The sequence below is a fragment of the Beta vulgaris genome, chromosome 4 (assembly GCF_026745355.1).
Source record: "Beta vulgaris subsp. vulgaris cultivar EL10 chromosome 4, EL10.2, whole genome shotgun sequence".
Taxonomy (NCBI): Eukaryota; Viridiplantae; Streptophyta; class Magnoliopsida; order Caryophyllales; family Amaranthaceae; genus Beta; species Beta vulgaris.
This window is the reverse complement of record NC_079205.1, coordinates 28,716,284-28,788,372: the sequence shown is the minus strand read 5'-3', so window position 1 is coordinate 28,788,372 and position 72,089 is coordinate 28,716,284. Positions and strand designations below refer to the sequence as shown.

Here is a 72,089-nt window from a genome sequence, read left to right as displayed (position 1 = left end):
GTATGAAGGAAGAGAGAGAGTGGACGACAGTATATTGTAACATTGTGTTCTTTATTTCTACAAGCTTTGTTTTAGGGGGTCCTCAAGAACTCCGGATAAAGGAAATGGTATAGTAATAATTGAATGAATTTAGTCTTCGTACATCTATGGTTTGTATCAGATTTTAACTTTCATCACCTTAGTTCTAAAACCTTTATTCACATAAAAGGGTTTTTTTTTTCATGGTTGATTATATCCTCAAATGTGTTTGTTGTTTCTCTTGTTAGCAAGAGGGTAATGATTCATCGATTATCAGAAAAATTGACTGAAATATATTTGATGTAAAACGTAATTTTTATACAATATAGAATAGTAAGTTACAGATAATTATTGATGGCACCCCACTAACAAAGCATCATTCAATGGTTTTATGTTAAGGTTTGAAGCACAAGATCCATATAAATTTTTTGCGAAGATGTGGTGGAATGGGCACTCAATTTCAGCCCATGTAGCTTTAGGGGTGAGCATAACCGGATACCCGATAGAATTTCATATATACGGACTCGGACCCAAACCCAGACCCAGTGGGTATTAAAAATCTGGAATTGGAAATAGTCCAACCGGTTCCTAAATTTTTAGATCCAGACCCAGACCAGTGGGTACCAGGTCCAGAACTGGATACCTAGTTGTAAGTTTCATAACATACTAAGATGGGCCAATTGAGCTATAAATTTTTATTAAAAAAATAGATAGGCCTAAAGGCCTACTAAGTACTAACTTTTTACTTAATAACTATTATCCTATTACCAATTCTATCCGAGTATATGAAAAAAACCATTTATAAGTACTGGGTACCCAGAGCCGAAACCGGTCAAATCGGGTACCCACCAGTTATCGGGTCCGATAAAATTCTACCCATAATTGGAACCAGATGCAACCAGGTCCATTTTTTGGACCCAGACCCGGACCCAGTTAGACCGGGTCCGGGTCCATACTGGGCCCGGGTTGAATTTCTACTCACCCCTATGTAGCTTATATATTTTTTGAACATATATACTCTTATATATTGTACATAATTTGACTTATATGACTAATGTCATGTGTACAAGAAATGTTGAATTTTTAGTTATATAAAATTTCCGCATCTCTTTTCATTGACCAAAACACTTTGGTTTATTATAGTAATTATTTGCAACTAGAATATCATAACAAAATTTGAAGATTTTATAATATTATATGAAAGTAATATTGAAAAGAAGATACATAGCTAAAACAAAGTATATTCATGCCCAAAATTCTAGACGCTTTTTGGCATAGAGGATTTACCGTCGCTCCAATTTATCTTTGCACGTACAAAAATGTTCTGGACGCATTATAGCGTCGAGAATAAATGTCAACGAAGCAAAGCGTCGACACTTTGGACGCCCAATAGCGTCAAGAAATAAGATATCAACGTGTAAAAGCGTCGACAATTGTGACACGAGAATTATCGACAACGATTTTCTCGACGCTTTGCGCAAGCGTCGAGAAGCAATTTCTCGAAGCTTTTTGGCGGTGAAATATGGCTGAAAAAGCGTCGAAAATAACAGATTTTCTAGTAGTGATAATATTCACATCAAGAATAAACACGTGTGAGGATCAATTCCATCAAAACAATAAAATAAAAATATTCCCATTCACGTGCGAAATAAATTCTTGCTCACTTGGATAACTAAATATTTACTTTTTATTCCTCAAAATGAAGATAGTGACGTACACTTTTCCAAACCATACTTTTTCCTAACATAAATAAATAACTTTAAACTATTAATTGACTAATTATCCAACATTTATTCTAAAAGCATAAATATATAATCTAGGGAGATACATCATCATTCTTATCCTTAGTTTCCTTGTACTTTCCTAGAGTGAGTACCTCATCTTCAAAATCTTCAACGCCCTTATGTTATAGTAGAAACAACTTCTAGCTCTAGTAGATCGTCTCATCTTCTTAGGTTGAGGTTCATCCTCTTCTGACTCAGAATCACTCTCAGGTCTCAAAACAACATGGTAGATGTCGAACTTGGTCTGTTCTCTAGCACGGTCAAACTCTTGGAGAACCTCATCATTGCTATCAGGCATACCTACTCTTAGGAAACTACACATGATGACTTTTAGGCTAGTTTAGCTATCACAGTCAGACTCAGATCCACCATCATCCTCATGATCACTTAATACAATCAGGTCGTAGTAGCTTACTCTAATAGCTTCTCTATCAGTCATATCTCTAGGTACGTTTACTAATGAACACGACATCTATAAACAAATGATACTCTCACTTAGAGTATATTCCCAACAATAAATAATAAGTATAGACACTAAAATTTATTAGTGTTTTACGATTAAAATGAACTAATTATTATTGAGTTAAATAAATATGCTTAGTCCAACTAAATTAATTTAGCCCAACTCAAATAACATATTCAAATTAAATTAAACAGATATAATTTGGGTTCTAAAATATTTGGGCTGGCCCATATTACCAGTCCGAATAAGATGGTCAAATGGCAAAGGTAAAAAGACTTCCAAGTCATAAACAGGTCCAAACCCATAAACTACCAAGTTCAATCTCCATTTCCTATAAATATACCTCAGCTCCTTTAGTCAATAAGCACATCAAATCTGTGCTGACTGTTCAGATACACTCAAACACATTCGACTGAGATTCAAGCTTTTGTCAGCCCCTTATTCGATACAACAACAAAAAAACTCAAACTGAGGTTGACGTTGACAAAATTTCAGTCTACACTCAGCTCCATGTCGACAACAACACGTGTCATTCTCAAGCTACATAACAGAATCAGAGGACTTAGTTTATTTTTTTATTATAAACTGTTTATAGAGATTCTACTCAACACATTATTGAAATACAATTTCTTTGTTTCTCGTCTTATATATTTTGACTCAAAATTTGTGTATACAAATTTTGGCACGCTCGGTGGGACGATCTCTGCCTCTCATCTCTGTTTCTTCATCAACAAAAAATATGAGAAATGACCTCAAGCAAGAACATCTCTCAATCTTTTGAAAAATCTGCTGACATCCCACAAAAATCTGTAACGTTGGGTGACTTTATGGATGATATGACTCTTGGTTATCACACTACAGGAATGAAAAAGGCTGCTGTTGCTGCTGCCGCTGCTGAACTTCGAACTGCAAATGTTCCTACCGGGCAGAAAAAGCTCTCTAAGCCTATTGTACCGAATCATCTATCATCCATGATTCATACAAGGAGCATGAGACCCCTATGTTTGGCTCAACCGCTTTGGCCGAACGCAAACCATCATTCATTGCTTCTCATATATGGAAGCAACTCTCATCCGATAAGTCAGACTGGCTGACTGTCCACACTAGCCCTCTCTTTGATCCACTCAATGTGGATAGTAACAATGCAACAAGTGATGATATTTTTGACTCATCACCTCTAAAGAATTTTGATTTAGAGAAACCCTTACTATTTTCACAATCAAACACTGTTGCTGTTATGTTAACCTCTCCTAAGACAGTTAAGGAATAAATTGCTAAAATGAATAGCCTACTCTAAAAATTAATGAAGGATGGAGAAGAAAAAGATGCTAAAATTCGACTCCAAAAATGAGCAAATCGCTGCCATCAACAAGAAACATGAGGAGGACGACGCAACATGAAGGCTGGGTGGGGGTAAAAGCGAAGGCAATAATGGTGAAGACATGGCCACCCACCTACAACTCGACAAATTGAGTTATTGATAGCTCATGCTGTCAAAAATCAACTCGGGGAAAGTTTTCAAGGTGGTCATCGCTATGTAAAGCCTAATACCAAAAGAATCGACAAGCTGCATATGCCACTTGGCTTTCAGCCCCCCAAGTTTCAGCAATTCGATGGTAAAGGAAATCCTAAGCAACACATTGCTCACTTGTGGGAACATGCAATAGTGCTGGTACCACAGATGATTTCCTGGACAAACAATTTGATCGTTCACTTAAAGGCATGGCCTTTAACTGGTAGACAGATGTACCCTCACAGTCCATCGACAGTTGGGATCAAATGGAGGAGGAATTCCTGAACATATTCTATAGCACTCGACATATTGTCAGTATGACTGAACTGACTAAGACTCACCAGTGGGAGGATGAGCCAGTCAACGATTACATCAATCGTTGGCGTGCAATGAGTCTAGAGTGTAAATATCGTCTAGTTGAAGTCTCTGCTGTTGAGATACGCATTCAAGGAATGGATTGGGACTTGCTTTATACCTTGCAAGGTATAAAGCCTAGGCCTTTTCAAGAGTTGGCTACGCGAGATCATGACATGGAGCTTGTCATCGCCAACAACAGAGGCAAAAGCAACACTTATCTAGATTACAAGAAAGAGAAGAAGGATTTTAAGAAACTAACAAGACTGTCAAAAGTTCCACTAAGGAGTCGATGTCGATCGCGACTACCTCCTCGCATGGTAAGATCTCAGTCAAGGCTGGCACTGAAAATAATAAGGGTTCATCTTCCAAAGAACCTAGGACAAATAGACAAACCTTGAAAGAACTCTAAGCAAAGAAATATCCATTTCGAGACTTTAATTTATCAGGGATGTTAAACGATTTGCTTGAAATAAAGTCATTAAAATTCCCGAAGCTAAGCGTCCTGCAAAGGTCGGTAGGACTTTTGACCCTAACTACTGTCGGTATCACAGGTTGATTAGCAATCCTATCGAAAAGTGTATAACAGTCAAGGAGAGAATCATGCAACTTGAAAAGGATTGGAAGATTGTACTGGATTTTGATGAAGTTGTCAAAGCTAATCATGCCTCTACGATGTTAGATTCTTATTGGGAGGCTTAAACTCTGCAGTTTGGGAGTTTGGAGCCAGTAATTGTACATGTGTTACGATCGATTCTTCAAGTTGATGAGGTGTCATCTATTGAGCACAATATCCCAACTAACAACCAACATAAAGAGGATGAAGAAGGGTGAACGTTGGTCACTAGAAGGAGGCCGACACGACAGTCGAAACCTCAACCAAAGGTTGTTTATCGTAAGAAGAATCATCAAAAAAGGAAAGGCTTAAGACGCTCGAAAGGAAAGAAAAATTCAAAAAGCATACTAAACAACAATTATTACCAATTGACTTGCTCGAACAAGATCCACTTACCCTTGTAACCTTAGAAGAATTCTTCCTTGAAGATTACTTCACTACGGTTATTGTTAATGCTACCTCATTTGTTGAGAATAAAGAATAAAAAGAAAAAGAGGAGGACCAAGAGCATGTTAAAGAAAATGAAATCTCTGTTAAAGTGATTGTTCAGCATTTAGCGCCAGAGATATTTCCAAAGATATTATCTATCTTAGAAGCTATTCCTACACGCATGAGATGGAGGCAAATCTTTCATTTGCCTTGAGAAATGTGTCGACAGGTGGTTGTTGCATTCAGCACCCATAGCTATACCTTGACAAAGTGAAGGATGCTGGAGAGCCGATAGAAAGTTAGGATAAATGCACGTCATATAATTTTGCCTTGGCCTTCACCGACAAAGACTTATTGCTGGGTTCAAAACCTCAGAATCGACCCTTGTTCATTTGTGGTTATATTTTTGGCTAGAGAGTAAATCGTATCTTAGTGGATGGAGGTTCAGCTGTCAACATCATGCCAAATTCCACCATGACTGATTTAGGGATCACTATAGAAGATCATTCTGATAGTCGTCTAATGATCAAGGGGATCAATTTGAGTAGTCAGCGTGCCATAGGCATAATACGTCTTAACCTTGTGATGGAAGAGTTAACATCATCTACATTCTTCCATGTCATAGATACAAAGACGTCGTATAAGATGTTGCTTGGACGTCCTTGGTTACATGAAAAAGGGGTACTCGCATCAACCCTTCATCGATGTCTGAAATTTTATCGAGGAGGAGAGAAGAAAATAAATGGGGATGTCAAACCCTTTAGCATGGCAGATTTGTACTTTGTCGATGCTAAGTTTTTTGAAGATGAAGAACCCTCGAGTGAAATGTTGCCATCTAAAATTCCTACTGGTCGGTCCTAAAAGTACCTTAAAATACCGCAAGTGTACGGGTCAATTAAAATAAATCTAGGGTAAGCAAGATATCGTTTCCCACAAGGAGGTATAATCAAGTACCAAATTAAGACACACTGATATTATCTAGACGATCCGGAAATAGTGATTGTTGGTGATAAACTAGACTAATAAAATAAGAACTATACAAATTCTAACTCCAAAGACGTCAGACAATAGGAATAAATCAGGTATAAGATATGGTTCTAGGAGTTAGATTTCGCCAATTACCTTCTACAATGAAATTAAACTAGTTGTCGGATTAAAAGCTATTGTGTTGCAATGATCGAACTTCCTATGATATATTATCTCGTCTTCCAAGGTATAAAACGTGTATTTATACTAATCTTACGCCTACTTACATGGTCATAACAATTAATATAAACCCGTTACAAATAAGAAATTCATGTAAAAGACCACCCCAAGTGTATAACTATTCCTAAAATTATACTACTTGAAGTTTAATAATCCCATGAACTAATATTGAACTTTTACTTCCGCTAATAATCCAATATCTTAAACATATAATCAACTGGCCAAATCAAATATATGAAAACAAACCAAGATTATCAAAGTGAAATTATAATAAATCAAACCAAACAACTTAGTTCAATTCATTGACAGAAAATAGAAGACTACATCTAGTCCTAGAACATGAAAATTTAGCTAGACATTGAAACTAAAATTTAACAACTAATTAAAAACGAAAATTTGAAATTAAACATAGTAACTAAAAAAATTTAATAGCATAAACTAAGAGGAGAGAAAGAAACTCTAGATGAAATTCGCCATGCTCTCGCGTCGGCTCTATTGTCTTCGTCCCCTGTGTTGCGCTGCTGCGTGCTCTGTCGCCTATGGTCTCCTCTCAATGCTACGACCCTCTTGTCCTATGATATTGTTGTTCTTCTTTTTCGTCCTCTAGTACCCTAGGTTTTTCTTTTTTTTTTTCTCTTATCTTCGTTTCTTTTCCTACGTGATTCCTCTTTTTTCGTCCTCTTCTCAATCAATGTTGCCTTCATTTTGTTAGTCTTAGGTTTTTGGTTCTTTGAGCTATCTTTTGAGATCTTGGGTCTAAATACCCAATTTCTCTTTTTCTATGCTACCGTCCTTTTTCTCCCCCCTATAATGTCAACCCTTATTTATTTTATTACCCTATACTTGTTGTAAGCTTTTTTTTTTTTTGCCCGACATATTAGGACTTAGGATTCCATTCTCCTTTTCTTTCAATTGCTTCGTCTACTTCTTTGTCGTCCGTGCATGCAAACTTGGAGTCATAAATGGGGTTCACTCCTTTTATTTATCGAATTGGCTTTCGGTTTACCTGCAAAACAATTGCGTAGACTAATAAATCAGTGGGCTCTAAAACAAACTATTCACACATAAGGTCGATTTTCATATATTAATCAACTTTGTTACCGGATCAGTTTAACTCTTCCAACGTTAAAATATAAGATAAAAATATATTATTTGTCTCATAATTTAAACCCAAAAGTGATAATAGAAGCGAATAAAATATATTTAAGTTAGGTACTTATCACCTACAACAGGGGAAAAGGGTATAAATAAAAAGGAAAATTTCCATTGGTAACCTTGTATTTTTTCGTTTTCCCATTGGTGACCTTGTATTTTTTTTAATACGAAAAATTACTTTAAAATGTGATTAGCTTCACAAACGTGACTTTAATGAGTTGTTAGGCGTTAATTATTAGTTAATGTTATGTTATTTACTTAACCATGGTTTACCATATTCCCTTTTCCCTCCAAAATCAGATCTTAAGCTTCCCCCCTCTTTTAAAACCCTAATCTCCATAAAAACCCTCCTTGCTTACCCCAATTCACGTTCTTCCTTCTTCTTTAATATATTGACAATGTCACAAGTCTCATCTTCATCCTTATCTTCAAATGCTGCTAGGCTCATCCATGGAGGTCAAGCTTGGGTGAAAATCAGAAAATGCAGCACGTGTCAGCAAATGAAGTTTTACATCATCAAAATTTAAAGATCCCGAAATAACCCTGGGAGGCCATACTATAAGTGCTATGACTGTAGTGAGTTTGCCTGGGTTGGTGAAGATGATATTAAGTTGTTTGATGCTCAACAAAATGGTGAAGCAAGCGACATAAGGGCTGGAGACATCTCTGAGTTGAAGTATATTGTTAGGGGGTTGGAGAAGAGTTTTTATGTTGTAATTAAGTTGGCAGTGGTGATGTACATTGTCTTCTTAATTTGTGTTATTATTAATTGAATTAAACAGTGGGTTGTAATGGACTTTTGAATGGAATTAAAGTAGTGTTCTTTTAACTGGGTTGTAACTGTATTTCAAGTGACATTCTTCAAGATTAAATCATAGATGCTAAACAACATTCAAGTGACATTGTTCAAAAGGTTCAAATTGCATTCTGTTTCCCATTAAATAAAATGTCACCCACAATAGAATTGAGTTTTGAAATAGATGACATTGAATAATCTGCTAAAAAAAGGAAACTCAAAAACTTTCACCAAAAAGGGCAATGTACAGATGCCAAATAATGGACTCAATAGCCCAGAATAAAGTTGACTTTAATTAACCTAATTTAAGCCTAATTCTTCTTCTTCTTCTTAGTTGTTGGTCCTTTGTTGCTGGTGCATGCCTTTCTCTTATTCTTCCCAGCAACACTTGTACTTGCAACATCAACTTCCTTCAATTTCTTCTGTTTCTTTGTTGGTGCTCTCTGACAAGTTAACTTGTTATGGCCAAAATCACCACAATTGCCATACCTCATCAAAGTACTCCTTTTTCCTTTCCTCTGTTCTTCTTCATCTCTTCTTCTGTTCCTCACAGGCCTTCCAACACCTCTTCTCATAACAGGTGGGTGAATAGTTGGAAGGTTAGTTTCAGGCCATTGTTCTCTATCAGGGATGGATTTTATTCCATTTGCGTATGCCATTTTGTACCTCTTCACAGAATACCATTCATGTATAAATTTGTGTGGGTCAAGTCCAGCCATCAAAATGGCTCTCATTCCATGCCTGCATAGGATGCCATTTAGCTGCCAAGCATTGCACACATATGTGTGATTGTTCAAGCTAACAGGGAGAGTTGATTTCCCATCAACAATTTCATACTCTCCCTGGCTTGACAAATAGGCCCTACATGCCCTTGACCCCACACAAAGATCTTGGACCGTCTTCATAATATTAGGACATATATCTGTCCTCTCCCATTTCTCACAAATTTCCCTTCTTATGGCCATTCTGACCATTGTGACTCTTCTAATTCTTGAAATTATCACCAAATGTACCAGTTAGTTAGTATAACTTAACAAGTGTAATAATATTAACCAACTTAATTACTTGAGTTTAATGTTGATTACCTTCAAGCAATGTTAAGACAGGCCTGCACCTGTCAATTCCCAGAGTGGAGATAAAAGACTACAAAATTAGTCTTATTCACATCTGACTTAATGGATGTATCAAACGAATGTTTGGTCCATCTCTTTTTCTCTCCAAGGTTTGCCAACCAAATCCTAGCAGCATGCTTGGCCTTCTCAATTTGCTGCATAGCCTTTTTGAATGTGAATTTAGATGTGGCATGAGCAGCAAGCCAAAAAAGTTGCCACATCTTAAGGCCAAGAAAAAACCCTTTTCCAGTTGACACTCAAGTGCTTGGTGTAGTATCTTCTCCCAACTTCTGGCCATAATTCCTTACATGCTTTATCTATGGCCTGCACAAGTTAGATAATGTTAGAAAATGTAAGTCAGCTAATAATTTTTATAAAAATAACCACAAAATTAACTAATGAAATTGTGTACTGACCTTGTGTCTATCAGATATTATGCACCAATTATTGCCTCTGTCACTTTATTGCAAGACATTCTTCAAATGGTAAATAAAGAAGCTCCAACCCTTTTCATCCTCTGCAGACACTATTCCCCAAGCCACTAGAAATATTTCGTTGTTTCCATCCAAAGCCATAGCAGACAATAATACCCCACCATAATTGTCCTTCAAAAATGTACCATCAATCCCTATTAAGCTTCTACAACCACCAAACAAACCATCCAAACCAGTCTTGAAACATATGAAGATGCTATTGAAGTCTAATGGACTCTCTGGGTGTGATTTAGGCTTCGAAGCACAACTTGTAGCAGAGTTAGGGTTATTGGCCTTTATAACTTCACAATAGTCAGGTAAGTGAGAGTATGATACATCATGGCCACCATGAAGTTCCTTTAAGGCCATATTTTTCATCCTGTATAGTGTACTTTTGCTCATCTAGACTCCATACCTAGTCCAGAGCAGCTCATTAAGAGCCTTACCAGGAATGTCATTATTGGCTCTTATGCCTTTCAACAACACTCTACAAGCCCACTTAGCTGACATCATGGAGTTTGTTGTTTCCAAGCCCAAACATGTGTGCTTAGACCCTTGAATGGACTTAATGGCCCATGTTACCCCATCTGGAAGCTTTGAAGCATGTAATCTCCAAGGGCAATCTTCATCACTACACCTCACTATGTATACCCAATTACGTGCCTTTTCAACAACAACAAACCCACATTGTATACAATAATCCCTCACCACATCCCTTAAATGCTTCTTGTTTGTATATAATTGCCAGGGTTTTATAATAATCTTCCCAAACTCTTCTTCCTTGTAAAACTCACCATTCCTATACAACCTAGCAATGTAATTGTCCATATCTTCACAATCATCCTCCCATATATGTCCCTCAAAAGGATCAAATCTATCATGTATCATTGCCAAGAGATCATCTTCAGGTGGACCCTTAAAGTCATCCTCTTCACCCTCTAAGTCACTTTCATTTTCAAGACTACCTATTGTTTCATCAGTTTCCCCTGAATTGGAAGGGCCGTAAACATTATCATCATTACTCACATTACCTAAATCAATCTCCCTAGCAACACTCGACCTGTCACCACCCACAACAACAACACTAGAGTTTTCACCACCAACAACAGCAACACTAGATTTCTTACCACCCACAGAAGCACGTTTCAACAATCCTTTCCTTCTAGCAATAGACTCTGGTATCCTTTTCTCAATAAATGGTGATCCTCTCCCTAACAATGATGGTTCAGGTTGTGCATTATGTGGGGATGTTGGCTCAGTAGGTTGTGCATTTTGTGGGGATGTTGGTTCACTAGGTTGTTGTACTACAAGGTCAAATGTAAGGAAAACTGGTTCATTAGGTTGCACTTCAAGTATATGATCATCTTTGTTTCTTTGACTTCTTCTTATGACAACATGTTGGGAGGGTTGAGTTTCAAGTATATGATCCAGGACAATAGGTTGGTGAAAGGATCCTTTACCTCTTCCCCCTCCTTTCCCTTTCCCTCTAAGCTTAGAACTCCCTCTTCCCCTTCCTACATATTCCTCAACAAGAGTCACTTGTATATTATCCCAATATGAAAGATTGTCCACAATGTTATCATATATATTTTCCAAACTTTATGAATCACTTGGGTCAAATATTTATGATTATGGTGGATCAGTTTCATGTGATGGAACGGCCATAGCTTCTTCCACATTTGCTAACAGTCTAGGACTTTTTCTAGGAGGAGATATAAGTGGTTTTGTAGGTTGTTTTAGTAGTCTTGGAGGAGATATAAGTGGTTCAGATTGTTGAGTTTGAGTTTTATTATGGGTGACTTGTGGTTGTGCTTGTGATTGTGACTCTCTAAGTGTTTTTGCAGCTGTGAACACTTTCCTAGGTTTAGTACAGTCCCCACCCAAATGTATATTAAATCCCTTGCTCCTAAGTCCTCAAAGATTTTCAGTAAACTTTTGTCATCAGTCAATTCTACATGTTTCATCTTGTATACATAGAGGAATTGAGGGTTTGTGAGTACTTTGGTGTTATCTTTCACTACATTGTCCAAGTAGTCAATAATGCAATCAATAAAAGAAACCTTATCAATGTCCATTACAACTACATCAGCATCCTTCCCTAAGTACTGAAACCTTAGCACAATATCGTCCATGACTAGTATTTTTCACCCTAAACACAAACAAACAAAGCAAGAAGATGTACCAATATTAAAACACATTCTAAAATCAGTAATTCGCAAAATTCACCAATTCAAAATTCTAAAGCAATGGAAATTGTATTCACACATTTGCAATATTCATCAATTTCAGAAATTCAGTCACAAATCAAAAAGGAAGAACTACAAAAACGCAAATCACGAAATTCAGAGAGTTACAAAACTTACAAAAACGCAATAAAACCATTCAAATTCCAAAGCAACCTTTTCTTCAACCCTTCTTCCACTCCACTGAAAAGTTTGCAGTAAATTGATGGTAGAGAATTGTCCAAAAATAAAATTTACCAGAATTTGGGAGAAGAAGAGTTGCAGAGACGAAGAAGAAGAGTAGCAGAGATGATTAGTTCTAAGGAAAGAGAAAAGTGAAAAAAAGGAAGTTGAGGAGGTGGAGTAATTGTTTGGGGTTAAAGGTTCCTCATAAATTCATTAAACCATGGTTAAGAAAATAACATAACATTAACTAACAATTAACGCCTAACAGCTCATTAAAGTCACGTTTGTGAAGCTAATTTTAAAGTTATTTTTTGGATTTTCAGGTCACCAATGGGAAAACAAAAAAAAACACAAGGTTACCAATGGGAAAACGAGTCAAACACCACTGAGATGCAACAACAAAAATGCAAGGAAAAGGTAAAAAAAGAAGTTGTTGCTCAACCCATTAAAGCAATGAAGAATGCAGTAACGACTCCAATTTTGCGATACATTCCTAAATCACGTCGTAAGGAAGGGGAGTCACCTTTTGTAGGGTGTCAGGTTATGAAAGTAGAGCCCCAAAAAGAAAACGAAGTAGATGAGACTACTCTTTAATGTTTAAAACAATAAGTGGTTCCAAACACAATGAAATTGCGAAGCCTCCAACCTCGGAATCTGTTGATCAATCTAGGAGAAAATGGCTTAACAAGGGTAAGTTTGACCCAAACGCTTATAATTTCTTGGCAAAGTCTAGTTATGACTTCGAAAATCCAACGTCCATGGGAAATGTCATTGAGGTTGAGCCTCATGTAATTAATGACATACAAAAGAAATTACAAGAGTATGACATTCAGGTACGTCCGACTAAAGTAAGGTTGGGATTTGAAACTCCAACACCCATCAAACTTTCCGCACGTCGTAGAGAAACAACCTCTTCTTCGCAGTATATTATTGTGGAAAAATTTGAAGAAAATGAAGGTGAAGATAGTGTGCCTTAACCAAAAATATCAGTCTTTGATCGATTGCAGTCGCCTGTCGTAAAGGACCATACATCGGTTGTTGACAGACTTGGTGGAAACGAGCTAAATGAAGGTGCGAAACCAAAAACACAAACACCCTTGCAAATTTTTTGATTCTCTATGAAGAAAGAATATGTCTTTGAACTTCTTGGCACATCAACCTCAATTGATAAAAGACAAAGATCCTCAGTACTCAGTCGCATCACAAGAGGGAAAGATAAAGTCAAAGGCGAGGACGCACCTCAAATTATTATCCTATCTCGCATCAGGCGTACACGGGTGGTAGACATCTTTGAAAACGCACCCTTGAAATCCAAAGGTCGCCTCACAGTGCTAACAAAGTAAAGCAGTTCGTCTAGTCAAGAAAAAAAAAGATGTTGAATGTGTTTCTTCAAACCACATCACAGGGCATGAGGCTCCTGAAATGACGAGGAGATGGAAAAAGATAAGGCTCCTAAAACTCTTGAAGATGGGGGGCAAGCCACCGTTGACGAGTTAAAAGAGTTAAACCTTGGAACTCAAGAAGACCCACCCTTGTCTACGGCAACGCTTTTTACCCAACAGGAAGAACAAAAATATTCCAAGTTACTCTCTAACCACAAAGATGTATTTGCATGGAGCTATAAGGAGATGCCAAGACTCGACCCAAAAGTCACTGTCCATCGTTTAGCCATCAAAAAGTATGTCAGTCCAAAGAAACAATCCCAAAGACATTTCAGGTCATAATTAATTCCTGAAATTGAGGCAGAAGTGAACAAGCTCATTGATGCAGGATTTATTCACGAAGTCAAGTACCAGTAATAGAAACAATAGAAATCATGATTGATGCCACCACTAGTCATGAGGTTGTGTCATTCATGGATTGTAAGGCAATCAAATTCACATGGCTCCTGAAGATCAAGAAGCAACTGCATTTCGTACCCCCAAAGGGATATTATGTTACAAAGTTATATCTTTCGTCTTGAAAAATGCCGGAGCTACGTTTCAGCATGCAATTCAAAAAAAAATTTGAGGATATGATGCATCAAATTGTGGAGTGCTATGTAGACGACTTGGTGGTAAAGTCTAAGAAGAAGGAGATCATCTACATGACCTTCGTAAAGTCTTTGAAAGATTGTGAAAATGTCAACAAAAAATAAACCCCCTCAAGTGCGCATTTGGCGTCACCTAAGGAAAGTTTCTAGGCTTCAATTTTAGACACAAGGAGATTGAAATTGACCAAGCAAAGATTAAGGCCATCCTAGAGATGCCTGAACCTAAGAACCTCAAGGAGTTGCGTGGCCTCCAAAGGTGTCTCGCTTATATTCGAAGGTTTATTTCCAATTTAGCAGGAAGATGTCATCCTTTTAACCATCTCATGAAAAAGGACGCCCCATTCAAATGGGATGACTCATGTAAAAAGTCTTCGAAAGTATCAAGAAATACTTGTCTTCTCCCCCTGGTAGGCATTAGCCGTGTACTTCTAACGAAATATAATTAACCTACTCTCAGGCACACTATGCAAGTATAATAGAAGTAGGGATCGTATCCAGAGGGAGCAAATGAACTTGATCGGAAATTAGTGAATTAAGGACCCTAATATATGTTAAGGCCAAAGTAACCGAAGTGGGTGGATTTGGAACAGTGCAAGAAAGCTAAACTACGCACAGTTTTAAAACACGAAGAGATTACAATATAAAAAGGCCATAGACTCGATTAGCATCCACCCTAACCTAGTTTGTGATCACGAAACCTTAACTGCCCGACACTTCCTATGGTCACCTATCGAGAAGTCTAAACCTCTATCCTCCTAGATCGTGGCTAAACACATGATCTGCGTGGTTTGAACCGCCCTTAATATTCTCTAAGTGCAAAGGATTAATGTTCAATATAATAAGCAATGCTTCTCTAACTGCAAAGGATTAATGTTCAACATTTAATAAACACCTAGTATGCTACGTGGATCTAGGAACACAACAATCCGATTATGCACCTAGAACTAGCATTAGATGAATCACACAACAATACTAGTAACGTTCCTAGCAAAGATTATGCAAGCATCATGAAAGTAAATACAAGAAGCATCACAATGACCAAATCCAAGATAGATGTTTAAGCTAGCAAAGCCATAGAATCCATTACAAATATAAAAAAGAAGAGAAGAAGAAACCCTATAAAGCAATGTTTTTTTGCCCCCCTCTCTCCTAGCTAGAACAAAAACTAAAAACTAACTTAACAACATAACCCTCCAAGGGAGGAAAAAAAAACAAAATGGGCGGCTGACACAGGGATCGCGACTCACGGCCAAGGGCAGTTCGGGACTCGCGATACTGATCGCGAGTCGCGACGTAGCTCCTGCCTCAAAACCACCAAAGCAAACCACAAAGAGGGAAAAGAGGGAGAACTTGGCTTTTGAGTAAGCCATGAAGCTGCAGATTCAAAGTGAAGACGATCCTCGGACGACGAGCAAACCAAGAAGCTTGAACCATGGACCTCGAAACTCGGACTCGGAACTCGGAAGATCTTGAACAAAGCTTGAAAGCCTCGAAAGATGTGCCATAAAGGAACCAAGGACAAGGACCCCGGGGCACAAAAAGTGAACGGAGGGCCAAGATCGGCCCTCGACTACGCCATCATGCAAATCGTTCCCTAGACTCCTCAAAACACAAAATCCTCCCATAACACCTCCTAACATTAAAACTCTCCTAAATCCCAGACACCAAAAACGACTCGAAATCCACCTAAGATTGGCGGATAACTTAGATACATCAAATTCCCCCACGCTTAAACCTTACTCGACCTCGAGTAAAAGAAAAAGAGAACTCGACACACCCAAGCACCAAAACACGCCATACCACGCCAACCTCCGGAATCGCCATCTACAAGAGAATAAGAGCCAACCGACAAAATCTACCCCAAAAGAATTCTTCTATACAAATGAATATCGAAACCCGAAAGGTTTCGGGACGCGAGTATCAACAATGGTAATGTGAAGTGAAGTAGGATTTCTTATTGAGGATGTATATGTTTCTTGTAAGAGAAGAAAGGAGTGTATAATTATTCCTAAAATTATACTACTTGACATTTGATAATCCCACAAACTAATATTGAACTTTCACTTCCGCTAATAATCCAATATCTTAAACATATAATCAACTGGCCAAATCAAATATATGAAAACAAACCAAGATTATCAAATTGCAATAAAAATAAATCAATTCAAACAACGTAGTTCAAATCATTGCAAAAAAGAAAAGACTACATCTAGTCCTAGAACATGAAAATTTAGCAAGACATTAAAAATAAATTAACCCAATTAATTGAAAGTAAAAATCTGAAATTAAACATAGTAATTAACATAAACTAAGAGAAGAGAGAAAGAAACTCCATATCCATATGAAGAATCAGATGAACGTCTGCCTAGCTCTCACGTCGGTTTTGTTCTCCTCGTCGATTCTCCCATCTACGTCCTCTGTAGTCTATGTTGTGCTGCCGTCTTCGTCCTCTTTAAATTGCTTTCGACTTCTTTTTGTTTTGTCTTAGGTTTTCCTCCGTAAAAGAAGGGTTCTCTTTTTTCAATTGTTGCGTGTTGTGTTGTCTTCGGCCCATCAATAGGTTGTTCTTCACTCATTAAAATTGTTGGGTCTGGTTAAACAAAGGAAGATCTCAATTTCTTCTACTGCTTGTTTTTTCCTTGTGGGCTTCAATTCAAGCACCCCCTCTATGTGGGGTACTCCCACTTAAGAACTACTTTTCTTTCTGTTTAAGATGTGGAATCATGATCAACTTTCTTCTTTTGCAAATGTAACCTACAAAATAAATCAATAAAGTGGTCAAAAATAAATGGACTTTAAAACACAATATTTGCATAGTAAGACATACTACTATTATAAATATTTTTTTTTTTTGGAAATTCAAAGTTGTTATTGATCACCAAAAAAAAAGTTTACAATCACCAAATCACCAAGTTTAGGGAATAAAAAGCATCAGTATCTAGTTTTCCCCACCTTCTAGGAAGGGTTGAAAAACTAGACCTTTCATGTGCTACCCCAAACAAACCAGCAGATTACAAATAGCAAAGAGTATAAATACCTATCTATACAATAGTTTTTCATATCATCTTTAACTCTACTGGCAACACAGAAGAGAATTAAATTAACAAGCTGCTCAGGAGACTTGTGTTGCCCTTCAAAAAATCTCTGGTTTCGTTGCATCCAAATGTGATAGATGGTTTCAGCAAATATCATCCCATACAATCTACTTTACTTGTGTCTTCTTCTACATTGCTCAGCAGCAACATGAACCTCCTCCATGAAAGTTGAAGGACTTCTTGGAATCTTCATAATGTTAAGACATTTTCCCCATACTTTAGCAGAATACTCACATTTAAAGAATAGATGGTTAATGTCCTCCTCTTCATCATCACACAGAGCACAGGTGGTGTCAGTTACCATACTGCACTGAGCTAGTCTGGATTTTGTGCCAAGCCTATTAAGCACTGCCAACCATGTAATAAATAGGCTTTTGGGTGTAGCTCGGTTGTTGCAAATCAGCCTTTTCCAGCTAACATGGGCAATGGGGTCTCTGATTGCATTATAACATTTATTAATGAAGAACTTCCCCTATTTTTCATAATCATGAAGCTTGCTGCCATGATCAAAGATATCCCTACACTTCATGATTTTCTTAAGCACACAAGACATACCGGTAGGTATTCTCATAGTCCAGATATTAGCATGCTTAATATAATAAGAGTGAATCCATTGAATCCAAAATTTATCTTGTTTAAGAGCTACAGCCCAGAAATGTTTAGGTATAGCTGCTTTATTCCATAAATCCAAGTGAGTGGAGTTGAGACCACCACATGGCTTAGAAAAGCAGACTTGCTCCCAAGACACAACAGTTTTCCTGGACATCTGATCTTTTCCAGTCCACAAATAGCTTCTACAAAGCCCTTGAATCTCTTTTAGGATCTTCTTTGGAAGGATGACACCAGAATATTTGCATACTCAATAGAACTGACTTAACTAATTGTGCTCTTCCTGCATATGAAAGCAATTTACACTAATGCATAATTGGCCTAAAGTCTCACCCTAAAAGTGTTACTTAAAGGCCCAAAGTGTTGCTTTAGGTATATGTGTTATTTCCCTAGGAACACTACAAGAGGGGGGGTGAATTGTATGTGTAGAAATAAACGTAACTTTTTGCGGAAATTTAAACTTAAACAAATAAACAAGCTAGAGGAACACAAGGGATTTTTACGAGGAAAAACTTCTTGGGCCCAACAATAAGAAACAACCTCGACCACTGGGATTTTAAACTCAACTCTTTCACTAATTAGGCCAAACAAATTTGTTACAACCTAATTCTATTCTCGAGCCACACCTTGAGTTGCTAAACTCAAGTTCCTGAGCCACTGTTCCCTTAACAGCAGTTTCTCTCAACTTCACTCAAAGTTTTCTCACTCTTACTTGCTTTACTCAAAGCTTCCCTCTTACAGAACTTCACTCAAAGTCCCCTTACCCCAAAAACGAAAATACAATTGATCGAACTAAGCTTAGTGGAATTTGAGTAAGTAAGCAAAGAACAAATGGCTATTATGAGAGAATGAAGGCACTGACACTTAATTAGTTAAACTCAGTAAATCACTTAGTCAGACACACTTTGGAACTTACTTAGACATCAATATTTATAATGACATGACAATCATAGAACGTGGGAATTAAAACGTGTATTTGTGAAAAACCATTATCCCATGATGTTCCTTCCCTCAAGGAACACGTTCCTTCCCTCAAGGAACATGTTCCTTAAAACATCCCATGATCCCATGATCACTGCTTAGACGTGGGCATCTTTTAGTTACTGCTCCTAGATTATAGTAACTACTTTGAGCATTATTCGAAAATCAGATTTAATTAAAACATATTAAATAAAACTGAAATTAAATCCTTTTCATAAAAATATATCTTTAATTAAAATCCTCAAAAACCGAATAATATTTTTATTATCTTTTTTGAAAAACAAAATCTTTTCCTTAAAAAGATTTTCCATAAAATCGGATTTTCTTTTCGATTAAAACGGTTACCTATTTTTTAGGCATAATCTACTCAACTTCCATCAGTGAATCGTTATAATGCTTCGAGCCTAAGTCTAGTTCCTTTTGTTTATTAGTTCCTTTAACTGATTTGTTTAGTGCCAATTCGTTTGTTCCTTACAAAGGAACAGACTATCATTCTCAAATAAAATAGCCAATGTTCCTTACCATCTTTACTCGTTCGTTTACAATGGAACTAGAAATAAAACGCCTTGCTTTATTCAGCTTGTTCCAATGCTGCTCTAGTATCAATTAGGGAAACATCTTCACTTAGTCTTTAAAATCCTCACTTGATTTCTTCCTTGACTTAGTATTCTCTTTGTTCCTTTCAATGATACCTTAAAATTCAGACACTTAAATAACTCATTAGTCCACTACTTAGTTTGCATCTTTGTTCCTTTGTCATCATCAAAACTAGGGTTCAACAATTTTCCCCTTTTTGATGATGACAACAAAGGTACAAACTAAGGAAATAACAAATAATATAAGTGAATGAAAAAGATAAAACAATAAAACAGAAAATGAAAAATACAACAAAATTAAGTAACCCGCTTAATGTTTGATTTTGATTTTTTATTTACCTTTACCTATTTTTGATTTTTGATTTACCTTTTACCTATTTTTGATTTTTCATTTACCTTTTACCTATTTTTGATTTTTTTTCATTTTACTAAGTTTGTTCCTTAAATCTTTTCCCCTTTGTCATCTTCAAAAAGAGCAAACTCTGTGTGATTTCATGAATTGTGTTCAAGACCTTGAGACCATGAGCAAGCACCAAACACGGTTAAGTTAGAATATACAAAGGTTAGACTAGCTCAAACAGCAATCACAGAATACTAGCCATTCCAAGAAGAAATTATGCACAAAAACACAAAGAAGAAAAGTAGCAAAAGTCATATTTATATAGCACTTGTTCCTTTAACTACAAAAAGAGACAAAGAAAGAAAAAGAATAATAAAACGAAACAAAGCTAAGCAGTCTTGTTCCTCGAAAAAAAAACAAGAACTAAGAACTAGGAAAGGGAGGGGAATGGTGTTCCTCAACAACTTCTTCTTCTACCACATCCTCCAGTTTCTTCATCACTTCTCCATGATTTTCACCAACTTGCTGTTTCAAACTCTCAAGGGCTAGGACCATTGTCTCCATTTTCTTCTGTTGCTCAATCACCGTATCACTTAGAACTTTCATTAAACCCAGCATCTTGTCAGTTTTATTATCTAAGGTCCAGTGAAGATATTATAAATTTTATCATGTTTGTGCAGGAAGACAAATTCATTTACCCAGCCACATATCTCGAAGGAACTTGTTCCTCACCCTTAGAACCGAGGCAGTAGGAGGTTTTGGTAGGAACTGGGGTAGTTGTTTTGAAGGACCATCAGTTCCTGGAGTGAAACAGATGGAGAGTGGTGGTATATATGTGAGGAAGAAAAGGTGGTGGTGGTGGAAGATTAGTAGAGGTGGTGGAGAAGGGGTTTGGACCAGTCATCTCATCCTTTATCTGTTCAAAGCTGGAAGGAACTGAAAAGGATGAGGGAGATATGGAAGAAAGTTTAGTGAGAGGAACAGAGAGTTTAGGTGATGATGGAGGAGTTGGTTCCTTAGCAGAGTTTTGTTCCTGTTCCTCCACATCAGAAAGAACTAATGGAGAGTCCTTGTTGGAAGGAACAGGGGCAGAGAGCAATTTTCAGTCTAGTGCTTTGCCTAACTCTTGTAAGAACAGGAGGGGTAGGCTTTTTGGCTACTGTTTTGCGCCTCTTAGGTTTAGGCTCCTTGGGTTCAGTGGGTGTAGGAACTTGTTCCTCCAAAATGACATCTGCCAGTTCCTCTTCAACTGCCCTGGGCAGTTTCCTCTTGCTAGAGGAACTGGGAGTTGTTCTCCCTTGAGTTAGTACTCCCTCTTGCACAGAGAGATCCAAACCATTAAGAGTTTTCTCATTAAGGATATTTCCTTGTTTAATTCCAAAGTGGCCAACAGTTATCTTTACCTTAAAGTGATGAAGGAGAGAGGTGATAAAGGCCATAACCAACTACCAAATTTTTTCTATGCAATGTGTAAGATGTTGGATGAAAAGAGAAGGAAAGTTTATTTGTATGTGGTGGTCTAGGCAGAACTATAACACATGTCCAAGAGACCACTTCATTCCTCTTTTCAGTTCGAGGAATGAGTGTCTCCAAACTAAGTTAAACAGGACTTTGTGGACAGAGAGAGTAGGTTGTGGTTGATTTTGTTCTGACCAGCATTCCCCCAAAAGTTCAACAATCTTGTCTTGGGAAAATTAGGAAAGAAACAGTTCATTTCCGTTTAAAGTACACATCTGTTCCTTTGCAAGGAACTTTCCAAACCTTTGCCAAAGTTTCTTTCGTAAATTTTATTTTCTTCCCCCTTACTTCAGTAGTGCAAATACCATCAGTGTTAGTAAAATTTGCACAAAATCATCATAGCTAAAGGAACTAGAGCATTGTTAAATGCATATTCAAACAGGTATTCCATACCCTGTTCCTTTAGTATATCAGTCAATTCATTAAATTGCACTTCTTTTGCCCATTCTAAATCCACACAAAAACCTAACACATACCTTGACTCACTTCGTTCAACTCGTTTCTTGGATGAAGAAGTAGCAGTTCCTTTGGAAGGAACAGGAGTTACTTCTTCTTCCCCCTGAGTTTGTTCCGGGGATTCTTCTTCATCATCCTCCCCAATCAATTTCCTCCTTCGCACACTCCTTCTTGGTGATTCTAATTTTTGTTCTTCTTCTACTATGGGTGTTTCTTGAATTTGTTCGGTTTCTAGGGTTTTGGTAGGAGAAGAGGTGTTTTCCATTTTGAGGTTTTGGGAGATTTTGTGTTTGGAAAAGGTGAATTGCGTGAGTTTTTGCCATTTTGTGAAGTAAGTTGGGTTTTATGGTTTGTGAAGAGGTGTGAGGAGGATTATAATGGGAAGTTGAAGAGACTAAGGAACAGGTTTAGGAATGAAATAAAGAGAAGATGAAATGACATATAACAGTAGGTGAAGTGTTACACGCATAAAAAAAAATAAAAAAGAAAAGAAAAAAAAATGCGAAAAACAGATAAATGAGAATCATGATTTAATTAAATCTGATTCCTATATTCTTGGGATTTTCGGATCTTTTTGGATTTTTATGGATTTTTTTTTTTAATTTCGGAAAGAAAATAAAGATAAGGAACTTGTGCTATAGGAACAACTTATGCTACATATCAATGTTCTTCATATTATGTATGTTTCTTTACCTTAGGAACAGTAAGGGGAGTATTATGTGACATTTGTGAGTTGTTTTATTCCTTTGAATTCATGTTTATGTTTTTAACATCTTATTTTGCAATGTCTTAGGCAATCAAACATAATCACTTCATATCACATAGAGTAAGTCAAATTAATTCAAACATGGGGGATTGGAATAGGAACAATTACTTAAGTTTTATTAAACCTAACTCAAGCCTTAACTTTTCATATCTATCTCTTTGTAGAGGCTTAGTTAGTATATCAGCAATCTGATTTTCAGTTTGACAAAACTCAAGTTTAATCAAACCTTTTTCCACATTTTCTTTTAGAAAGTGATGTCTGATGTGTATATGCTTAACTCTTGAATGATGCACTGGATCTTTTGAAATACTAATGGCACTAGTATTATCACAATAAATAGGAACACAATTAAAGTTTATTCCATAGTCACAAAGTTGTTGCTTTCCAAAGCATTTGAGAGCAACATGCAGCAGCTGCCACATATTCTGCTTCAGCAGTGGATAAAGCGACTGTGTTGTGTTTCTTGGTACTCCGAGAAACTAAACTATGACTAAGAAATGAACATACTGAGGTGCTTTTCCTATTTACAAGATTCCTGCATAATATGCATCTGCATATCCTCTTAGCTCACATGTATCACTTCTTGGATAGTAGAGTCCAAGATCATCTGTTCCTTTAAGATATCTAAGAATTCTCTTCACGGCAGTTAGATGAGATTCTTTAAGATTAGCTTGAAATCTATCACACAAACCAACACTGAAAGCTATGTCTGGACGACTAGCAGTTACATACAAAAGTGAACCAATCAGTCCTCTATATTTTGTTTGATCAACACTTGTTCCTATGGAGTCTTCATCTAATCTAGTTGAAGTTCCCATATGAGTGTGATTTATCTTTGAATTTTCGAGGCCATATGTTTTCAATAGTTCCTTTATGTATTTTTGTTGGTGAGCAATTATTCCTTTTTCAGTTTGTTTGATTTGTAACCCAAGAAAGAAATTTAACTCACCCATCATACTCATTTCAAATTCATTACTCATGAGATTTGAGAATTCTTTGCATAATGTTTCATTTATTGCTCTGAATATGATGTCATCAACATATATTTGAACAGTAAAATGTCAGTTCCTTTTGATTTTAGGAACAAGGTTATATCCACGTTTCCTCTTTTAAAATTGTTTTCTAAAAGGAACTTAGATAATCTCTCATACCATGATCTAGGCGCTTGTTTTAACCCATAAAGAGCCTTATCAAGCTTGTAGACATGGTTTGGGAGATTATTGTTTTAAAGCCTGGGGGTTGTTCAACATATACATCTTCATATAAGTGCCATTTAGAAATGCACACTTAACATCATCATTTGATATAATTTAAATCCCATATAAGCAGCAAATGCAATTAGAATTCTAATGGCTTCTAATTTAGCTACACGAGCAAAGGTTTCTTCATGGTCTATTCCTTCTTGTTGATTATAACCTTTTACCACAAGTCTAGCTTTGTTCCTGACAATGGTTCCATATTCATCTAGTTTATTTCTAAACACCCATTTTAAGCCAATTACTTTTTTATTGTTTAGAAGAGGGAACTAGATGCCATACCTTGTTTCTTTCGAACTCATTTAATTCAGCTTGCATGGCAGATCCAATCAGATCAGTAGGGCTTCTTCATGATTTCTTGGTTCCATCATTGATAGGAACGCATGAAATACACAAAAATTCCTTAAATGAGATCTAGTTTGCGTACCTTTTGATATATATCACTGATTATGAGTTCCATTGGATGTGACTTTTGTTGTATCCAAGGTTTTGGTTGAAACTCTCTTATAGGAATAGGTTGTTCCTCGTGAGTTCCTTGAGTAGATGAGAAACTATGATCAGTTGTTCCTCTGTTAGCCACAATAGACTCTGTTCTTTCATCTTGAGGAACATGAACAGCTTCTTCACCTTGAGGAACATGAACATCAATGTTGTGATTATTTGCATTTCTTCGTTCCTTTCCTCTTTACTTCTTCTTCTTCATTTGAATGTGCATTTATTTCACTTAATCGTACCAACCCAATTTCATAGTCATCAACCTGTATGCTTGGAATGTATTTGTCAGATTCATCAAAGATTATGTGAATACTCTATTCGACACACATAGTTCTTTTGTTATACTCTATAAGCTTTACTATGTGATGAGTATCCTAAAGAATATTGCTTCATCACTCCTTGCATCAAATTTCCCAAGATTATCTTTTCCATTATTATGCACAAAATATTTGCAACCAAATGTTATAAAATAAGTGATATTGGGTTTCTTTCTAAAGTAAAGCTTATAAGGAGTTTTGTTAATGATATAACAGCTTCAGCTCAAAAATTCCTTGGAAGCTCACTAGCAATTAACATGGTTCTAGACATTTCCTCCAAAGTTCTATTTTTCCATTCTACAACACCATTTTGTTGTGGTGTCCTAGGGGCAGAAAAATTATGAACTAGGCCATTATCTCTGCTTAAGTCATCAAATTTATAATTTTTAAATTCTTTGCCATGATCGGATCTAATATGCATTATTTTATGACCACTTGAATGTTGAACTCTTTTAGCAAAAACAAAGAACTCATCATAAGTCTCATCTTTACTAGAGAGGAAAATAACGCAAGTATACCTAGAGTAGTCATCGACAATAACTAATGCATACCTCTTTCCACTTATGCTTTGAATTCTCATAGGTCCACATACGTCCATATGAATTAGTTCTAAAGGTTTAGTGGTACTTACTATTGTTTTAGACTTGAAATAGGATCTAACTTGCTTTCCTCGTGCACATGCATCACAAACTTGATCAATATGAAATTTTATGGATGGTAATCCCAAAACAAGATCTTTTAATCTATGTTTTTCAAGTAATGAAAAGCTAGCATGCCCTAGACGCTTATGCCAAAGAAGTGAATCATCTTCAATTACACTAAGACACGTTAAGTTGATTTTAGGAACAAGATCAAGATCCACAATATATGTGTTCCCTTTCCTTGTTCCTTCCAAGATAACTTTCTTAGTTTTAATGTTAATGATCAAGCATTTTTCGTTATTAAATTTTACAATATTTCCCTTATCACAGAATTGGGAAATACTCAACAGATTATGTTTTAGACCTTCAACTAAAAATACATTCTCAATGGAGTGTAATGGTGACTTACCAACCTTGCCCATGGCAACTATGTTACCTTTCTTATTGTCACCAAATGTCACACTTCCACCTTCATAGGTTGTCTCCTGTCATGTGCTTGCAACAACCACTATAATGTGTTGTTCTCCCTCACTCCAACCTGCAAAAATCAACTATTGGTTAGTTGTAGGAATTCCTTCTTTCGTGGGTTCCTGTTCTTGATTAGGACTTGATTTGACAACCCATTTTTTGTTGCTTATTTTCACATTCTTGCCAATCATCTCAGTTTTTCGTTGACATTGATTTATGTAATGACCTACCTTTCCACAATACATACAAAATTTATCGCTAGGTAGGTCAAAATATTTCTTGGTCGTGTTCCTTTTCTTGTAGTTTTCAAAACCAAGACCTTCTTTTCTTTTAGTCTGTGGTTTCTCAATCCACTTAGGAACAACCATCGTTTTGCCTCTATTCCTTGCGACAACCAGTTCCTTTTTAAGATTACAGATTTGTTCCTTTAAAACAATATTTTCTTTATTCAAATTTTCAATCTCAGATTTGTATCCTTTCAAAGGGGTTGATCTTATATCAAAGGAACTTAGAACAGGGACAAACTCCTTCAAGTGTGAAATTTCTAAATTGATTAGATATTTTTCATTTTCATAATATTCTTTGATTTTTAAGTTTTGTCAACCAAATCAAAGAATCTAGTTTCAACATCTGTTCTCATTTTCTTAAGCCATTCTATGTGTTCTTTGCAGACCTTAAGAGCTTATTCAGTTTGTTCACGTTTTTCACGTTCATCTCTACATTTAAGAATTGCATCATAAAGAAATCATATATTTCAGGCCTAGTTTTACAATCTAAGTCTGACTCAAGACCATGTTGACTTACCTCAACCTTTTCTTCATCTTCTTTTTCATCAATATTTGCCATGAGGCAAGGATTTGTTGTTTCTTCAGTTTTTTGTTCCTCTTTCTCTTCCGTCTCTAAATCTACCCAAGCAGCTATCATTGCTTTTCGAACGTTTGCCTTAAAAAAGGTGCCTTGGATTCTTTGTTCCTTTCAGCAAAGCGTTCCTTGTTCCTTTCTTTGGTTTTATCATTTTCCCAAAGTGGGCATTCCTTGATGAAGTGATCTGTACTACTACATTTATGACAAGCAGCTTTATTAGAAAATTTCTTAGTTTTACCATTGAAGTTCCCATTCTTCATGTTCCTATACATCTTTCGGAATTTTCGAACCATGAGAGCTGCTTCCTCTTCTTCTGAGTCAATCATCTTCATCATCTGCTTTAAGAGCAATGGATTTTGATTTGGAGCTTTCACCATATCCAGTGTTAAGGTGAAGCTCATGAGTCATAAGTGACCCAGCCAGCTTTTCTAAGTTGAACTTAGTGAAGTCTTTTGTTTCTTGTAAAGCAGTGATTTTAGCCATCCATCTGTCCTTAGGAAGACTCCTAAGAACCTTTTGAACCCGTTCCTCTAATGAAATAAACTTTCCAAGAGAAGCTAGTTCATTAATAATGTTAGTAAAACGAGTAAACATATCTCGAATGCTTTCCTTGGTCTTCATGGAGAACAGTTTAATATTGATTCATTAGTAAATCAATTTTAGATCTTTTTACTTCATTGGTTCCTTCATGGGTTACTTCTAGTAAGTCCCATATTTGCTTTGCTGATTTGCATCCCATGATCCTATTATGTTCATGGGGTCCAAGTCCACAATGCAACAATTTAATAGTCATGGCATTTACTTCCATTTTTTCAAAATCATCTTTGTCATATTCAGAGAGGGGTTTTAGAGTTACCTCATTTTTGTCATTTGTAGTTGTGACCTCGAAATCACCAACATCAATGACTCTCCATACCTGTAGTTTTCACTCTTGATGAATATCTCCATCGGTTCTTCCAGTAGTTGTAGACTTCCCATTGAACATGGAGGCTTTTGCGTAGAGTAACCTTCCTCAAGTTTCTCGGCGGTATTCATTGTTCCTTGGATCTTTTTCTCAATAGGGTTTCCTATCTCTCGTGAGTTATGGCTCTGATACCAATTGTTATTTCCCTAGGAACACTACAAGAGGGGGGTGAATTGTATGTGTAGAAATAAACGTAACTTTTTGCGGAAATTTAAACTTAAACAAATAAACAAGCTAGAGGAACACAAGGGATTTTTACGAGGAAAAACTTCTTGGGCCCAACAAGAAGAAACAACCTCGACCACTAGGGATTTTAAACTCAACTCTTTCACTAATTAGGCCAAACAACTTTGTTACAACCTAATCTATTTCGAGCCACACCTTGAGTTCCTAAACTCAAGTTCCTGAGCCACTGTTCCCTTAACAACGGTTCCTCTCAATTTCACTCAAAGTTTTCTCACTCTTACTTGCTTTACTCAAAGCTTCTCTCTTACAGTACTTCACTCAAAGTCCCCTTACCCCAAAAACCAAAATACAATTGATCGAAATAACCTTAGTGGAATTAGAGTAAGTAAGCAAAGAACAAATGGCTATTATGAGAAAATGAAGGCACTGACACTTAATTAGTTACACTCACTAAATCACTTAGTCAGACACACTTTGGAACTTACTTAGACATCAATATTTATAATGACAGTAACATAGAACGTGGGAATTAAAACGTGTATTTATGAAAAACCATTATCACATGATGTTCCTTCCCTCAAGGAACACGTTCCTTAAAACATCCCATGATCCCATGATCACTGCTTAGATGTGGGCATGTTTTAGTTACTGCTCCTAGATTATAGTAACTTCTTTGAGCATTATTCGAAAATCAGATTTAATTAAAACATATTAAATAAAACTGAAATTAAATCCTTTTTAACAAAAATCCTATATTTAATTAAAATCCTTAAAAACCGAATAATATTTTTCTTATCTTTTTCGAAAAACAAAATCTTCTCCTTAAAAAGATTTTCCATAAAATTGGATTTTCTTTTAGATTAAAACGGTTACCTATTTTTTAGGCATAATCTACTCAACTTCCATCAGTGAACCGTTATAATGCTTCGAGCCTATAATTCCTTTTATATATTAGTTCCTTTAACTGATTTATTTAGTGCCAATTCGTCTGTTCCTTACAAAGGAACAGACTATCATTCTCAAATAAAACAGCCAATGTTCCTTACCATCTTTACTCGTTCCTTTACAATGGAACTAGAAATAAAATGCCTTGCTTTATTCTTCTTGTTCCAATGCTGCTCCAGTATCAATTAGGGAAACATCTTCACTTAGTCTTCAAAATCCTCACTTGATTTCTTCCTTGACTTAGTATTCTCTTTGTTCCTTTCAATGATAGCTTAAAATTCATACACTTAAATAATTCATTAGTCCACTGCTACTTAGTTTGCATCTTTGTTCCTTTGTGATCATCAAAACTAGGGTTCAACAATATGTAACACTTTTGTAAGTGAAACACCTGCCCGTGCTACCTATTCTCTAAGGTAACACTTTCCAATGCTAATGTTTCACTTTCTCAAGTGTTACTCAAAATTCTCTAACGTAACACTTTTTTTTAATCTAATGTAGCATTTTTACAGTGTTACTAATAATGTTTTATGTAACACTTTTTCGTCTATAGTATCATTTTCTATGTCATCTCTTGAGTTACAGTAACACTTTGTTAAATATTATGTATCATTTTAAATCAGCATATGTAACACTCTATTATATATTTGGCAACACTTCTTATCAGCTAGTTTTATAGTGTAACTCTTCTATTTCACATATCTTATAGTAACATTCTTTAATTTATCGGCATATATACAATGACAATAATAGTAAAACTTATAAACGTAATAATTGAAGAGGAAATAAAATGATATTATTGATATAAATGAGTAGAAATACTCAACGACCATTGTAAAAAATGAGCCAAAGAGTATACTCAATCGAAAACATACTATTGCATCCAAAATATAAATAGTTTCCATTATCCATAAAATCATAATATATATATCTCTCCTTAAATAAACCTAAATCAATCTTAAGGTCATTCTTTCATTATTCTTCAATTCCATTATCCATGTACGCATGCTTCTTGATGTATCATGCATGCTTGCTACTCTAATCCGCCATTATTTCCATCATCCTGCAGTAAGGAAAAAAAAAACTTCAAAGTCTTATATGATAACAAATCTAGTCTGTAAAAAAAAAATTAGAACTAGTGATATACTTGGTGCACCCATATGTTTAGTTAGAGGCCATTTAAAGCAAGAATGTGGCTCGGGTTTGAGGGCCTGCAAGTTGGCAGCAATGGCCTTTTCCATTCTCAAATTCTTAATTTCTCATAAAGTTTATGTAATGCTACAGAAAGTCATTATATATAAACCAAACAACGGATTAAAGGATACTACAAGTTGTATAAAAGAAGATATTTTACAGAGCACCAACCATCAATTTCTGAGAAATTAAGAATTTGAGAGTGGAAAAGGCCATTGCTGCCAACTGGTCAATATTCATCAACAATATGTATTAGTTATGTGTATGTGTGTACTGCAACGACGAGGGAACAGAATGATAAAAATCATCAGATAGACTCACGCAGACGAAGACTTTTAGGTTTTAACTTTTAGGCTTTAACTGCACATGAGCACGCCCTCAAACCCGAGTTCAAATGGGACTCATCTGGTGGGTAGCAGAAAACTATTTCTGAATAACATTATTCTTTCTGGATAACTGGGTACCTGTTTTACTACAATAGGCGGCACATTACCCGGCCATACCGAAAATATATATGGACTATAATACTAATAAAAATACCTGTTTAAGCTCTTGTTCATTCGTATCTTAAGAAGGATGCTCCGCGATTTCTAAATTAGATGACATGTTGCCGAGTGATCGAGTCAAATTAGCAAAAGTTTTAGGAGGGAGTTTTTCCTTGAACATCTTCATTACTTCTCCAACTGTATCTTTTATAATCTGATCTTTATATGGTTTCAAAAACTCATCCGGGATGATTACACCACCAACGGCTGAAGTCCCCTCACTCTTTTTTCCTTTGATAGTTGAACACCTTCCGAGTTGCCTTTGGTTGTCCGAATCATCAATCTTCATTACTTCATAATATGCTTTATCTCCATCAATCTGCTTTTGCATTCGAACTTCCTCCATCTTATCCTACATTTGAAATGATGGAAGTAGAATAAATAACTACCAAAGTTGCAACCAAAAAACGTAACGTAAATAAATGTAAAGGCAACTAAACTTACAATATTATATATGATAGGCTCGTAAGCTGTTTTGTATATTTTGTCTGCTTTCCTCTTTCGAGACTATTTGTACAACAATGCTTGGGATGGTCGTTTTTTCTCATTATCTTGTTGTTGCTAGCATGGAAATATACAAAAGAATCCGGAATACATAAAAGTTACATGATCGTACCATGGGGTGATAAGTAAAAATAAAGCAAAGATATTATTATTCATTATAATTAACTTACCAATTCATGTTCCTTCCTTGCAAAGCTCATGGGACCCATGGTGTGCTTTCACTTTTCTTCTTGCTTTCTTCCTGCGTGTTAAGAAAAAAAAAGATGAATACCTCTTAGAAAGTTCCTTTAAAAAGGGTACTTTGTGAATTTGATAAGAATAACTTAGATAATGTGAAAGCATAACAATTACTTCAATAATATTTGATTTCCAATAGTCTAATAATTCTTTGAAATAAGCTTCTAGAATATTATCAGGAGCATTTTCCAATCTGACATCATCATTGTCGTAAGCACTAAAGTATTTCTTCTTTACAATGCTTTTATGTCGACGCCAAAGCTTTCCAACTGCTGCCAACACATAGTCCTTCCCTTCTTCAGAGATAAGGAATTTAGTCTACAACAATCATGAGTCATTCAGATATATATATACTCATTCAGATATATATTTTCAAAGAGATCAAGAATTTATAGTCCCTAATTCCTATATATATATTGAACTCATACCTTGACAAATTCCCAAATTCTATCCTTATCAAGGACCTTATGCCAATTAAGTTTGTTCAATGGAGCAAGACTACAATTACGAGCTAAAGTGCCTAGAAATCTTGAAAATTTATCTAAAGTCTTCTTATCAGGACCAATAGGCTTCCCCATTTCATTCAAAATTATCGGCTTACGATCATCTACTGTCCATTCGTGGACATCTTTGCACATAGTTGGTCCTCTAGTTCGCTTCGCTTTTGACAATGCTATAAAGAAACAAGCAAAGGCAATAATTAGAAAATGTATCTTTCTAACTTTATAGAAAATCAGAATTATAAGCTTTAAAATGCTAGGACTAGTGACCATTACCACTACTTTCATCAATACCACCTTCAGCATCATCATCATCTGATATATGTCTTGATTCCAAGTCATCTGAGTTCATGCTATTTTCATTTTCTTCCTCTAAGACATGTTGGAAATGATTTGCTTCTGAAAATCTCTGGAATTGGGAACCGACCATTTGACATTTTTGGTCTTTCAAAACATTTGACTGAGTATTATCTTTTCGCAGAAATACCTCATTTTGTTTCTCTCTCACTTCCTTTCCTTTTAAATGTGTTTTCATCTTAATGTAATCACTGAGTGAGCCGGGAGCAACCGTTGTCTTACTATGTCCCATCTTTGTTTTGTTACCACATTCAACCTCTTTCTGATGTTGGATTTAGGGTGCTAGTTGTTTATGGGCACTAGACTTGCTTACCCTTTCCTCAAAATTCACTACTACACTTAGGCCTACATTATGTTGCTGCTGAGACTGAGTCATAACTCTTCGTTGCATCCCTTTCTCTAAGTGTTCTTTCTGAGTGTTTGGATAACGCATCTTAGTTTGAGCTGCCATTGACATCGATGAAACATTTGTCTTCTCTTTCATCTTAATAGGGTCTTTTCCTTGAACTGCCGAAACCTTAAAAAATACGAAAGATAAATATGATTAAACCATAGCAGTAATGTTAATTATTATAAACCACAACTTTCATGAATTAAAGAAATACCTTCTTTGAGCCGGTCCTCAGGGTTATAGCTTTTTTCCTTAACTCAACCCCATTCTCGTCACTCAATTGGTTCTCCTCGTCACTAGGTGTGTACTCATCAGTACCTTCGACCACCTTCTTAGATTTTTTCTTACTTTTCTTTGGGTGAAATAATTCATAAGCCATTTTAGTAACTCCCATTTCCTTCATTTTCATTTTGTTTTATGCTATCCTCATTTCTATTATCTTTTCATAATCTGCTATATCGATCTTATGTCCTACAAAAAAGAAATTGATCATCATTACTGGAACATCTTTCTCAATCCCATAATCTCTCTTTTTTGCCATTCATCTATTGTTTTGGTCTGTCATCCATGTCAATTCATAGCAGAAAAGCACTAACTAATACAACTGGAGACTAGAAAGATACAACTCCCTCCCAAAAGCTTGAATGTAACAATCTACCAAAAAGAAGAGAATTTGAGAAAAGACCACTTCCCGTTCAACTTCAAACTGGAAGATCGTGGAGTACACTCCATACATGACAACCCTTCCATCCAATTCCGTATAGCACTTTAGAGTAACTGGAGAGAACATGCATTTATTGCTTCAGCAACTAGACTAACTGCTCATTGTTACAGTACCTACACTTCTCTTATGTTTTGTGCACAGAACCCCCTGCACAACCTGCCAGCCACCCCCCTGCACAGAACCCCCCTACACAACCTGCCAGCCACCCCCCCTGCACAACCTGCCAGCCACCCCCCCTGCACAGAACCCCCTTACACAGAAACCCATTGTAGCTACATACTACTTAGCGTATAAAACATTCCAAACTTCACGTACAGAAGCCAATCCTTTATACCCAAACTTAAAATGTCAATAACAAAGTACCCATTGATTGGGTCGGGCCAAAATTCGGGCTAAAATTATATTTGCACTATCTGTCCAATAAAGTTATTCATGTTGTCAGTCTGTTTTTCCTCTCAAAAGAGAGTGTTGTTAGTCCATTCTTGTACAATCAAATTTAACTTCTCTAGTTAGCATGCAGTGGAAACATTTCTACAAACAAATTGCATCATGTGTAGTTAAAACCTAAAAGTCTTCATTTGCATGAGTCTATCTGATGATTTTTATCATTCTGTTCCCTCGTCGTTGCAGTACACACAGACACATAACTAATACATACTGTCGATGGAATGCTACAAGTGCAGATTACCTGGAAACGCTAACCCGCTGATCATATCTGTTGTTCTGCAGAACTGAACTACAATGGGATATCACATTGAACCATACAGAACACGGTTACAGATACCAGCTACCAATAATATGTTAAAATTAGTAATTAAACTTGACAATACAATGCTTGATAGGGAGAAAATCAAGGAATGTCATTAATATGTTAGAATGACGAGAGAAGAATAAGGAGTAACATTCATTAATTAGTTTACAATACCCTTATATAAATGCATTATGTAATTCTTTTTGTAAGAAATAGATAAGAAATATAAGAGTTATTATTTAGTGCATTTTGTCTTATTCTACCAAAATATTGTGTGTGTCTATCACGTTTCCAACAAAGTGGTATCAGAGCTAGTGTTTATATTATGGGGTCAAAAACTAATGTTGTAGCTCTCCAATATCCAAAACTTACAAAAGAAAATTATGATACGTGGTCTCTACGTATGAGAACAATTCTTGGAGCACAAGGTGTTTGGGAGATTGTTGAGAAAGGTTATACACAACCGGAAGATGAAACAAAGTTAAACCAAACAGAGAAAGAAGCTTTGGCTAATGAGAGGAAAAAGGATCAGAATGCACTTACAATCATCCATCAAGGTTTGGATGATGACATGTTTGAAAAAGTTGCTAATGCAACAAGTTCAAAAGAAGCATGGTATACCCTTCAAAATTCCGTTGAAGGTGTAAGTCGAGTAAAGAAGGTTCGACTTCAAACTCTAAGAGGAGAGTTTGAAAAACTTGAGATGATGGAGAAAGAATCCATCTCAGATTATTTCACAAAAGTTCTAAACATTGTGAATCAAATGAAGAGGCTTGGAGAATCGATGGAAGATTATCGAGTAGTAGAAAAAATATTGCGTTCGCTCAATTCTGATTTCAACCACGTAGTGGTTGCTATCGAAGAGTCAAATAAGGACTCGGATTCAATGACAATCGATGAATTGAATGGGTCACTTCGAGCCCATGAACAACGAATGGCTAAGAAAGGAAATAAGGAAGATGAGCAGGTGCTACAAGCCAGGACATCCTTTAACAATAAAGGATTTACACGTGATAAGCAACATTATCAACCACGTGGTAGAGGCGGCCAACGAGGACGTGGTCGTGGCAATGGTCGTGGTGAAGGAAGAGGGGGTGATGATCGAAACTCCCAAAATTATTATAGAGGTGAAACCTCTACCAGAGGTCGTGGACGTGGTAGAGGAATGAATCAATACCAGAGAAGTAATGATAAGGCTAATATTCAATGTTACAATTGTAACAAATATGGCCACTTTGCATGGGAATGCTATTCAAAAAAGGTGCAGGAAGAACCAAATCTTATTGAAAATAAGGATGATACAGAAGAATCAACTATGTTGTTAGCTCTTAAAATAGAAGATAAGAGGGATGATAATTTGACGTGGTATCTTGACAATGGAGCAAGTAACCACATGACAGGAGACAAGAACAAATTTGTTGATCTAGACACAAGTGTGACAGGCAACGTTACTTTTGGCGATGGCTCAAAAGTAAAAATTGAGGGAAAAGGTACGATTATGATTGAATTAAAAGATTCAAGTCATAAATTAATTCCAGATGTTTACTACATTCCAAACTTAAGAAGTAATATCTTAAGTGTGGGTCAGCTCTTAGAAGTCAATGGATGCAAAATTATGATGGAGGGACAAAAGTTATGGCTTCGTGATAGAAACTCTAAACTAATAACTACTGCTTCTATGACGAAGATTAGAATGTTCTTGATTAATCTACAAACAATCGGTCCAATGTGTTTAAAGGCGTGTGTTGAAGATCCTTCTTGGAAGTGGCATATGAGATATGGTCACCTTAATTTTGAAGGGCTTAAAGAGATGGGACACAAGAAAATGGTACGAGGATTACCTCATATTGATCATCCTAATCAGATTTGTGAAGCTTGTTTACTTGGTAAACATTCGAGGAAGCCTTTCCCCAAACAAGCTACTTCAAGAGCTGTAAAGCCACTTGAATTGGCGCACTCAGATATATGTGGACCTATCAAACCTCCATCACTTGGTAAAAGTTCATATTTTATTCTATTTATTGATGATTATACCAGAAAAACATGGGTTTATTTCTTGAAGAATAAATCTGAAGCATTTGACACTTTCAAGAAGTTCAAAGCAATGGTTGAGAATGAGAGTGGTTATGAAATCAAAGCATTAAGAACAGATCGAGGTGGTGAATTCACATCTAATGAGTTCAATAAATTTTGTGAGGAACATGGAATTCGCAGACCACTCACTGTTCCAAGAACACCTCAACAAAATGGAGTAGCAGAAAGGAAAAATAGAACCATTCTCAATATGGCTAGATCAATGCTGAAAAATAAGAAGATGCCTAAAGAATTTTGGGCAGAAGCAGTTTCATGTTCAGTTTACTTGTCAAATCGCTCCCCTACAAAGAGCTTAAAGAATGTGACTCCTCAAGAAGCCTGGAGTGGATGGAAGCCAAGTATATCACATCTTCGAATATTTGGTTCCATTGCTTATGCACAAGTTCCCAAGCAACTCAGGTCCAAGCTTGATGATCGAAGTGAGAAATTACTTTTCATTGGATATGATGAAAAGTCTAAGGGTTACAAGTTGTTCAATCCAAGCAATAGCAAGTTAGTGATCAGCAGAGATGTAGAATTTGATGAAGAGGCAATATGGGATTGGAACATCACCGAAGAGGAAGAATCTTACAACTTTCTTCCTTATTTTGGTGAAGAAAATTCGACACATCATGTTCCGGAGGCTACACCCACTACTCCACCAACATCTCCTCATAGGACATCACCTACATTGCAATCAAGTGGAGAGTCCTCTAGTTCAAGTGAAGGACCGAAGAGGTTTAGAATTCTTTCTGATCTTTATGAAGTCACCGAAAGGCTTGAAAACAATACTTCGTTATTTTGCTTATTTTCTGATATTGAACCAATGAGCTTCAATGAAGCAATGAAACAAAAGGAATGGATTCGTGCAATGAATGAAGAGATACAGTCTATTCAAAAGAATGAAACATGGGAATTGACACCACTCCCAAAAGGAAAGAAGGCGATAGGAGTCAAATGGGTATTCAAAATCAAGAGGAATGCCAATGGTGATGTTGAAAGATACAAAGCGAGGCTTGTTGCTAAAGGTTATAAGCAAAAACAAGGAATTGACTATGAAGAGGTATTTGCCCCGGTTGCCCGATTAAAGACAGTGAGGTTGCTAATTTCAATAGCAGCGCAATTTCAATGGAATTCATCAGATGGATGTAAAATCAGCTTTTCTAAATGGATTTTTAGAAGAAGAGGTGTACATTGAACAACCAGAAGGTTATGTTGTCAAAGGACAAGAATATAAAGTATTAAGATTGAAAAAGGCTTTATATGGGTTGAAGCAAGCACCTCGAGCATGGAATAGTCGGCTTGATAAATACTTGCAAGAAAATGGATTTGCCAGGTGTCTTCATGAATATGCACTCTATGTCAAGAAAAAAAACAACGATGTGTTCTATGTTTGCATCTATGTAGATGATCTAATTTTCACAGGAAGTAGTATCGAAATGTTTGAAGAGTTTAAGAAAAGAATGGCACGCGAATTCGAGATGACAGATATGGGACTCATGTCCTATTATCTAGGAATTGAAGTTACTCAGAGTGATGAAGGAATTTTTATCTCACAAGAAGCTTATACAAAAGGAGTATTGAAGAAGTTCAATATGTTAAATGTTAATCTAGTGAGCACTCCGATGGAATGTGGGCTGAAATTATCGAAAAATGATCCTTATGGTGAAAAGGTGAATCCAACCTTATATAAGAGTTTGGTCGGAAGTCTACGATATTTGACATGTACTCGGCCAGACATCTTATTTTCTGTTGGACTAGTAAGTCGCTTTATGGAGAATCCATCTACTTCTCATTTGAAGGCTGCAAAAAGAATTCTCCGTTATTTGAAAGGCACATTAGATCATGGGTTGTTATACTCTACTTCAGATGATTTCAAACTTACGGGATATTGTGATAGTGATTTTGCTGGAGATGTTGATGATCATAAAAGTACAACTGGTTTGGTATTTTTACTTGGTAAGAATGTTGTTTCATGGAGTTCAAAGAAACAACCAATTGTTACACTCTCTACATGTGAATCAGAATATATTGCTGCAACCTCGTGTGCATGTCACTTAATATGGCTACGAAGATTATTGAAGGAACTCCAACTACCACAAATGGAGTCCACTAAGATTATGACCGATAATAAGTCAGCTCTTGCTTTGGCCAAAAATCCAGTTTTCATGACCGAAGCAAACATATTGACACGAGGTTTCATTTCATACGACAATGCATTGAACAGAAGGAAATTGAATTGAAGTTTGTAAAGTCGATGGACCAAATTGCTGATATCTTTACAAAGCCACTAAAGTTTGAAGACTTCATTCGAATGCAAACATTAATCGGGATTGTGAGAAGGTCAAGTTTAAGGGGGAGTGTTAAAATTAGTAATTAAACTTGACAATACAATGCTTGATAGGGAGAAAATCAAGGAATGTCATTAATATGTTAGAATGACGAGAGAAGAATAAGGAGTAACATTCATTAATTAGTTTACAATACCCTTATATAAATGCATTATGTAATTCTTTTTGTAAGAAATAGATAAGAAATATAAGAGTTATTATTTAGTGCATTTTGTCTTATTCTACCAAAATATTGTGTGTGTCTATCACGTTTCCAACATAATAACCATGGCATTTCTGAACCTTTCAGCTTCATTGTTGTGTCAAATATTCAGAGTTTTCACCAAAAACAGAAATCAATTTGGTTTCAATCTACAGGTTGATGTTAATTTTAGATTGGCACATAGGTGAGGCTTTAATAAAAGATAGACAGTCGCATAGTTGGCCATCATAAAATCAAATACAAATCAAAGGCAAAGGAATCAAAGAAATAAGAAGAGAAAAAAAAAATGCAACTACCGCCTCTGACTAGGAAGATACTGGATCAAACTTATGTAACATACAAGATAATTTACATGTATTTCTTTGAAAAAACAAGGAAACTACACTTCATAGAGGAATCTACAATGCATACGATAGTAGGTACTCGAGACCGGATAAAAAAGTGTGTTTTAGGACCTCTTTGAATTTATTTCCACACTTTTTAGCTACATAAATCATACACGCACCTCGCAACCTAAATCATACACGCACCTTGCGACAGTCTGTTAAAAATTCTACAGATGACTTCCTGCTTAAAATACTACCTAGTACTAAAAGCATCACCTCCATGTTATCTGATGTAAAGACTATTCTGCCAGTCTCCAAAACCATGTGCAGAATAATGTCTCTTAGATTTCTTGATTTAGTTACTGTGATATTTTTCAAGGCAACACTCACTTAGTACCTGAACCTTCTCGGGACCCAACACACATCTGCTGCCTTTTCCAGTGCATTCACCAATATGAATCCTGTATTTACTTTTCTTTTGGCTTTGCCACTAAGGTGATATGCTTTCTTTTCATTATATGTACTTTATATTGGTGTAATGAAGGTATTCTTAGGCTATGTTACTCAGATTACGATACTCATGTAGGGCGCATGGGTACGTGTCCAAGTGTCTAAATTATTTATTTTATATGCTGGAGTTATGAAGTAATATGAAGAGTAATAAAGTGTTGGGTTCACTTACTCTATTGAGCTTTTTCAGGCAAGAGAGTGTGAACTTGAGAACCAAACATGGGATGGCTAAAGTGTTAGGTTCACTTACTTGCATTGGTGGAGTTATACTGCTCATCTTTTACAGAAGAATTTCACTAAACAAAGCAACTAACTATTCAGGAAAACCCACATATAATGCTAGTAACTTGAGTATGGTTACAAAAGTTGGAAGCAAGGAAGAATGGATTGTTGGATCAATTTACCTTTTGTTAAGCATCATATGCTGGTCTGGATGGTTTCTTATGCAATCGAGGATTGGCAAGATATACGGACGTAAATACTCTAGCACAGCCTTGATGTCAGCTTTTGGTGTTGCTCAGTCTGCAATCTTATGTTTTGCCATCAACAGAGACACTACCATTTGGATTCTAAGGGAAAAGCTACACATCTTTACTGTGTTATCTGCTGTAAGTATGGGTTTTGATCTTGTATCTTGTATTTCTCAATTTAGTTAATTTACCTGTTAAGAATTTATCGTAGCCCCAGCAACCTAGATCAGAGACCTACCCCTGATTGTGCTAGCTGAGACCTGGTTTTGTGGGTAATCACCCATGGCTAGTGTAGTAGTGTATGGATGTGCTCACATATTTGAACCCCACATTTGATACTAAAGGAACCTGCCTTGAAGTGCTGAATGCATGCAGTGTAGAAAGCTTTTTAACAATAAGGCAGAAGCTTTTTCATTTTTCTTCCAGCTTCTTTATCATTACTCCAGTTATTTATTAGCTGTTCTAATTATTGGTCGTGAGGGTAGAGATTCGGATGACTTGGATCCTGATCAGGCCTGAGGGGAAGCTTTGTTATTGGAGCTAACTGACTCTACTATCTGCTTTATTGCTGGTATTCCACCACCATGACCATACACTAGTTGCTTCAGGCAACATGCTAGTTAATTAGTAGAAAAATGAAGTGAATTAAGGTTATGAATGGGAGAATGGATGTGCTCAAAACAATATATATAACCTGCAGATGACAATATCAGATATATAGGGGTGATGTGAAATAAAATAACTCAAAGTTGACTAAACACAGGCTGCAAGCAAGATCAACAAGGGGCCACCAGCATCTCAAGTGTGGTTGATAAAAAATCCTTATCCTCCATCTGAACGAACCAAAGAAAAAGCCCACTAAGACAAGCTACTTTAGTGAAGGGAATTGATGGAAAGAAACCAGAAGAGCACCAATAATCCACACAGCAAAGTCAAAACAAAATAAATCTTAACCTATAAAATCAAACAATGCCAAACTAAATAGTCGCAATCCACAACAAACAAGAAAGAGGCTCGTAAAACAGATCACCGGGAGAACACAAAAACCCACTGCCTACACAGAGCTGACAACAACCCACCTACTCACAAAATAATGCAGGAGATAGGTCAAAGGAACAGAACACAGCAAAAGATCCTTGAATAAAATGTGTACATACCCAAGAAATTGAACTTCCTCAGGTTGCATGTGTTCCTATAGCGCCTACTTCAAGTTGGCGGTGCCAACAAAGACTGCACAAAACTGCATGCATTTAAGGTTTAAACCACGACGATGAGCCAAATAGCATGATTTGTTACTATTGTTTAAATGTCGATGATCGGTTTCATAATGGCAATAGGGGCATGCAAACTTCCCTTTGGTGCTCCAACCAGACAACATAGCGTATCCAGGAAAGTCACTTGTGGTAGATTGTAAAGCTGCATGCATTTTAAATGTTTGGTGCTTTGACGCGTCATACGTGTCCAACCCACACTCCCATAGTTCTTTAAGCTCTTCTATTAAAGGTTGGAGGTACACATCAATGTCTTTTCCAGGAGAGCTGGGGCCCGGAATAAGCAAAGATAACATCAGGAACTCTGACTTCATGCACAACCACGGTGGTAAATTATAATTAATTAAAACAACAGGCCATGTGCTGTGTTGTGTGCTCATTGTGCGAAATGGATTCAATCCATCACTTGCAAGACCCAAATGAACATTACGTGACTCACTAGCAAAGCTCAAGTATTGTCGATCAAACTCCTTCCAAGCCTCTCCATCAGCACGATGCCTTAATAACCCATCTTTTCCCCTCCTTTCCTCATGCCACCTCATCAACTCTGCTGTTTCTAAGCACATGTAAAGCCTTTGTAGTCTTGGTTTAAGAGGAAAATGCCAAACAACTTTTACTGGTGTTATTTCCCTAGGAACACTACAAGAGGGGGGGTGAATTGTATGTGTAGAATAAACGTAACTTTTTGTGGAAATTTAAACTTAAACAAATAAACAAGCTAGAGGAACACAAGGAATTTTTACGAGGAAAACCTTCTTGGGCCCAACAAGAAGAAACAACCTCGACCACTAGGGATTTTAAACTCAACTCTTTCACTAATTAGGCCAAACAACTTTGTTACAACCTAATTCTATTCTCGAGCCACACCTTGAGTTCCTAAACTCAAGTTCCTGAGCTATTGTTCCCTTAACAACAGTTCCTCTCAACTTCACTCGAAGTTTTCTCACTCTTGCTAGCTTTACTCAAAGCTTCTCTCTTACAGAACTTCACTCAAAGTCCCCTTACCCCAAAAACCAAAATACAATTGATCGAAATAAGCTTAGTGGAATTAGAGTAAGTTAGCAAAGAACAAATGGCTATTATGAGAGAATGAAGGCACTGACACTTAATTAGTTAAACTCACTAAATTACTTAGTCAGACACAATTTGGAACTTACTTAGACTTCAATATTTATAGTGCAGTAATATAGAACGTGGGAATTAAAATCGTGTTCATGTAAAATCCATTATCCCATGATGTTCCTTCCAAAGGAACACGTTCCATAACACATCCCATTATCCCATGATCTCTGCTTGGACGTGGACATGTTTTAATTACTGCTCCTAGAATATAGGAATTACTTGAGCTTTATCCGAAAATCAGTTTAAATTTTAAAACAGATTTAATATTAAAACTAAAATTAAATCTTTAAGAAAATATTATCTTTTAAATAAAATCCTATAAAAATCGAATAATATTTTTCTTATCTTTTTCAAAAAACAAAATCTTTTCCTTAAAAAGATTTTCCAAAACAGATTTTCTCTTAGAAAAACGGTTACCTATTATTTAGGCATGTTTTACTCAACTTCCATTAGTGAACCGTTATAATGCTTCGAGTCTAAGTTTAGTTCCTTTTATTCATAAGTTCCTTTAACTGATTTGCTTAGTGCCAATTTGTCTGTTCCTTACAAAGGAACAAACTTATCATTCTTAAATAAAACTTCCAATGTTCCTTACCAACATTACTTGTTCCTTTACAATGGAACTAGAAAATAAAAACGCCTTGCTTTATTCTTCCTTGACTTAGTATTCTCTTTATTCCTTTCAATGATACCTTAAAAATCATACACTTAAATAACTCATTAGTTCACTACTTAGATTGGATCTTTGTTCCTTTGTCATCATCAAAACTAGGGTTCAATAATTTCCCCCTTTTTGATGATGACAACAAAGGTACAAACTCAGGAAATAACAAATAATATAAGTGAATGAAAAAGATAAAACTATAAAGCAGAAAATGAAAAATACAACAAAATTAAGTAACCTACTTAATGTTTAATTTTGATTTTTCATTTACCTTTACCTATATTTTTGATTTTTCATTTAGCTTTTGATTTTTCATTTACCTTGTCAATTTATTCATTCTATACAGTTTGTTCCTTAAATCTTTTCCCCCTTTGTCATCTTCAAAAAGAGCAAGCTCTGCGTGATGTTATGAGTTGGTTGGAAAACCTTAAGACCATAAGCAAGCACCAATTATGGTTAAGTTAGAACTGCAAAGGATAGACTTGCTCAAATATCAATCACAGAATACTAGCCATTCCAAGGAAGAAATTATGCACAAATAATCACAAACGAAGACAAAATAGCAAAAGTCATATGTATATAGCACTTGTTCCTTGAACTACAAAAAGAGATAAAGAAAGAAAAAGAAAAAAAACAAAGCTAACAGTCTTGTTCCTCAAAAGACAAACAGGAACAAAGAACTAAGGAAGGGAAGGGGAATGGTGTTCCTCAACTACTTCTTCTACCACATCCTCCAGTTTCTTCATCACTTCACCATGATTTTCACCAACCTTCTGCTTCAAACTCTCAAGGGCTAGGGCAATTGTCTCTATCTTCTTCTGTTGCTCAATCACCGTATCACTTAGAACTTTCATGAGACCCAACATTTTGTCAGTTTTATCATCTAAGGTCCAGTGAAGGTGATTATAAAATTTTATCATATGTTGTGCAGGAAGACAAACTTTGTTACCCAGCCACAATCATCCGTGGAACTTGTTCCTCACCCTTGGAACCAGAGGCAGTAGGAGGTTTTGGTGGAGGAACTGGGTAGGTTGTTTGAAGGACCATCAGTTCCTGGAGTAGAAACAGATGTGAGGTGGTGTAAATGGGAGGAAGAAAAGGTGGTGGTGGTGGAAGAGTTGTAGAGGTGGTGGAGAAGGGATTAGGACCAGTCAACTCATCCTTAATCTGTTCAAAGCTGGAATGAACAGAAAAAGATGAGGGAGATATGGAAGACAGGTTAGGGTGGAACAGGAGTTTTGGTGAGATGGAGGAGTTGGTTCCTTAAGAGTGTTGTTCCTATTCCTCCACATCAGAAAGGACAAATGGAGAGTCCTTGTTAGAAGGAACAGGGGCAGAGAGAGCAATTTTCAATCTAGTGCTCTGCCTAACTCTCTTAGGAACAGGAGGGGTAGGGTTTTTGGCAACTTATTTGCGCCTCTTTGGTTTAGGTTCCTTGGTTCCCTGGGTACAGGAACTGGTTCCTCCAAAATCACATCTTCTAGTTCCTCTTAAGTGCCTAGGAATTTCCTCTTCTAGAGGAACTGGGAGCTTTCTCCCTTGAGTTAGTACTCCCTCTTGACAGAGAGATCCAACCACTTAGTGTTTTCTCATTCAAAATATTGCCCTGCTTAATTCCTAAAGTGGACCAACCAGTTATCTTGACCTTAAAATGATGAAGAAGAGATGTAATCAAAGCCCATAACCAACTACACAGTTGTTTTCTATATAATGGGTAAGATGTTGTATGAAAAGAGAGGGAAAGTTGATTTGTATGTGGTGGTCTAGACAGAACATATAACACATGTCCAAGAGACCCACTTCATTCCTCTTTTCAGTGCGAGGAATGAGTGCTCTCCAAACTAAATTGAATAAGACTTTGTGGACAGAAGAGAGTAGGTTGTGATTTATTTTGTTCTGACCAGCAGTTCCCTCAAAAGTTTCAACAATTTTGTCTTGGGGAAAATTAGGGAAGGAAACAGTTCCTTCCCTTTTAAAATACAAATATGTGCCTTTGCAAGGAACTTCTCAAATATTGGCCAATGTTTCTTGATGAGTAAATTTTATTTTCTTCCCCCTTACTTCAGTTGTGCAAATACCATCAGTGTTGGTAAAATTCGCACAGAATTCATCCATTGCTAAAGGAACTAGAGCATTGTTAAATGCATATTCAAAGAGGTATTTCATACCCTGTTCCTTTAGAATGTCTATCAATTCATTAAATTGCACATCTTTGCCCATTCTAGATCTACACAAAAACCTAACACATACCTTGACTCACTTCGTTCAACTTTTCTTGGATGATGAAGGAGCAGTTCCTTTGGAAGGAACAGGGGTGACTTCTTCTTTCCCCTGAGTTTGTTCCGGGGATTCTTCTTCATCATCCTCCCCTATCAATTTCCTTCTTCTTACACTCCTTCTTGGAGATTCTAATTTTTGCTCTTCTATGGGTGTTTCTTGATTTTGTTCGGTTTCTAGGATTTTGGTAGGAGAAGGGGTGTTTTCCATTTTAGAGGTGTTGGGAGATTTTGAGATTGGAAAAGGTGAATTGCGTGAGGTTTTTGCCATGATGTGAAGCAAGGTTGGGGGTTTTATGGTTTGTGAAGAGGTGTGAGGAGGTTTGTTAATGACGAAGATGAAGAGTCTAAGGAACACGCACTACAACAAAAAGCTTCATTTACGACCAAAAATTACGACCACACGCGTTTCTGGTCGTAAATAATAAGCAATAACGACCAGTTCTTCAACTAGTCGTAAATAGTATAAATTATCTACGACGAGGCGGAATTCTGGTCGTAAAAGCCAATTTCTCGTCGCAAAAAAATAATAATTACAACGAGTTTGAAATCTGGTCGTAAAAAATCAAAATTTTGAAATTTCGCTGAAAATATCAGCGGGATTTAATGCCGCGTTGGATCCGTTTTTGCAATTATCTTATCCTCAATTCCTCCCACCACCGCACTATCTCCTCTAATTTCCCCCAAAATTCTCTCTCCTCTCTCATTTTCTCATCCTCCCATCTCTCTCCTCTCTCATTCAATACCTTCATTCTAACCTCCATAACCACTGAAATTCTTTTCTTCTTTCTTTTTCTTTTTCTTTTTCTTTTTCTCCATTTTTGTCTTCTTCTTCTGAGCATTTTTTCTGGGATTTTTTCAAAATTCATTCATTTGTTCGATTTTCTGGGTTTTTTTTGGGGTTAATTAGTGGGTTAATTGGTTTAATTTCGTGGGATTTGGGGGTCCAAATTAATTGGGGTTTTGGTCGATGTTCATGGTTCGAAATTCGTTGTTGAATTTCGTAATTAATGGGGATTTTGTTGAATGTTCATGGTTGATTATTGAAATTATTTGCCATTTTTTTCCTTCATTTTGTTACTGATTTTGGTCTTTTTGGGTATTTTGTTTTTGATTCGAAGAGGGGGGGGGTTTCAAGGAGGTTGAAGGGGGTTTCGAAATGGGTAGTCTTAAGGGGGTTTTGGGGGTTCTAAGGGTAGGGGTTTGAAATGGTGGGGGGTTCAGGGGTGGGCTCGAAGGGTGGGTTCAAATCAGTGGGGGTGGTTGGAGGGTGGGGGGGGGGGGTTGAATCAGTGGGGTGGTGGCTAGGCTGGGCGGTGGTGGGGTGTTTGGGAAAAGTTGATTCAAAATTTTCTGTGTTCATTTTGGAAAAATTGGTTCATTTGTTGATGTTGTTTTTGGGTTCAATGTTGTGAAGATGTCTGGGAAAAATTGGTTCATTTGTTGATGTTGTTTTTGGGTTCAATGTTGTGAAGATGTCTGGGAAAAATTGGTTCATTTGTTGACAATGTCGTTTCCAACCCTATTTTCTGGGTTCATTTCTGGGTTCAATGTTGTGGAGATGTTTGGGTTCAATTGTTGATTTCGTTTCCTTGTTGATTGCAGATGAACGATGATGAAGCATGATGATGAACAATGATGAAGCATGATGATGAACAATGATGAAGCATGATGATGAACGTTGATGAAGGATGATGATGCGGAATGATGAAGGTTGATGAAGGATGAAACCAAGAAAAGCCATAACATAATTAATTTTGTTAATTTTTTTTTTGTATAAATTTAAGTTTTTAGATTTTATTTTTTCTTTTGATTTCTTGTACCAAATTCATCAAAATTATTAATAAAAATATAGTTTATTAATTTAATGCTTTTTATTATTTCTTTGATGACAATGTTGTTTATTTGCTTAACATTAAATTGTAACTACTTAAATTTAATTATTTTTGTTTAAATTAAATTGAAATAAAAGCAAACAAATTATAATATTCAATTGATCAGATTAGCAACTCTAAATACTTGCCAATTTTTTATATATATTCTTATTTAACAATTACGACCGGATTTTCTGGTCGTAAATGCTAACTAATTGCAACGAGAACTAAATCTCGTCGCAAAAGAGCAATTACGACGAGCCACTTAAACTGGTCGTAAATGCCAGTTTTTATTTTGCGACGAAGCCTTTTACGACCACCGACGACCACACGCGTTTCTGGTCGTAAAAGGCCTTTTGCAACCAGTTTTGAGCTTTTGACGACCAGAAATCTGGTCGTAAACGGCAGTTTTTCTTGTAGTGACGGTTTTAGACAAATGAAATAAAGAAGGGAAGGAGATGCATGTAACAGTGAAGTGTTACACGCGTAAAAAAATTAAAGATAAAAAAGAAAAGAAAAAATGCGAAAATTAGATAAATGAGAATCAAGATTTAATTTAATCTGATTCCTATATTTTTGGGATTTTTCGGATTTTTTGGATTTTTATGAATTTTTAATTTTTGTAAAGAAAATAAAAGCTAAGGAACTTGTGCTATAGGAACAACTAATGCTATATATCAACATTTTTCATATTATGCATGTTTCTTTACCTTAGGAACAGTAAGGGGAGTATTATGTGACATTTGTGAGTTGTTTTATTCCTTTGAATTCATGTTTATGTTTATAACATTCTATTTTGCAATGGTCTTAGGCAATCAAATACAAACACTATATATCACATAGAGTCACTCAAATTACTTCAAACATGGGGGAATGGAATAGGAACAATTACTGAAATTTTATTAATCCTAACACAAGCCTTAATTTTTCATATCTATTTCTTTGTAAAGGCTTAGTTAGTATATCAGCAATCTGATTTTCAGTTTGACAAAACTCAAGTTTAATCAAACCTTTTTCCACATTTTCTTTTAGAATGTGATGTTTGATATGTATATGCTTAACTCTTGAATGATGTACTGGTTCTTTTGAAATACTAATGGCACTAGTATTATCACAATAAATAGGAACACAATAAAAGTTTATTCCATAGTCACATAGTTGTTGCTTTATCCAAAGCATTTGAGAGCAACATGCAGAAGCTGCTACATATTCTGCTTCAGCAGTGGATAAAGCGACTGTGTTTTGTTTCTTGGTACTCCAAGAAACTAAACTATGACTAAGAAATTGAACCATACCTGAGGTGCTTTTCCTATTTACAAGATCAATCTGCATCAGCATATCCTCTTAGCTCAAATGTATCACTTCTTGGATAGTAGAGTCCAAGGTCATCTGTTCCTTTAAGATATCTAAGAATTCTCTTCACGCAGTAGGTGAGACTCCTTTGGATTTGCTTGAAATCTAGCACACAAACCAACACTGAAAGCTATGTCTGGACGACTAGCAGTTAGATACAAAAGTGAACCAATCATTCCTCTATATTTTGTTTGATCAACACTTGTTCCTATGGAGTCTTCATCTAATCTAGTTGAAGTTCCCATAGGAGTGTGATTTATCTTTGAGTTTTCGAGGCCATATTTCTTTAATAGTTCCTTTATGTATTTTTGTTGGTGAACAATTATTCCTTTTCAGTTTGTTTATTGATTGTACCAAGAAAGAAATTTAACTCACCCATCATACTCATTTCAAATTCATTACTCATGAGATTGAGAATTCTTTGCAAATGTTTCATTAGTAGCTCCGAATATGATGTCATCAACATATATTTGAACAAGAAAAAGTCAGTTCCTTTAGATTTTAGGAACAAGGTTTTATCAACCTTTCCTCTTTTAAAATTGTTTTCTAAAAGGAACTTAGATAATCTCTCATACCATGATCTAGGTGCTTGTTTTAACCCATAAAGAGCTTTATCAAGCTTGTAGACATGATTTGGGAGATTATTATTTTCAAAGCCTGGGGGTTGTTCAACATATACATCTTCATTTAGATAGCCATTTAAAAATGCACACTTAACATCCATTTGATATAATTTAAATCCCATGTAAGCAGCAAATGCAATTAAAATTCTAATGGCTTCTAATCTAGCTACAGGAGCAAAGGTTTCTTCATAATCTATTCCTTCTTGTTGATTATAACCTTTTACCAAGTCTAGCTTTGTTCTACAATGGTTCCATATTCATCTAGTTTGTTTCTAAACACCCATTTAAGCCAATTACTTTTTGTTGTTTAGATGAGAGGAACTAGATGCCATACCTTGTTTCTTTCAAACTCATTTAATTCAGCTTGCATGCGAATATCCAATCAGAGTCAGTTAAGGCTTCTTCATGATTTCTTGGTTCCATCATTGATAGGAACGCATGAAATGCACAAAAGTTCCTTAACTGAGATCTAGTTTGCGTACCTTTGGATATGTCATGATTATGAGTTCCATGGATGTGACTTTTGTGTCTCCAAGGTTTTGGTTGAAACTCTCTTATAGGAACATGTTGTTCCTCATGAGTTCCTTGAGTAGATGAGGAACTCTGATCAGTTGTTCCTCTGTTAGCCTCGTGGACTCATGTTCCTTCATTTGAGGAACAGGGAACATCTTCCTCCTTGAGGAACAGGAACATCATTGATTGTATTATTTCAATTCTCGTTCCTTTCCTCTTTCACTTTTCTTCTTCTTTGAATCTGCATTTTTCTCATTGGTCGTACCAACCCATTCATAGTCTAACCTGTATGCTTGGATTGTATTTGTCAGATTCATCAAAATTACATGAATACTTTCTTCAACACACTAGTTCTTTTGTTATATACTCTATAGCTTTACTATGTGAGAGTATCCTAAAATATTGCTTCATCACTCCTTGCATCAAATTTTCCAAGATTATCTTTTCCATTATTATGCACATAAATTTGCACCAAAGTTCTAAAATAGTGATATTTGGTTTCTTTCCAAAGTAAAGTTCATAAGGAGTTTTTTAATGATAGGTCTCATCATGGCACGATTAATTATGTGACAAGCAGTATTAACAGCTTCAGCCCAAAAGTTCCTTGGAAGTTCACTAGCAATTAACATGGTTCTAGACATTTCCTCCAAAGTTCTATTTTTCCTTTCTACAAACCATTTTGTTGTGGTGTTCTAGGGGCAGAAAAATTATGATCTAGGCCATTATCTCTGCTTAAGTCATCAAATTTATAATTTTCGAATTCTTTCCATGATCTGATCTAATTGCATTATTTTATGACCACTTAAGTTTGAACTCTTTTAGCAAAGACAAGGAACTCATCATAAGTTTCATCTTTACTAGAGAGAAAATAACCCAAGTATACCTAGATAGTCATCTACAATAACTAAACATACCTCTTTCCACTTCTCTTTGAATTCTCATAGGTCCACATAAGTCCATATGAATTAATTCTAATGGTTTAGTGGTACTTACATCGTTTTAGATTTGAAAGAGGATCTTACTTGCTTCCTCGTGCACATGCATCACAAACTTGATCAATATGAAATTTTATGGATGGTAATCCAAAACAAGATCTTTTGATCTAAGTTTCTATCAGTAATGAAAAGCTAGCATGTCCTAGACGCTTGTGCCAATAAGTGAATCATCTTCAATAACACTAAGACAAGTTAAATTGATTTAGGAACAAGTCAAGATCCACAATATATGTGTTCCCTTTCCTTGTTCCTTCCAAGATAACCTTCTTAGTCTTAATGTTAATGATCAGGCACTTTTCATTATTAAATTTTACAATATTTCCCTTGTCACAGAATTGGGAAATACTCAATAATTTATGTTTTAGTCCTTCAACTAGAAATACACTCTCAATGGAGTGCAATGGTGACTTACCAACCTTGCCCATGGCAACTATGTTACCTTTCTTATTGTCACCAAATGTTACACTTCCACCTTCATAGGTTGTGAGTGAGAGAAACTTAATTTTGTCTCCTGTCATGTGCTTGGAACACCACTATCAAGATACCATGTGTTGTTCCCCCTCACTCCAACCTGCAAAAATCAACTAGTTGGTAGTTGTAGGAACCCCTTCTTTCGTGGGTTCTTGTTCTTGACTAGGACTTGATTTGACAACCCATTTCTTGTTACTTAAGCCATCCATCTGTCCTTAGGAAGACTCCTAAGAACCTTTCGAACCTGTTCCTCAGATGAAATAAACTTTCCAAGAGAAGCTAACTCGTTAATAATGTTAGTAAAACGAGTAAACATATCTCGAATGCTTTCCTTAAATCAATTTTGGATCTTTTGACTTCATTAGTTTCTTCATGGGTTACTTCTAGTAAATCCCATATTTGCTTTGCGGATTTGCATCCCATGATCCTATTATGTTCATGCGGTCCAAGTCCACAATGCAACAATTTAATAGCCATGGCATTTACTTCCATTTTTCAAAATCAGCTTTGTCATATTCAGAGAGGGGTTTTAGAGTTACCTCATTTTTTCATTTGTAGTTGTGACCTCAAAATAACCAAGTCCATACCTGGTATTTTCAGCTTTGATAAATATCTCCATGCGGTTCTTCTAGTAGTTATAGAACTTCCCATTGAACATGGGAGGCCTTTGCGTAGAGTAACCTTCCTCAAGTTTCTCGGCGGTATTCATTGTTCCTTGGATCTTTTTCTTAATAGGGTTTCCTATATGTCGTGAGTTCTAGCTCTGATACCAATTGTTATTTCCCTAGGAACACTACAAGAGGGGGGTGAATTGTATGTGTAGAAATAAACGTAACTTTTTGCGGAAATTTAAACTTAAACAGATAAACAAGCTAGAGGAACACAAGGGATTTTTACGAGGAAAAACTTCTTGGGCCCAACAAGAAGAAAAAACCTCGACCACTAGGGATTTTAAACTCAACTCTTTCACTAATTAGGCCAAACAACTTTGTTAAAACCTAATTCTATTCTCGAGCCACACCTTGAGTTCCTAAACTCAAGTTCCTGAGCCACTGTTCCCTTAACAGCAGTTCCTCTCAACTTCACTCGAAGTTTTCTCACTCTTAGGGTGCGTTCTATTCAACTTATTGGCCCTGAACTTATTGGACCTTATCTGAACTGAACTTATTGAACCTGAACTGAACTTATTAGAACTTATTAAACCTGATTGGACCTGATTCAACTGATTGGACCTGATTGAACCTGATTGGAACTTATTGGACCTTATTGAAACTTATTAGACCTTATTGACCCTGATTGAAACTTATTATACCTTATTGGACCTGATTGAAACTTATTAGACCTGATTGAAACTTATTTGACCTTATTAGACAAAAACATTGACCATGAATAACATAAATATTACCACTAACGTAAATACTACCCCTCAAAATTTTTTATGGAGTAATAATTATTATAATTCGTCCTTTAAAAAATAATGATTATTAATTATCTCTTATGATATTAATTTAACAAAAAAATTACTATTTATATATTTACATATACATAACTTTCACCATTAATATATCTAATAGTCTTGTTTTAATAGATAACTTTCACCACGAAAACATGTTATCTCTAGTTATTTAAAGACGAATTGCAAAATATTGTAATTATAATTATTATTATTGTTGTTAAACTTAATTATTTGACCATGATTATAATATTATTTAATAGCAATATGAATAATCAAATAATAGACAATAATACAAGTATAATACTATACATTGTGGTACTTTAATAAAAAAAATTCTAATAATAACATAATCAGCTAATAGTAATATGAATAATAAAATAATAGACATAATACAAATAAATAATAAAATAATAGACACTAATACAAGTATAATACTATATAATCATTATGGTACGTTAATTAAAATTCTAATAATAACATAATCAGCTAATCGTGATATGGAATTATGAATAACAAAATAATGGACAATAAACAAATTTTTATTAAATATTGACTATTTGGACCTTATTGGACCTTATTAGACCTGATTGGAACTTATTGGACCTTATTAGACCTGATTGGAACTTATTGCACCTGATTGCAACTTATTGCATCTGATTGGAACTTATTGGACCTTATTAGACCTTATTGGAACTTATTGCCCTTATTGGACCTTATTGCAACTTATCTGAACTTATTGGACCTGAAACTTAATTTTTTAAGTTGAACAGAACGCACCCTTACTAGCTTTACTCAAAGCTTCTCTCTTACAGAACTTCACTCAAAGTCCCCTTACCCCAAAAACCAAAATACAATTGATCGAAATAAGCTTAGTGGAATTAGAGTAAGTAAGCAAAGAACCAATGGCTATTATGAGAGAATGAAGGCACTGACACTTAATTAATTAAACTAACTAAATTACTTAGTCAGACACAATTTGGAACTTACTTAGACTTCAATATTTATAGTGCCAGTAATATAGAACGTGGGAATTAAAATCGTGTTCATGATAAAATCCATTATCCCATGATGTTCCTTCCATAAAGGAACACGTTCCATAACACACCCCATGATCCCATGATCTCTGCTTGGACGTGGACATGTTTTAATTACTGCTCCTAGAATATAGGAATTACTTGAGCATTATCCGAAAATCAGTTTTAATTTTAAAATAGATTTAATATTAAACTAAAATTAAATCTTTAAGAAAATATTATCTTTTAAATAAAATCTTTTAAAAACCGAATAATATTTTTCTTATCTTTTTCGAAAAACAAAATCTTTTCCTTAAAAAGATTTTCCACAAACACAGATTTTCTCTTAGAAAAACGGTTACCTATTATTTAAGCATGTTTTACTCAACTTCCTTTAGTGAACCGTTATAATGCTTCGAGTCTAAGTTTAGTTCCTTTTATTCATAAGTTCCTTTAGCTGATTTGCTTAGTGCCAATTCGTCTGTTCTTTACAAAGGAACAAACTTATCATTCTCAAATAAAACTGCCACTGTTCCTTACCAACATTACTTGTTCCTTTACAATGGAACTAAAAAATAAAAAGGCCTTGCTTTATTCTTCTTGCTCCAATGCTTCTCTCAGTATCAATTAAAAGAGACATCTTCACTTAGTCTTCAATATCCTCACTTGATTTCTTCCTTGACTTAGTATTCTCTTTGTTCCTTTCAATGATACCTTAAAAATCATACACTTAAATAACTCATTAGTTCACTACTTAGTTTGGATCTTTGTTCCTTCGCCATCATCAAAACTAGGGTTGAACAGCTGGAACTTTATGAAGGCTCTTAGTTGATTCACTACTAGTGTCCCCTCGGTTCTCATTTTCTTTCCACCTTGAAGCTTGACACACATGGCAAGATGTAGCAGCTTCATGCTCCTTCCAATAAAGTATACAATCATTACGACATGCATGAATTTTGTCATAATGAAGACCCAAATCTTTTACCAACTTTTTGGCCTCATTGAAAGATTTGGGCAATTTAGCTTCTGGTAATAATTCTAGTAGCAAGTCCAAGATATCTGAAAAGGCAGAATTAGTCATCCCATGAACACACTTCAAAAGGTACAAGCGAATAAGGAATGATAGTTTTGAGAATGTTTTACATCCGGGAAATAGCTCTTGTTTTCCATCTTCAACCAACCAATAAAACATCTTAGCCTCTGCATCAACCTCACCTTCAATCTCTTCAAGGTTGTGTGAGAACCTTTCCGCCATATCTCTATGTGTATTATATATCATACCATCCATATCATCGTGGGTGTCGTTATCTACCCTTAACCTCTTCATATTTGACATTGAGGACATACCCTTCTCTGGAAAATTCCATCCTTTAGTGCCCGGTTGAATCCCATTCACAATTAGATGATTATACACTTTCTCTCTATGGTGCCAAAAACGGTTATAACACACCTTACATGGGCAAGTGATCTGATCTCCGATTGCTTGGGTAGCAAATGATTTATCTAGATAATCCTCCACTCCTTTCTCGTACTCATTGCTAGATTGTACGAAATTGGTCCAACTACTCATTCTATCACCTTTACGATATGCAAAGTCAAACATAAGTTCATATAGAAATTTAAAACAATAACGTACATATAACCCTTCCATGGCTTACAGGAATAAAAATAGACACACAAAAAACTAATATATCAAGAGATAAAATAATAACAAAGAAGATAATTATTTTTCATTTTCAATGTGGTGGGGTTTATTTGGAATTTCTAAATCAAACGAATGAAAATATATCACTTCCTAGCTAATAGGCAGTAGCATAATATTATAATTAACTAAGCAACAAGAAGCATAAAGACCAAGTCTTGGTTCTGAACACGGTTCGTTCCCTCATAGCTAAGGACCTCCAAGTCTTGTTTCTTTATTTTTTTACGGAATAAATTGAAGCAAGCATGGTCCCATTTATTTATTACTCTCTTGTACTTGAACTATTAATTTTTTTTATTGTTTTCTAGAGTAACTTTGGTTTACTTAAGGAAGTAATCAGATCATTTTTTTCTTTTAAAAGATGACCTCCACTCATCACGCAAGAACTTTGCATATTGCATCCAATCCAAAATAAGAAATAGAAATAAGCTGGCGTAGTCGTGTAAAGGACCAGCAAAGAGTTAGTAAATAGTTATATCCCTCTAGAATTTCGGTCTTCAATCTAATCAACAAACAGATAGATGACGAGAATATTCACTTCAAAAAAAAAAATTGATGAGAACATCAACTACATTCGATATATTTTTTGATGAATCAAATAAATCAATGAATCAAATCAAATAAATTGAGAATCCATTACCAAAATTCTGAATTGAACATGATTAATTATCAGAGAAACTGATATTTTCGAACAATTAAAATAAAAACTAACCAATTAAATTCTCTAAACGGTGAGCGGTGTTGAGCAAATTAAGGAGTGGGGTGAGTTCCTGATATTATCGAATCTGACTGGAACGAATTAAGGAGAGAGGAAATCAATGAATCATCAAATAAATTGAGAAACGATTAACAGAATTATAAACTGAACATGATCAATTATCAAAGAGAACTAGTATTTTCGGAAAATTAGAATCAAGACTAACCGATTAAATTCTCCGAAATGACAAGATTGAACGACGCTAGTGACCGGTGGTGAGCGAATTCAGGCGTGGTAGTGAGCGAATTCAGGTGTGGTGGTGGTGAGCGAGTCTAGGTCCGTGCAGTAGTGTATGTTGAACTGAAACGGCCTAAGCAGCAAAATAAAAATCAAGACTTTAATCTCTTTGGCGGCTGATTAAGCGCCAAACATTTTTGGGATCGGATGATATCATTAGTAATTAATTAAAGTTGACTTTAATTTTTTGTTTATGTTTTTTTTGTATTATAATTGTTTTTATTTTTTGACAAGATGGAAGATTAGTTTAATTTGTTGAAAATATTGCTTTTATAAGAAATAATACAAAGTATATAAGAAATCATAATATTATATTAAAAATTACACTTAAATTATACTCTAAAAAATTACTTATCTTAAAGTGTTACTTAAAGAAAAAAAAAAGTGTTACTGTTAAATGTTACCAATATGTATGTGTTACCTAAAGGTGTTACCTATTTAAAAGTGTTACATCAAAATGTTACTCAATTAAAAAAGTGTTACTTCAAAATGTTACTGATTGAAAATGTGTTAGATTAAGTGTTACGAATTGATTAAGTGTTACCAAGGTGTTACATATATATTCGACAAACTTAAATTTTGAAAAGTGTTACCTCATACATGTTACCTTAGTCCAACTTTGTACTAGTGTTAGCAGTCCAATTCTGAGTCCTTGCCATAATCTTCTCAATTAGAGGCTTGCAAGTGCTATAAGATAGTTTCTTGGTGGATAATGGAACACCAAAATATCTGAAAAGGAATTCCCCCATAGGAATTTTGGTTGTAGCCTGAACCACTGAAATCATCTCATTAGGTACACCACCCAGGTAGATGTTACTTTTATGCAGATTAGCTTCTAATCATGAAGCTTGAGAAAAAACCCTAAAGGCTATCAAAATTTCATGAATGGAAGACAAATCACCTCTACAAAACATCAATAAGTCATCGGCAAACATCATGTGAGTTATACATAATCTACCACATTGAGGATGATAATGAAACTTTTTGTTATCCTTGAGGCACCTTAAGCACCTAGAAAGATATTCCATGCCAATTGCAAAAATAAAAGGGGACATAGAATCCCTTGCATGAGCCCTTTCTTGGCTTGAAATGGTTACAAGGTTTACCATTGAGAAGGGGGATAAAATATGAAACAGTTGTAACACAAGCCATTATCCAAGACACAAATGTTTGAGGGAACCCTAGTTCAAGCATCATGCTTTCCAGAAAGGTTCATTCAATTGAATCATAAGCTTTTTTAAGATCCACCTTGATTGTACACCTAGGACAGATCCCTTTCCTATTGTAGCCTTTTATAAGATCTTTGCATTCTATGAGTAATCAGTTTAGCAATAATCTTGTAGACCACTAAGCAGCATGCGATGGGTCTAAAATCACTAGCATATGTTGGATTAGAGACCTTAGGGATCAGAGTGAGAGATGCAATATTCACCTGAGTGCTGAGATGACTAGTACCAAAAAAATCAAGAACAGCAGCATATATATCATGCTTGATTATTGGCCAAGTTTCTGTGTAGAATTTGGCATTAAAGCCATCCAAGCCTGGAGCTTTGGCTACATCAATGCTAAATAGTGCTTTGTCAATTTCTTACAATGATTGCTAAGTGTAGGACCTTGTCTGACAATAGTGAGATCAATACTAGGGAGCTCATCAACACACCTCCCCATCAGGTTACTGTAAAATTGATTCAATTCCTTCTGAATATCAGCAGCCTAATCAAGCTTAGCCCCTGTTCTTGAATATAAGACGTCAATGGAATTCCATGCTTGTCTTTCTTTCATGGCAGTAAAGAACACTTTGTTATTAGAATCCCCAGCTTGAAGCCATTGTATTCGAGATTTTTGCTTGTAAATACTCTCTTCAATATTGAGCCATTTCTTAAGAGATTCAATACATGCTGCTCCTGCCTATGTAACTCAGTATTGAATTGATCATTACAGATCTGAGTTTGAATCAGCTCAAGCTTCTCTCTATACTCAACAATCTTCTCACTAACATTTGCAAATTGAGTAACTTGTAAATGTTTCAGCACCTTGCTAACATCTTTCAACTTGAACCAGATATCAGCTAGGTTTTGAGCAACTCGCTTTTGCCTCCAAGCTTAAGCAACTTCAATGTGAAATTGAGGGTGATCAATGAGATGATTAAAGAATCTGAAAGGTCTACCACCATGATGAGATTGTTGATTCAAATGTATCAGTAGATGATTATGATCAGAAATTGACTGATTTTTTATTTCCACTACTGTATGTGTGTGATGGGCTGACCACTTTGCATTACATAGGCATCTATCAATACGACTAAAGATTATGTCCATTCCTTCCCTCTTGTTTGACCAAGTGTAGGAACCCCCTATCCCCTTCACAACTAGAAGGTCAGTATGGTCACGCAAGTATCTAAAGTCTTGAGTTTCAAAAGTAGAGATTGGCACTCCATTAATTCTATCATCACTTTCAAGCACAGAATTGAAATCTCCCATGATTATCCACTCCAGGTTGATATGAGTAGCCATAAAGTGAATTGTTTTCCAGAGAGGTTTCTTGTTTTCAATACTATGCGAGCCATAAACAGCAGTGAAATACATTTTATATTGAGTGTTCTTATCAGTAATTAAACTATGAATGACTTGATCAGAGGTGAACATAATATCAACATGGATCATTGTGGGTTTCCAAGCTAGCCATATCCTACCCTTAGGATTATGACTGTAATTATCCCCCCATTGCCAGCTATTCCCAAATTTCTTTTGCACCTTATCTTTATTGGCTAATTTCGCTCTAGTTTCAGTTAGAGCAAATATATTAAACTTGTTAAAAGCTATAAAAGATTTTACCTCCTTTATTTTAAGATGGTCATTAAGACCTCTCACATTCCATGAGCAAGCATACATCATGAGAGATAAGGGTTTTCACCCGCTTTATTTTGAGGCTCAAGATCCTGCTCCTCTTCTTCACCTTGATCTTCTTCATTTTCATCAAATCATAAGTCAGGATTGTCTACATTACATGGAACAACAATGCATTGTCCTCTATTCCTCCTTGTCACCATCTTCCATTGATGCACAATAGGTTGAATAGGTGTGGTGACTGCACTAGAACTAGCACGAGGCCTTTCTTCAATTGGTGCTCTTTGTTGGGATTGCATTGTAGCTTCAACTTCTTCATTGTCCAACTTATCAGTAATTGTTTGTGTCTGATTTGGTACCCATTTCTGCATCACTTTAGGCTTAGAAATCTGTTGATGTTGTGGAGTTCTTCTAGCCCCACAGTCATGTCCCACTCTTTGGCCTTTTTAGCAGAATGGAGGCCACCAGTCATACCTCACCACTTGTTGTATAATAGTGCCATTAGAATCTTCAAAGTTGATAGTATGTTGCCTATCCTTAGTAACATCTATCTCAACTAGAATGCGATCAAAAGAGATTCTCAATTGCTTAGATGTGTATTCATCAGCATATAAAGGTAACCCTAGTAGACTACTAATCCTACTTACAGAGTCAGGACTCCAGCAATTCAGTGGTAGATTAGGTAGTTTTACCCAGATAGGTATGATTTTAAGCACTTCATCCTGAAAGCTGAAGTTTGCTGTCTAAGGCTTAATAATCATGGGTCGAGTATTGAAGCTATGAGGGCCCGCATACAAAATTTCATTCCTATCATCAACAGATACAAACTTCACCACAAAAAAACCATCATCATGTAAGAAAATTTGTGGTTTAGAGACAGTGTTCCATTCCTGTTCAATAAACCTTGTTAAGGCCCCAATACTTGGCGTATTACCAACAATGTATACCACCAGAGAAGTAGCCCATACTTTTGAGAGTTTATCAGTTTCAGTCTTATCTAAACAAGCCACCGGAACTCCATTTTTTACTATCGGATATACAAACTTCAGAGAGTTACCTTTGGAGGTGAGTCTATTGTTACTGAATAACGTATTCTAGGGGTTACCTTTAGCTGGAACTTCACTTTGTTTAGCTACTAGAGGTATTTCCTTGTCCATATTTCTGGGTTCTTCTGAGTGAGGTGTTACAATCGCTGAATGAATCTCATTAACGACTGAGTGATTTTCCGACGAAATAGGTCCAACAGTAGGAGGAGGTGTTATGTCCTTTACCACAGCATCAGTGTCCATGGTCACTGATGGAGTCTTCTTCTTCCTTGCCATGTTGATTGAGACGGCAGAAACCCTAACCAAGCAAAATCGCCATTGCCTAGAGAGAAAAACTAGTCGTTCCTCAACTTTCTTTATTTGTTGTGGAACACTAATATTAGTATGGATTAAAATCACTCATGATACAGTGACTCTTTGCTCATTACTACTATAATAAATATTAAATAAGCCAAATTAACATGTATAAGTAGTAACAGAATAAAGCAAGTAATTTATTGAGTATATTTTTCATATTTTAAATCAACTTTGTCACTCAAGTAACTCAACTGTTATAATATTAAAATATTAGAACAAGATCTATTATAAGTCTCGAAACTTATACTAAAGAGTAATATAACGGGCAAAAATCATGTATAAAATAGAGACTTATCAACTCCCCCACACTTAAGGTTTGCTAGTCCTCGAGCAAACTAGGACTATAATGGCAACACCTATTTATCAATATGTACTTTAACTTCCCAATTGACTGACATTTCAGGCAAATCAAGTAACCATAACTCAACTGAAAGTTTTCACAAATACCTATAAATAAGATTATTAGAAATAATTTTAATTTAAAAATATTGTTTAGACATCACAAGCAATGAGCCAAAAGATTAACCAACTCTTCAAATCTCATAGAACTTCATGTATTAGCATATTCAACACATCTTACCACAACCGTATTTAAGATTTGAGTAATGTAAGTAATTAACTTGGTAAACCCTCACTGTAGTTGTGCAAATAAAAATAAATATAGTCACTCATGTTTTTAGGGTACAATAATTATCACTCAAAATGTCGACTCGAAATGAAATATGTCATCTTTAATTAAATTTGCATATCATTCAATTCTCCATTACTGAGAAGACATAGAGCATACAAAAATCAAAAGGGCTTTAGTAAATTTGTAATGTAAGGCTCGGGTAAGGGATAGGAAGTATTTGGTATTTGGTGCTCAAAACCTTTAGGACTAGTCGAGTACACAATCTGTAACAAGGCCAAAAGTAATGGCCACAATCAAAACTCCAACTACTCAAATGTTAGCCATATATATCTAATACTACCTCCGTTTCCTAAAGATCTTCCTTGTTACTGTTACTACATATACTAATGAGAATTAATTTGTGTGGGGTGTGGGGTGGGTAAAGTAGGAGAGAGAAAGGGGTTAAGATAAACAAACAAATAAAAAGAGGTTAAAGTAGGAGAGAGAAAAGGAGTAAAATTGAGTTAATAATGTAATGGTGGACATATGATAGGGACATGAGAGGGTAAAAAGAGGAAATAAAATCCAAATAAGGAATAAAGTAAAAGAGGGAAGATCTTTTGGAAACGCACTTAAACGGAAAGAGGGAAGATCTTTAGGAAATGGAGGTAGTAATAGACTTCTCCGAACTCATATTCATTCTCAATATCAACCTTTTCTTACTTTTTCTTCATTTTTCATATTTTGTCATTTCTTTGTTCCTTCATATTTTTCATTTTCTTTTGATATTTTCTTTTGAGAAGAACATAAATGGAAACTAATAGGATCACCTACACATAGAAGTATAACGTACAAGCCCATTCAAATCATGTCATATATTTCACTAGCTCAAAGATTAGGTAAGAGTCATGTGTTTAGGAAATAAGCTTGTAATGTGGTTTAAACAAAAGAAATAGGCTTAACGATCAGAGGGGCTTTATAAAGGGATATGATATAGGTGGCTTAGACTAAATATGGGTTAACAAAAACAAATGCCTTTGTCATTTTAATATATGATCATGTTTCAATGTAGTCTCGAAGAAACCAATGCGAATTCAAGAGTTTATACTTCACCAGGAACTAACACACACTCTCATAAAAAAAAATAGAGACTAATATAGATGTTTTAGTCTACTAAAAGGCTCAAAAGTCTCACAATGGTTATAGATGTTCACCATATCAATCACAATTCAAATCATAAATAACCATTCTCACCACTTGCCAAGCACTTAAACAATGATACTATGTTATTCTCCGAATCATTCAACATAAAAACCAACTAACTTGCAATAAAACTAGAAAACTTTTTTTAAAAAAATTAGTTTCAAAAACTATTTTTTTTTTCTTTTCTGTCAAATTAAGCTAAAGGAATCTGCCTTCAAGTCAATATTAAACATTGCAATTATAAATTTCTACACAAATCACCTCCCATAAAATATGGCATATCCAATTATATTTCCTCATTTTCTAGACCTACTTCTTCATACAAATTAATATCAGCATCACAACAATACATCAAATCTAGCAATCCAAAGCTTAATCCTCTCCCCCACACTTATTATAAACATTGTCCTCAATGTTTAAATATACTCAAACTATATGGGAAAGAGGATATTGTAGCAATAACCATGGAAATATAAAAGACTTAGAGAGAAAAACCTGGGGTGTAAGACAACTTCTCTTGTGCAATGTAGTAAGAGAGCGGCAGTGAGCTAGCTACTCTTGTGATAATGGTGATACAATAGCCCAACACACCAGCAGGAGTAGCAATCCAGCGATCCAGTGCCTGGGTCATCTTAGTTACTCTTGTGATTAGCAATGACTTCCATCAAGTTTCGTTTAACCAGGGTCAATCGAGGAGTTAGTCACTCCTTTAGTGGTTGTCTTAGTTGTCAAGGGAGACTTACCTTTACTTTTGAATTCACCCTTTTTCCTCCATGAAAAACATTGCTTGATTGGAGGAAAAACTTTTCTTACCTTTTCATTCTTAAGCTTAGGAGGAGTACTTGTTTTAATCAAACACACTTCAAGTAGAGCATTAGTAGCATTAGTTACATGTTTTTTCTTACTCATGTCTTCAATTATATTAACTTGACAAACAAGATCACGTTGTGAATTTGTTTTTAGAAGAACTGAATATATTAAAGTGAACTTTCTCTTCACCAATTTCAAACATTAAAATACCATTCTTAACATGTATAATAGCTCCAGCATTAACCAAGAAGGGTCTACCTAAAATAATAGGTACCTCTATATCCTCATCCATATCAAGAATAATGAAATCAACGGGAATAATAAATTTATCGATTTTAATTAGCGCATTTTCTAGAATTCCTATTGGATATTTGATAGATCCATCGGCAAGTTGCAAAGATACTGTAGTAGATTTTATATTATGCAATCCTAACTTAGCTTCTTGCAAATAGATAGAGGCATAAGAGAGACACTTGCACCTAAATTACACAAGGCTTTAGAAAATTTAATATCACCTATAGTGCAAGGAATTAAAAAACTTCCTAGGTCTTTCAGTTTAGGGGGAAGCATTTTCTAAATCACAGCACTACATTCCTCACTCAAAGCAATGGTTTCATATTTTTCCAACTTCTTCTTTTTAGACATAATTTCCTTAAGGAACTTAGAACAGGAAGGAATTTGCATTAAAGCATCAATAAAAGGAATGTTAATATGTAATTGCTTAAACATTTCCAAGAATTGCTGAAATTCACTATCTAATTTAGTTTACTTAAGTCTTTGTGGAAAAGGAATACGGGGAACATAAGGTCGCACTGGGGGAAGAGGTGTTAATTCAGGTTCTTTTTCAGCTTCATAATTCTCCTTCTCTTTTTCACATTCATTGAAGACCTCATTTTCTTTAATCGTACTTTTTGTGTTACTTAACTCCTTACCATTTCTAAGAGTGGCAGTGTTGTAATACTCTTTAGGATTAACTTCAGTTTTACTCGGCAAAGCTCCTTGATTTTGAGAATTAATGGCATTAGCTAACCGTCCAAGTTGAAGTTCTACATTTCTATTAGAAATAGCAATCTGACCAACTTTAGTTTCCAACTTTTCATTTCTTTCAGAGGTAGCGTTAGCCAATTTTTCAATAGCCAACTCCCATGCTGGTCTAATTTCTTGTTGATTTTGTCTTTGGTGGAACCCAGGTGGATATTGTGAATTAACATTAACATTTTGTTGTCCTAGATTCTTCTAAGAGAAATTAGGATGGTTTCTCCAGCCTGGATTATAAGTATTAAATAGGGATCATTTTGTGGGTGCTTATTAGAATTAGAAACATATTGAGCTTGCTCCACATTAACACATTCAGTAGCTAAATGAGCACTTCCACAAAAATTACATGTCATAGTAGTAGAGACAGAATTGACATTACTTATTTTAGTAAATAAATTGACTTAGTTGTCAACTTTTGGATTTAACATGTTAATTCCTTCTACTTCATACATACCAGCAGTATTCTTTGGTTTACCCCTATTATTAGACCAATGATAATTATTATAAGCCATTTCTTCAAGTAACCTATTAGCTACTTCAGTAGTTTTACCCATTATTGCACCTCCGACGGTCGCATCTATAGTTATTCTAATAGATTCATTGAGACCGTTATAAAAATTTTGCACTAGCAACCAATCAGGAACACCATGATGAGGACATTTACGTTGTAAATCTTTAAACCTTTCCCATGCTTCATATAAAAACTGCCTATCATTCTGTATGAAACTAGTTATATCATTTCTTAGTTTAGCAGTCTTACCAGGGGAAAGTACTTTCTAAGAAAAGCTCCAGATAAATCTTCCCAAGTAGTAAAAGAATTAGCATGATTAGATTTTAACCATATTTTTGCTTTATCTTTTAGCGAGAAGGGGAAAAGTGCTAATCTAATGTCATCATTGGTTACTCCATTCAGCTTAAGAGTATCAGATGTTTCTAGAAAATTACCTATATGGTCATTAGGATCTTCATTATCTAGTCCACTAAATTGTTCTTGTTGAATTATACGAATTAAGGCATGACTAATTTCAAAATTATTTGCGGTAACAATTGGTCTTACAATACTTGAAGGGGCTCCACTAGAACTCAGCATTGCGTAGCCATGTAGAGGCTTTTCATTGTTGTCATCCCCCATCGCTACTGGTTTATTGTCAGATTCTTTAGAAAACATGTACTCCAAATCAAAATCGGGCAGCTTTTGTATTTGCTCCAACCTCTTTTGTTTCCTTAGTGCGAGAGCTGTTCTTTCAATCTCTAGATGAAATGAAACTAAAGAACGATTAGTACGTGGCATACACTAATAAATATCAAAAAGTTTGAAATCAAATTAATAATTCTGTGAGCGAAAGGAAAAATCACCAAAACTGCATCAACTTCTACGTTGAATAATTAAGAAACACAACTACTAGTGATTAGGAAAAGAAAATAATTATTAAAAAATAATGATACTACTAACTCAAGAACAGAAAGATTATCACTAACAAAATATGAAAGGGGGGAAAATTATAAAGGAAAATAAAACAAGTGCTAACAAGAAAACAAAGTCTAAACTAATATTAAAGTCCCTCTAGTACGATATTGAATTATTGCCTCCCCGGCAACGGCACCAAAAACTTGATCGGTCCTAAAAGTACCTTAAAATACCGCAAGTGTACGGGTCAATTAAAGTAAATAGAGGGTAAGCAAGATATCGTTTCCCATATGGAGGTCTAATCAATTACCAAATTAAGAGACACTAATATTATTTAGACGATCCGGAAATAAGTGAATGGTGGTGATAAATTAAACTACTAAAAATAAAAACTAAATTAACTCTAACTTTAAAAGGGTCGGATAATAAGTATAACCAAATATGAGAGATAGTTCTAGGACTTAGATTTCACCAATTAACTTCTATAATGAAATTAAACTAGTTGTCGGATTGAAAACTATTATAGTGCAATGATCGAACTTCCTATGATATATTATCTCCTCTTCCAAGGTAGAAAACACGTATTTATAATAATCATACAGCCTACTTTTGTGTTCATAACAATTAATATAAACCTATTACGAATAAGAAATTCATATAAAAGACCACTCCAAGTGTATAACTATTCCTAAAATTATACTACTTGACTTTTAATAATCCCACGAACTAATATTGAACTTTCACTTCCACTAATAATCCAATATCTTAAACATATAGTCAACTGGCCAAATCAATTATATGAAAACAAACCAAGATTATCAAATTGAAATAAAAATAAATCAATCCAAACAACTTAGGTCAAATTATTGACAGAAAATAAAAGACTATATCTAGTCCTAGAACATGAAAATTTAGCAAGACATTCAAACTAAATTAACCCAATTAATTAAAAGTCAAAATCTGAAATTAAACATAGTAATTAACATAAACTAAGAGAAGAGAGAAAGAAACTCCAGATCCATATGAACAATCAGATGAACGTTTTCCTAGCTCTCGCGTCGGTTTTGTTCTCCTGGTCGAGTCTCCCTTTTACGTCCTCTGTAGTCTCCGTTGTGCTGCCGTCTTCCTCTTTAAATTGATGTCGACTTCTTTTTGTTTTGTCTTAGGTTTTCCTCCATAAAAGAAGGGCTTTGCTAAATGACGCCCTAGATTTTCCTACTAACGCCCTAAATACAGTATTTTTATACTTCGTATTTTTTTTCTCTCTCCTCCCCTTAACCCCTAAGGCAGTGATGATTTTTTTACCCTCCCTCACCAGTCACCACTCCCTCCACATTGCCACACCACCACCGCCGCCGCCACCACCACCACATCCCGACAGACACCTTTAATTTTTTCCTTTGATCTCTCTGTTTTTTCTCCCTGTTTGAACAGCCGTATATATTTGTTTAATGGAACTAGATCCCTCTGTTTTATACAACCCAAAGGAATCTAGTTCCATTAAATCAATGCTAGTGCAAGAGATGTGATTTACAGATGCAACCATGACAATTCTGCAATATTTAAGCCGTATATATTTGTTTAATGCAGTATATTTTTCATATTTTAAATCAACTTTCTTACTCAAGTAACTCAACTGTTATAACATTAAAATATTATAAAACATTCAGATTTTCAGGCTTCATGATTACTCGTCCCGAAAGTTGTAAATCTCGCAGACCCAAGTCATGGTATAATCCAGAGTCCTTAAATAAACTCTTTATTTTTATATTGAAGTTGCCAACAGTTTTCTTTCCTGATGTAGTTATTATAAAACCGCTCTATTGTGTTTTATGTGTTTCCTGAACTAGCCTAGACTAAATATTTTAGGGTGTATAAAATTATTATATGATTATTATGTGGCATAAAATCTGTAACGAATCGATATATAATAGAGGCCAACTTTGGGCGAATGTGGTTCATTATGACAATATTCGTGCCCTCACCCCCGAGCTCAATCTTTGGTTTATTTTGACTATCTATGGAGTCGTGATAGGGAAATTTACATTGGATAAGTCCCTATTTTGTCCCTTTGATTTCCCAATATCCAATTAGGTTTATGATTCTTTCTTTAAAGAATTGTTGGTGACTTTAAAACGTTTTCAATACAAAAAACCTTTACAGTGGGGTAGTCAAATCTAATACGCGTTCACACCGCGTAGGCGAAATAAAAATATGCCTACAATTTGGCGACTTCACTGGGGAGGATTTTAAAAAAAAAATTTAATGAGTGGGTGAAACTTGAAAAATACGATTAAGTCTTATTTTTATGCCTTTTAATGATATACAGTTATGCATATGCATGACTTTTGATCACCCACCATAAGGACAATCTACCTTACCTCATTATCACATGTTCTATGTGTGAGGTCACCCCCGAGGTGTTTGCTCTTTGTCCATTAAAAAAGTCCCCTGAGCCATCGTGTTGGATCTTAGTCATAAGCAAACCTACCCAACCATGACATTATTCTATAATTCCTGACTTGAGACTGGACTGCTTCTTACACGTGGCCATCTCTTTAGTAGGGGTACGAAGCGTGGGATCAATCTCTTAGTCATTGACCCTTTCAGGCTGAACCTAAACCTAACCAATAGTTTCAAATATAGAATTGGACTTTAGGTAGGAACTTTTGCAGTCATGTTATATGACATTTACATGCGATTGCAAGTCTTGCTTGCAGTCGCCTAAATCCTCGAAAAATGTGTCGGGGAGTAGTGCGCCAAGTGCGTTAAGTTACACCTAGCCCACCACTCTTGCGCCAGACGAATGGTTGTGCGCCGCGCGCAGCAATGCGGCATAGCACGCAATCTGTGTGTCGCACTCTTTTCGCTGATTTAGTCGTTGTAATGGACTATCCTACATTTAGTCCTATGTTTATATGTCTGCATTCGTGTAGTATACGGTCTAATCAAAGGGATCACCTAATTCAAGAAAAAACGATCAGTCTTTTCATGCAAGGTCGATTTCGTCCTAACAAAAAAAGGTGCATCTGGAACAGTGGTCATCGTAGAGTTAGGAGTGTCATGCATGTCTACCTCTTCCCACCTTCTCCTTACGGTTCAACTATTTCCTATCAATCTTACCTTACCACATTCAATCAATTTCAAAAACTTACTTTTTCAAATTCAATCCTACATCTTTTTCTATTCTACTCTTTTTCAAAAGCTTTTATCAATCATCATCATAGCACGACATTTCAACGAAAAAAAATATTTTCAAAAATAATCCATCATGTTTTCCTAACAAAAGATGAAAACAACGGGATCCTTTCAAAAATGAATTTAGAAAATTCTAATCCCGATCTAAATACCTTCAATCTAATCCAATCAACCAAATTCAATCCAGTTCATTTGCATTCATTCTAGGCCCATATGCATTGAAACCCAATACACTTGCATTTATTCTAGGCCCATATGCATTAGAGTCCATGTTGCATTCATATTATGTACTTCTAAATTTGAGTCCATGCATTCATATTAAGCCCACTAGCATTAGAGTCTATCACAGGCTCGCATAAGTCTACTTCATATCAAAACTTAGGCCCATTTGCATCTTTATATGAACTCTAGTCTATGTCAATCCCAGTCCAAGTCTAACACCAGTTTATTCTAACTCTGGTCCAATCTAATGTCAAGCCCATATGCACTTTCAAGTCTAACTTCAAACCAATATATGAATAAGTCCAAAATTAGGTCCATATAAGGCCTAACTCGTTTCTAAGTCTAATCAAGTCCAATTCCAAATCATATAGGACGAAGTCCGAACCATTAAGTCTAGCGAAGCTAGCACCCTGTAAGTGCATAAAGGCACCCTATAAGTCCAGCGAAGCTAGTCTACCCTTTAAGTCCATAACGGGGCCCTATAAGACCATAACGGTGCCCTTTAAGTCCATAACGGCACCTTGACCTAACGAAGCTAGTCATCCCTTCAAGTCCATAACGGCATCCTGTAAGACCATAATGGCACCCTTTTAAGTCCATAACAGCACCCTATAAGACCATAACGGCACCCTTTAAGTCCATAACGCCACCTTGACCTATAGAAACTAGTCATCTCTTTAAGTCCATAATGGCACCATGTAAGTCCATAACGGCACCCTATAAGACCATGACGGCACCTTAGACTAGCGAAGCTAGTCAACCCCAAGACCATAAAGGCGCGCTCCGAGTTTAGCAAAGCTACTCCTACCTTACATTTATAGCAGTCCACATCCTCGAGTCCAGCAAACCTAGTCTATCCTAAGTTCATAGTGGCCCAAAATCATCAAGTCTGGCGAAGCTAATTCATTCCTTAGTCTAGAGAAGCTAGCATAAGCAACCCTTTTGAGTCCAGTCTAGTCCAGTCCAGTCCACATCTGTATTTGCATATAGTTAGGTCCATATCGCCATCATAACCATAACCATAGCCATTTCTACCCATTTCCCATTTTCACTCCCATTACCATGTCCACTTTCATCCTCATTGCTCATTTCTCATTTTTCATTTTTTCGTTTCCATTCTTCCATTTCCCATTTCTCGTTTCGAAAATATTATTTCTTAAAACTAACAAGTGAGGTCCATTCGATTTCTGTTCATGATGGATCGTGAGATTATAACTTGGGAACGCTTGACAGATAGGATACAAGGTCAACCTACTCCTAGACTTGTCAAACGAATTCTCACATTCTTAGACGAATCCTCTGACTCGTCTGAATCATCATCTGAAAATCTCGAGCAATTGATCCAGTCAATTCCTACACTCGAGAGTTAGGCTCATGGCCATGATATCATTGATCCTGAACTAAGGGATAATGTAATCCCCCATAATTTTCTGGATTTTATAGATATATATTTTAGTATTTATATATTTATATTTAAATATAATTTAGTTTTAAAGGATTTAATTATTTAAAGAAAGTTACCTATTATAAAAGTCAAAAGAATTATTTTGAGGATTTAAGGAAGTTAAAATATTTTATTTAGGCATGCTTTGAAAAATGTTTGAAATACTATTTTGATTTGGAAAAGAAGTCTAAATGGACTTGAGGAACCCAAAATTCTAAGTAGATTAGGAAAAGGAATTATATTGATGTTAGGAGTTCTAATTCATTTATATTATTCATCATCAAACTCTATTTGAGCCCAATCTCCTTTTTCTAAGCCCAAAAAGGAAAAGCTTCTTTATAAATACCTTGGACCCAATTATTTTTACCACACAAGAATTATTTTCTTCCTCCTCACACTCAAGATTTTGGCCAGCTCTTATTCTCTCTCTCTCTCTCTCCTCACGTTTTGTTTTTTTGGGGTTTTCCTTCTCTTAAGCTTTCTTCTTCTTCAAGTAACGTTTCTTCTTCGATAAGACACCTTCAAAATCACCAAGAATTGTGCGCCGCTGCTGTTGTCGTGTACTTTCTGTTTTCAGGCGCCTCTCTTCTTCATTGTTCTTTGAATTGTTGGTTAATTTCTTTTCTTGTTTCTCAAGTATCCATTAAAGATCGTGTTTAATTGTTTTATTTTAATACTAATCATGATTATTGACTTTAATTTACTGTTTTAATAAATAATCTTGATTCATATATATTATGTATTAAAAGAATAAAATTTCAGATTTTTTTATTGTTTTTAGATTGAGCTTTTAATCATCAAAACATGGATTTTTAGGGTGTTAATTATTGAAAAATCATAGTATCATGTTATAAACTATGAGATTGTTTTAAGTTATGAATTAAAGCATGTTTACATATGATTAAAGAGAGTTTTGTAATTTTATAAGTTGCTGGAATTTTAGAAAAGGCTTTAATAATGGAGTTTTAAGGACTTTAAGTACTAGTATACTAAAACTATGCTAGATATTACAAAGTAATTGAAGTTTTAATAGTCAAAACAACTTTTGAATATTTTAAAAGGGGGTTTAAATTATTTTAAAGTTGTTGTATTTTATTTAGAGTATTGATTTTAGTTTATATTGGTTATTTTAGGCAGAGAATATTCAGTAGGTGACTTTTAAGGAATTAAAGGTGGCTTATCAACTGGTTTACACAAGGTACGTACATACTTGTGTGCTATGTAATACAGTATCATGATTTAAGAAGGAAAAGTTGTAGTATCATGTATAGGAACTTTATAAGTTCATATGTGATTTATAGTATGATTGGATTTTACATGTTTTATACCTGTGTGCAAGCATGTTAATTATGAGATTGATTAGGAGTTAAGGATTGTCATGTTTGTATGGAAATATTGATGCAAGCATGTGGATGAGAACTTTATTTATTAATTCACATGGGGGAATTAATATATTATTGAGATTGAATCATATTTATTCATGTGCTCCCTTATATTATTATTTTCACTAATTTATAAGGACTGTGGGCCTTATTTGGTAAGTTGATAAGTTATGCCTTTCAAAGGTAAGATTGATTGTTGGCTAGGTT

General features: G+C 35.5%; 2 protein-coding genes and 1 non-coding gene across 3 annotated transcripts; 2 read left to right on the top strand and 1 right to left on the bottom strand.

The window, feature by feature from the left end:
* The first annotated feature begins 39,389 nt into the window (after window positions 1-39,389).
* LOC104883591 (WAT1-related protein At3g30340-like) lies at window positions 39,390-40,510 on the top strand. Its single transcript, XM_010668133.3, has 3 exons — window positions 39,390-39,506; window positions 39,712-40,129; window positions 40,367-40,510. The coding sequence occupies exons 1-3, from the start codon at window positions 39,466-39,468 to the stop codon at window positions 40,508-40,510; spliced, it is 603 nt and encodes a 200-aa protein (XP_010666435.2). The 5' UTR covers window positions 39,390-39,465.
* A 17,521-nt stretch (window positions 40,511-58,031) lies between these two features.
* On the bottom strand, window positions 58,032-59,209 carry LOC109133844 (uncharacterized). The gene is made up of 3 exons (XM_019247725.1): window positions 58,600-59,209; window positions 58,316-58,419; window positions 58,032-58,226 (listed from the first exon to the last, which is right to left on the bottom strand). Exons 1-3 carry the CDS (start codon window positions 59,207-59,209, stop codon window positions 58,032-58,034), a joined length of 909 nt encoding a protein of 302 aa, XP_019103270.1.
* Window positions 59,210-64,870: 5,661 nt separating this feature from the next.
* On the top strand, window positions 64,871-64,977 carry LOC125497243 (small nucleolar RNA R71). Its single transcript, XR_007273872.1, has one exon. It is a non-coding gene; the product is annotated as a small nucleolar RNA R71 (small nucleolar RNA).
* The last annotated feature ends 7,112 nt before the right edge of the window (window positions 64,978-72,089 follow it).

What these genes read in the sequence shown, in the direction of transcription:
- LOC109133844 (XM_019247725.1), bottom strand. Translation starts at nt 59,209, where the DNA reads ATGTATGCTTGCTCATGGAATGTGAGAGGTCTTAATGACCATCTTAAA. An exon ending in TCGTATTGATAGATGCCTAT is followed by an intron (nt 58,420 to 58,599) that starts GTAATGCAAAGT and finishes AAGTTGCTTAAG; the next exon opens with CTTGGAGGCAAAAGCGAGTT. An exon ending in AAGTTACTCAATTTGCAAAT is followed by an intron (nt 58,227 to 58,315) that starts GTTAGTGAGAAG and finishes TGAGTTACATAG; the next exon opens with GCAGGAGCAGCATGTATTGA.
- LOC104883591 (XM_010668133.3), top strand. Translation starts at nt 39,466, where the DNA reads ATGAATCCTGTATTTACTTTTCTTTTGGCTTTGCCACTAAG. An exon ending in CTTTTGGCTTTGCCACTAAG is followed by an intron (nt 39,507 to 39,711) that starts GTGATATGCTTT and finishes GAGCTTTTTCAG; the next exon opens with GCAAGAGAGTGTGAACTTGA. An exon ending in TCTTTACTGTGTTATCTGCT is followed by an intron (nt 40,130 to 40,366) that starts GTAAGTATGGGT and finishes GAATGCATGCAG; the next exon opens with TGTAGAAAGCTTTTTAACAA.